This window comes from Peromyscus californicus, unplaced genomic scaffold (assembly GCF_007827085.1).
Source record: "Peromyscus californicus insignis strain IS unplaced genomic scaffold, ASM782708v3 Scaffold_9__1_contigs__length_137607984, whole genome shotgun sequence".
In the NCBI taxonomy this organism is placed as follows: domain Eukaryota; kingdom Metazoa; phylum Chordata; class Mammalia; order Rodentia; family Cricetidae; genus Peromyscus; species Peromyscus californicus.
In genome coordinates, this window is record NW_026294617.1 from 70712140 (window position 1) to 70784228 (window position 72089).

The following is a 72089-nucleotide window of genomic DNA, read 5'->3' on the forward strand; positions in this document are numbered from 1 at the left end:
AAACATTTTCTGTGTGATTAAAAATTCTTTCACGACAATCTTTTAAAGTAAGTATGTAACATTCTTTTTTGGCAGGTGGTTCCTGTATGACATGCAGCCAACCCAGATTCCATTGGCAATAACAGACCTGCATGGCAGCTGTCTGAAGAGATTGTCTAACAAAGTGATGGGTCATTGCCATACTGGCAGAGAGAATGACATCATCTGTTCTGTAGGGAGGTACATGTTGAGGTAGGTCCGTAACATTGCTTATTTCAGTGATGAAAGAGTCCACAGCCCCAAGATGACGCCAGGATTTATCATAGTTAAGTAGTCTGGTCCAGTGTGGGGAAATAGTATTTAAAGTGCACAGCTATAATATTATGAATATGGGTGACTCTAAACATCAAAAAGGGGGATTTGTCTAGAAGTTATTTTTAACTCTCACCCCTGATATTTTACAGCTTAATGACTTACTGTTCACTAAATTCAAAGTTGATTATCAGCCTGAGGTGGATCAAATATCCTCACTCTTATAATCACTGCTGAAGATTACCCCCATTTTATTATTTAATTTTGTCTTTTAATAATATTTTTATTAATCTTTGACAATTCAGACATGTATACAATGCATTTTTATCATACTCTCTGTGTTTCCCATTCCTCCAACTCCTGTCTACTATTCCAGAAGCATTCTACACCCTTCCCCAACTTCATGTTCTATCTTCTTTCTTTCCATCTTTCTATCTATCTATCTATCTATCTATCTATCTATCTATCTATCTATCATCTATCATCTATTTATCTTCTTTTATAATCTACTAAGTCTAATTTGTACTACTCATACACTCATGGGGTAGGTACATTCACTGGATCTTAGTTCATCTACCAAAGGCCATACCCTTAAAGAAAACTTAATCTGCCTCCTCAAAAACCATCAATTGTCCATAGGTCTTCAACTAGAGGTGGTGTTTCTGAGCCCTCCTCCCTTCCATGCTGGAGTATTTACTGGATTGATCTCCTGCAAGTCTTGACAGGGACTGTATAATTGATGTGAGTTCATGGGTGAAGTTGTGCTGATAGTGTTTCAATCAGGTCTTCATACAATATTTCTTCCCCATCCTCATGATTTCCCTGAGCCTTGATGGTCTGACATAGCTGTCCCATTTGTGGTTGAGCATAACACAGACACTTATTCTCTGGGTTTCAGACATTTATGTTCTGGGTTTATTTCAGCTTCCAACTCTAAGGTCACACTCCATTCCTGAGGAAGTCAAGTCAGGAACTCAAGTTAGGAACTAAAGCAGAAGACTGTGAAGGAATGCTGATTTCTGGCTGCTCTTCCTAGCTTGCTCAGCCTGTTTTCTTACACAATTTAGGACCACCTGCCTAGGGGCAACACCTCCCATAGTGAGCTAGGCCATTTCACACCCACTATTAATCAAGAAAATGTCTTGCAGGGTTTGGCTATAGGCCAGTCTTATGTAGACATTTTCTCAACTAAGATTCCCTCATCCTAGACATGTCTACATTTGCATCAAGTTAACAAAAACCAACCAGCACATTAACAATATATCTCTTTGTGAAAGTGTGTGAGTCTGTATGTTTTGGAGTATCTGAAAGGTAAAATGAAGGAAGGAAAACAGACTATAATGACTATGAAACTGTATTTCATTTGTTTTTACATAGACAAGAACTTGTAGGCAGGATACTGGAATACTAGTGACTTGGAGCAGAAATGATGGAACAGAACAAGAGGAGAGTTGTGTTTTAACCATGCCTGTCAAGGTGACAGGCTCTGGATTCCATTGTACAATAACCTTTCTGCTACCCAGGGAACCTCCTCTCGATGTGCATCCATGGAAGCTCATGTTTACTAGTGTGATGACATCTATACCAACCCTAATCAGTCACAAAGGAAGGCAAAGAAATGGGTAAGATTCAGCAAATGTCACCCAGAGATAAGAGTGGAGTTAAAAGTAATTTAATGGACAAAATAGGAAACATACATTTCTTCCTTTAGAGAATCACTCTTCACATGAACTCTGAGGAATTGAAGATTGCCCAAGGACCAAGACCTTCTGCCTAATTCAGAGGTTGTAGGGAAGGGTGTTATAAGACATATTTTAGGATACAAATCAATAGTATGGTTCAGTGTCACAACAGTTGGGTACATGGTCTCCATAAAAAAGAGACACAGAAACAGACAGGAAGAGAGTGTTCAGCAGCTGGTGGTTGGCTTGCTGGGAGTCTTGATTTAGACTACATTATGTTTGCTTGGTCATCCACTGCAGTGGACCTGGATTGTCTGTTGCAAGTGATACTTCAGGAAGCCTGGTGTATATCTTATCATGGACATCTATATATCCTGACTCAGGGACATTGGCAGAGCATGATCCAGGGATTATGGTACAGTTTAGCTCAAGGATATTGATAGAACATGGACCATGGAGTATGGTACAGCCTGGCTCAGTAACCACAGTACAGCCTGGCTCAGGAACCTTGGTGTAGATGGGCTCTGAGACATCCATGTAGTCAGGTTCATGGATATCAGTAGAGCATGGCCCAGGAACCATGGTATAACCTGGGTCAGGGATATTGGTAGAGCATGACTAGGAACTATGGTATAGGCTGTCTTATGGCCCCCTAACATTTTACACAGAAAATCATTTCTAAGAAAGTGAGATTTTCATGTTGACAGCTCCTACTTTTACAATGAAAATCTCTGGCTTAACTTTTTCTTTCTCTCTCTCTTTCTTTCTTTCTTCCTTCCTTCCTTCCTTCTTTCCTTCCTTCCTTCCTTCCTTCCTTCCTTCCTTCCTTTCTTTCTTTCTTTCTTTCTTTCTTTCTTTCTTTCTTTCTTTCTTTCTTTCTTTCTTTCTTTCTTTCTTTCTTTCTATTTTGTGTACTTACTCTCTGACTGTGATATCACCTGGGTGTATTCTGTGTCAACTCCTTGTGATGTGTTTGCTACTGACAATGGACTTCTTGGGGGGCAATGGATTAAAACAGGAGGAAGTTCTTTGGTTTCTGGGACCAGAAAGTTGTGCTTTTTGGCCAGGTCCCTAATCTTTAGCTCAGATTAATCCAACTGGGCCTCTTAAAGATTGGTGTGAAATGGGGGAGGGGTCTGGTTCTTCCAGAGGACACAGAAAATGTGGAATAAGTGTATCATTTAGGTTCCTCCTGCTCAGAGGATCTGGGCCTGGGGAACTAGCTGAAGGTAAAATGTCCCTCTTAGTCAGTGGGCAATTTTATCTGAATAGATTTGTAGAAAGTGGGGAATGCAAGACATTGGGAAATAGTGAAGGGAGGAGGGAAGAAGGGAGTAGGAGAAAGAAAGAGAGAGGAAGAATAAGGAGTAGGAAGAGGATGAAGAGAGAGGGAAGATGCCAAATCAATGAGAGCCATAGGGCTACATTTGGGAATGAGTCATTCTGTGATACACCTTATGGTATGAGCTAGGAAGAAGGTGAAGGTTCATCAGGAGCACATGCTTACAGTGCCTTTCCTCGGCATGTACTTCTCTCTCAGCTAGCATTTGACTAGTTGTTTCCCTCTGGGGTAATGCCAGGGCCACACCACACCTAAGTTTCTGGTATCACATTAGCTCTGCTTTAGAATTGGGTCACGGTTCCTTTCTTGTCAAACACCTTTCAGGAACACAGTCATGGGAGCTCTGGCCAGATCTCTGCTCTACTAGAGATTCTGCTTTATGCTCATCTGTCCTCCACCAACTCATTTGTGAATGGTATTGGCTCCCTCAGTGGCTCTGATGACCTGATACTCATTTTGGAAGTATGTCTTTTTCACGTCCCCCTTAGATTATAGATCTTTGTTCTAGAAGAAGTTCCTTTTTCCATTTCTTTCCCTGAGATAGCTTCCTTACTCTGTTCTCTGAGTGATGCTTCATTTCCCCAGCCAAAGCCTTTTTGCCATAAACAGTTTGAGTTAATTTTACCCCAATCCTGTTGATCATATTTGTTTGGTTAGCACAGTGAGTTTCTGAGGCAGTTTTTACTGTTCTGAGAAACTCTGTTTCTTCCTTGGCAATGTTGCTTATGCCCAGGGATCTGGCCTCAGTTACAGAGAAGATAATTCTCACAGATTCTGATGGTACATCCCACATCCTCAGCTATCTTAGTTTTTCCTATTGGTTCTCTTCTCAGAAGATGGGGAAATATTTTTCTTCCAACTTCATTGTCCTGGGACTTTCTTGAGACATGTTTTTGGAACCTTTTCATCACTCTCTAAATCCCTTGGATCCTGCTCTCACCCCTATCGTTGATGTAGAGACCATCTCTACACATTTCTCAGGACTTTTTCTTTTCCTGACTCAGGTTCTCTGATATCATGGCATTATCTGTTTGTGAAAATCTGTAACACATTTTGATGTGAAAACATTTTTGATGATCCAGTGGTCTCACTTAGTTTACGGAGGGCATGGGATTATAAACAATGCTCCTCTCTTCATCTCAAGAGATAATATATCTGAAACATAATTTTTCTGCTCTCTCAGAAAATCCTGAGACTCAAGTTCTGGCTGTCTGTGGAGGCTGACTGCTTAGTAACATTCTTTTTAAATCCTTAATTTGGGATGCTTAGTTAAATTCACCTTTGTCTCATATTCTTTCTTTCTATGCTTTTGTTCCCAGAGAGACTAGCTTGCTCAGAAGACTAAGCGTTGATCATGAGAATCTGTGTTATAGTATCTTATGAAATACACACTCCATCTGAGATGCAGAGACAAAAAGATGTTGCTAAGGATGAGCATCAATGCCCAGGTGTGAGGGAGACAGCAGCAGCAAGAGGGAGGCCAGAGATTCCAGTGAGAGCAGAGGGCAATGACATTGACATTTGAGTAAAATGAAGATATACTCTGCTTGAAAGGCAGAAAATGCAGAAAAAAGCCATGGTCATGAGTTTGTGTGGACCTATTCTAACTGCACAAAATGACCTTACAACCTGGAGAAGTTAAACATAGCTGCAGTCGTGCTGCCCATTGGCAAGAAGGATAGAAGCAGAAGCCATTTCCAAAAGCCCATAGTGTAAAATGATGCGCTGGAGCAGAAGAGTAGAAGTTGAGAGTGGGACACAGCTATGGAGTAGGGCCCAGCAACATGGGACCCAGTGGTGTGAGGTAGAAGAACCAGAGGCATGGAGTATACACAGGGTTGGTGGTGTGAGGCTTCAGGTGTAGACTAAGAGCAGACCAGGTGACCCGAATGGGGCTCCACAGGCAGCCTCTGGAGCTGAAGAAGTAGACCCCATTGAGTTAGTAGTGGGGCAACTTAAAACTCTCAGTAAACTGTATTTTCTGAAAGCTCAGACAAAGTGACATGGACTACGCAATGAATCTAGAGCAGCACTGTCCTTCTCAATACAGAATCCAGCAAAGCGACAGGATAGAATACTCTTATACTCTAAATAAGCAATGTATCTCAATATTTTTCTTTCCACTTTCTCTCCTGAAGAATATAGGCTAGACAGCTTGTGAGATATCTACCTTAGGGAGTTCAGAATATAACATATCATTTGAAGGAATATTGTTAACCCATCCTTTGCAGTCAACTTTCAAATGAGACTGTCTTACTTCATCTCCTTTGTCTTCTCTATGTATTTCTTCCTCCATTTTTCTCTATAAACTCAATAGAAGTCACTAGTTTTACCCTCAGTTTTTTCACTTTCTACATATACTCACAGTAACTGTTAGTAATAGACCACTAGAAGATGCTTTACCCTAAAACAATTGGTGCTTATGGAGAGATTAACTTTTTATTTGATTTGATTACAACAATACTTTTCATTGTGGGGTTACCTTCCTATCATTACTTCTTTTTTGTTGAGATTATAATATAATTACTTAATTTCTTCCTTCCCTCCTCCCTCAAAGTCTTCCCACATACCCCTCCTTGCTCTCTTTCAAATTCATGGCCTCTTTACTCAACTGTTGTTTCATGCATATATGTATGTGCATACACATATAATTCTAAATGCAACCTACTCAGTCTGTATAGTTTTACTTGTGTGTACATTTTCAGGGCTGACCATTTATACTGGATAACCAACCGGTAGGCTCTTCCCTGGGTAAGACTATTTCCCTCACTCTTAGCACACCTTAATTGCCTGTATTTTTTTGTGTAGGGTTGAGGACTCATGGCATTTCCCCATCCACTTTGGCATGTCCTTTACTGTTGTCCTCATTCTGCTCATGTTTAGGCAGTCATGTTAGTGAGACTTTATCGGTGTAGCTTCTGGCATTCCTAGGAGACATAACCTCACAGCAAACTCCCTGTGCCTCTGGCTCTTAGAATCTTTCTACCTCCTTTTCTACAATGTCACCTGAACCTTATGTGCAGGATATGTTCTCTAGATATATCTGTTGTGAAATATTTGTTTACACCGTAAAGATGTGTCTCTGCCTAAGGTGACTTCTGATTGGTTTAATGAAGAGCTAAATGTCTATTAGCTAGGCAGGAAGAGAATAAGCAGGACTTCCAGGTATTGAAAGAGGATGTAAGAGGAATAAATCCAGGCATGCAGGATTTCACCAGCAGACTCAGAGCAAGTCAGATGTGCTATACTAAGAAAAGGTAACTGAGGCACGTGATAGAATGTAGATTAATAGAAACAAGTTAATTAAATTATAAGAGCTGGTTTATAAAAGCCTAAGCTAAGGCCAAGATTTCATAATTAATAAGTCTCTGGGCCATTATTTTCAGACTGCGGTCCAAAGATAGTCCAACAAGAAAGTTTCCTACATATATCCACTGGGACTGGGCTCCACAACCCCGTATTTTGGTTATGATTTTTCTGTAATAGCCTTCATCAGTTGCAAAGACAAGTTTCATTGATGAGGGGATTTTGTATAATACTTAAGGGTTCAGCCTTAAATTTATACAATTCCAGGGGCCCAGGAGAGACACTACCATCTGTACAGGAATGAATCCAGTTACTTGGAGCTCTTTCATATAATTCCTTTATTCATCTGCCACCATCATTTAGTCACCAGTTCAACTCTCAAATCTCTCCTTTCCTTGGTTCCTTTTTCCTTCCCTCCCTTCTATCCTATCCCAAGCAGTAATACCTTATGTTTTGTATATAGCACAAGATTGTAGGGGTCCCCGCTAGAGGCTCCCTGGCTATTTTATTTGCAACCCAAAGGGGGAGAGAGAAGAGTGGAGTCAGTTAGTAGTTGAAATAAATCAGAAAAGGAATTCGTGTGTTAGAAATGTATCCTTACTGTGGTTAGGTGAAGGCATTATGAGTCTATCATAAATGTGTTCAACTATAAACTCACAGGCGATAGGGTAGGGAAAGTCTGTAGGTCACTAAAAGTTAAAACTGTCACTTTTTCCCTCTGCCGCCAGTTTCCTGACAGGGCAAGGAAGAGTACTGATAGCTAGCCAATCTGCATCACAGCTTGAAATGCCTGGTAAGAGGAAAGCCCTTTTTGATCTAAGAGGTTCTCTGGGGTGGTGAGAGAGAGGGGGGAGGCCTTGATTTGCACAAAAAACAAAGCTTGTTCGTCTGGCTGGTAGGCATTTGGCCTGTGATACATGTAGTCTCAGAAAGGATATTTTATCTCAGTTCTGGGAGTTTTCAGGCATCTAACAGATGGCCTGGTAGCTGTCTGCTCCTTGCTTGTCTTTTAAGGCTTTGTTTGGGGTTGACTCTATCTTAGGAAGTAGCTCAAGGAGGGTATTTGCAAATGGCAGATACCCAAAACAAATGCTAAAGAGGGGGCCTGGAGCTCAGAGGCAGAAGGTTCTGTCTATGTAACTATCCAGGTGCTTTGAAACAGAGATTCACACACACATACACACTTTAGGAGAATTATGAGCACAAGGAATTCATAGCAAGGCACAACTGAATATTAAGCTGCATAACACCAATAATCCTTGCTGATTGGCTTCCCACTCGACTGACCCTTGGTCTTGTCAAGGTATAGCTTATAATATACAGCTGGACTTCTATTTCATATTTTCATGGCTTGCCACAAGGGACGAGGATTATGCTTAATTTAGGTGTAAGAATGCATATTTATCTTTTGATAATGCTTAATGAAGATAATATTTTAGAAATAGAAGAGTATTAAACATTGTTCAGAATGTCCCAACTAACATCTACTCAAGGAAAACAACATCAAATTACAACAACTAAATTACTCTTGAACTGTGTGAACAGTTCTGCTGAAAGAATAAGGGTAAATAAACCTTACAAAAATAAAATACAACCCATTACCTAACTTCAGATGAACAAGTCCCAGTGCAAAATCACAAGTGAAAAAAAATATTATGTTACTATAACCTCTCCAAAATTGCTAATTCTTAGAAATGGTCTCCAGTGTGGGTGAAGTAAATAAAATCCCAGACAAAGAACTCAAAGGAGCAACCACAAAATGTTTAAAGAATCAGAAAGAAAATAAATTCCTGAACAAATCATGAGGAAATACAAATAGGCAGTTCATGCAAGATATAAAAGTAGAAAGTTAACGCAAGATGTAAAAGGGGAATCTGATGGCTAGAGACATGGCTCAGTGATTAAGAACATTTGCTGTTCTTCTAGTGGACACAAGTTTGGTTCCCAGAACTTGTTTAGCTGCCAGAACTCGTGTCAGGTGGCTCATAACCACCTGTAACTCCACTTCCAGGGAATCCCACACCCTTTTCTGGTTTCTGAGGGCACCCTATGCATGTACATACACATATATACACACACACATTTGCACACGCAAGCACATGCACATGTAAGTAATAAAATAAATCTTAATACATCTAAAAAATAATCAGATAAAGAGATGAAAATACTGAAGAAAGTAGATGAGAATGAAGTGGCTGCCATAAAAACATGAGGACCTGAGTTCAGATCCCCCACCTTCATGTGAAAGCTGTGATGATGCTGCACATGTATAATCCAAGCACTGGTAAAGAGAATAGGAGGGTGACCAGAGCTCATTTGTCAGCTTGTCTAGCCAACAGAGCTCTGAGTTCAGTGAGAGACCTTTCAAAAAATGAAGTGGGGAGTGATAGAGTTAGATGCTTAACATTAATCTTTGGCCTCCACACACATGTGAACATATGTGCACGAAAACTTATATACACACACCCCCATATACCACACATGTATACATACATACAAAATAATAAATAAATAAATATGTTAACAAGAAGTACAGAAAAATCAAACTGAAATACTGGAAATGAAAACCACAACAAGTAAAACAAAAATCTCTGTGGAAAGCTTCACCAATAGATAGGATTAAGGAACTTCTTTTTTTTTAAAAAAAAAAAATTAACGGATCAAGGAAAAGACATAATATCTAATATTAAAGGTGGAAGAATTAGAACATTTAAACCAAGTCAAACATAAATTAATAGGAAGTGATGGAGGGACTTTCAAGATGTTTGGGAAACTATAAAATGACTAAATCTAAGAATCATGGAATAGAAGGAGAATAATTTCATTCTGAAAGCATAGAAAACATTTCCAGCAAAACCATAGCAGAAAATACCCAAAATGTGATGAAAAGATGGCAGTCCAGATACCAGAGACATACAGACCACCAAACAGACAACATCAAAAATAACTTCCCTTATAATATTATAATTCAACTACTAAATATTCAGAACAAAGGAAGTAGATTAAAGTAACAAGAGAGAATGACTAAGTCGTATACAAAGGCAGGCCCATCAGGATACTAGCAGTTTTCTCATTAGAAAATTTAAAGGGCACGGGGACTTGGAATGATCTATTTCAAGTTCTGAAAGACAACAACTGTCAACTCAGACTACCATGCATAGAGCATGTCTGTCATCATCGAAAGACATAGAAATCTTTCCTTGATTAAAAACAGGCTAAAGGAATTCATGACCAGCCAGCCAGATTTACAGTAGAAAATTGAAGCAATCCCTCAGACTGAAAAGGAAGAAAAGCACCCATGAAGCCACAGAATAAAATAAATCACAGTTGTATAATAGTTAATCAAGAGAGGGATGAGAAAACCCCAAATATTGTACCACCAACAAAATGACAGGAGTTGATGCATTATTTTCAGTAATAACTGAATATCAATGGTCTAATTTTTTTGATCAGATAAAAAAAATAGAACTGATAAAAAAAAGCTGCTAAGTAATGCACCTCATCAAACACATAGACATTATCTTGGGTGGAAAGGATGGAAAAAGGTATTCTTGGGCTGGAAAGATTGTTCCACAGGTAAAATCGCATTCTGCTTTTGCAGAGGATCTGAGTTTGGTTCCCAACACCTATGTTGGGTGGCTCACAACCTCCTGTAACTCCAGCTCCAAAAGATCTGGTCCTCCGGGGTGCCTGCATACATGCACATGTACATGTAGCAAACACACACACACACACACACACACACACACACACACACACACACACACACAAGTTATTGCAAGTAAAGATTTAAATTATTAAAACTGGGGTTGAAAGGGAAGTCATTACAACAGATAACAGATACAGAGGAAAATCATTAGTATATAGCTTAAAACATAGTTTCCACTAAATTGAAAAAAAAAAACCCTCAAAGACATAGATGAATTTATAGATGCATAGGACCACCAAAATTAAAGAAATATGAGTCAAATAATTTAAGCAAATCCGTAATAAAAACTGAGATCAAAGCAGTAATTTTAAAAATCTTGTAACAACCCCACATCTGACAGAGGACTGATATCCAGAATATATAAGGAATTCAAGAAATTAGACATCAAAATGCCCAACAGTCCAATTAAGAAATGGGCTATAGAACTAAACAGAGAATTCTCAACAGAGGAAACTCAAATGGCCGAAAGACATTTAAGGAATTGCTCATCATCCCTAATCATCAGGGAAATGCAAATCAAAACAACTCTGAGATACCACCTTACGCCTGTCAGAATGGCTAAGATCAAAAACACTGAAGACACCTTATGCTGGAGAGGATGTGGAGCTAGGGGAACTCTCCTCCACTGCTGGTGGGAATGCAAGCTTGTACAACCACTTTGGAAATCAATATGGCACTTTCTTAGAAAATTGGGAATCAATCTCCCCCAAGATCCAGCTATACCACTCTTGGGCATATACCCAAGAAATGCTCAACCACACCATAAGAGCACTTGTTCAGCTATGTTCATATCAGCATTGTTTGTAATAGCCAGAACATGGAAACAACCCAGATGCCCTTCAACTGAAGAATGGATAAACAAAATGTGGTACATATACACAATGGAATACTACTCAGCAGAGAAAAACAATGGCATCATGAGGTTTTCAGGCAAATGGATGGATCTAGAAAAAATCATCCTGAGTGAGGTAACCCAGACTCAGAAAGACAAACATGGTATGTACTCACTCATAGCAGGATACTAGACATGAAACAAGGATGACTTGTCTGCTACTCACATCACCAGGGAGGCTACCTGGAAAACAGGACCCCAAGAAAGACACAGGGATCACCCAATGACAGAGAAATGGAATGAGATCTACATGAACAGCCTGGACATGAGTGGGGGTAATGAAAGGTGAGGGTTGAGGGAAAGAGAGCTTGGGGGAGCGGGAGATCCCAGCTGGATCAACAACAGAGAGGGAGAACAAGGAATAGGAGACCATGGTAAATGAAGACCACATGGGAATAGGAAGAAGCAAAGTGCTAGAGAGACCCACAGAAATCCACAAAGATACCTACCAACAGACTGCTGGCAATGGTCGAGAGACAGCCTGAACTGACCTACTCTGGTGATGGGATGGCCAAACACCCTAATTGTTGTGCTAGAAACCTCATCCAACTACTGAGGGATCTGGATGCAGAGATCCATGACTAGGCCCCGGGTGGATCTCTGGGAGTCCAATTAGCGAGAATGAGGAGGGTTTATATGAGTGAGAATTGTTGAGACCAAGGTTGGATAAAGCACAGAGACAAATAGCCAAATGAATGGAAACACATGAACTATGAACCAATGGCTGAGGGGTCCCCACTGGATCAGGCCCTCTGAATGGGTGAGACAGTTGATTGGCTTGATCTGTTTGGGAGGCATCCAGGCAGTGGGACCAGATCTTGTGCTCATTGCATGAGTTGGCTGTTTGAAACCTGGGGCCTATGCAGGATTGTTTGGCTCGGCCTGGGAGGAGGGGACTAGACCTACCTGGACTGAGTCTACCAGGTTGACCTCAGTCTGTGGGGAAGGCTTTGCCCTGGAGGAGATGGGAATGGTGGGGGGGTTGGGGGGAAGGTGAGGGGGACGGGAGGGGGGAGAACAAGGGAATCCGTGGCTGATATGTAGAACTGAATTGTATTGCAAAATAAATTAAAAAAAAAAAAAGAAACATAAAAAAAGAAAAAAAAATCTTGTAACAATGAAGAAAAACCAGGTACAGATGGATTCACTCAATTCTATTAGATCTTTGAAGAACAACTAACACCAGGGCTTCTCTCTTCTGTTAAATAGAAAAGGAAGGGGTACTAACACATTCATGAAGCCAACATTAGCCTGATGTACAAACCAGCTAAACACAGAACAAGTAAAGGAAAACTGTAGACCAGTTTCCCCAATGAGCATATATGCAAAAGGTCTCAAGAGAACATTCACAAACCAAATTTTCTTAAATTTACATTAAAAAGAAAAAACCCAGTACTTTGAGATCGCATTCTTACCCCATTCAGAATAGCTATTACAGAAAAAACAAAATGGGAGCAAATACTGACAAGTATGCTTGGGGGGAAAGATCCTCATACACTGTTGGTGAGAGTGTAAATAAACTGGTATATCCCATATGAAAATCAGTATGAAGGTTCTTATAAAAAAATAAAACAAAAAAAACCTAAAAACGCCATATGACCCAGCTCTTCCACTCCTGGGCATATACCCACAGGACTATATTCTACTACAGAGATGCTTACACTGCTATGTTCATTCTAGATCTATTTATTCTGAACAGCAAGGAAATGGTACCAGCTTGCATGTCTATCAATGATACACGCATAATGAAAATGTGGTACACATACACAGTGGAATTTTATTTAGCTATAAAGAAAATTAAATTATGAAACTTGCATAAAAATTAATGGGACTGGAAGACACTGTATTAAGTGGGGATAATCCAGACTCAGAAAGTTAAACATCACAGGTTCTGTCTCATACGTGGGTCCAAGTGTCTGTCTTTTATATATGCGTGCATTTATGTGGGAGTGGGTATGTTTAGAAGCCAGAAAACTAAAAAGAAAATGAGAAAAAAGAGTCTTGAGTTAGAGGGGTAGGGAGAGCAATAGAACACAGGTGGTATGGATGTGGAAGGGGAGGTACCGAGTAGGAAGGTTTAAGTGGAGATCATGGGGGAGAGGCAGAGAAATAGGAGAGGCAGGGGTGTGCCAAAACTGTATGTGAAAATGCCATAAGGAAACGTACAACTCTGTAAGCGAATTTTAAAGAGAAAAATGAAGAAATCAGTGCCCATTCAAAGGTAATAGGACTTACCTGGTATGAGCCTAAAAAACTTGAGACTACAAGGACTGTATTTGAAGACTCCGTACCAAACATTAGCCACTAGCCATTAGTCAGTCATATGTGAAAATAGTAAGTCAGACAGAAGGACAAGCTGTAGGGAATTTTCTCTCGGTCATGTGACTGCTATGGAAAATAAGATATGTGACTATCAGAATAGAATGAGGGTAGCAAGTCATATGCACTGTCAAGTTTGACCTTACTGTGAAGCCAGCCTTTCAGCAGAGAAAGAGATGATGGAGTTGCGACATAGCTATCTGGAATCAAACAAGGACAGACTTTAAATTCAACTTGAGGATGAAAGCATGCCCAACCTGTACAGAGGCCAGAGTGTGGTGAGCAAGGGGTGAGGGGTGAGCTGGTGAAAGGTGAGCTGTAAGGATGAGGATTCCCAGACTTAATTCTCCTCTTGAGGCTGCAGTTGCCTTGGCACCTATGATGGGCCAGAGATGTCAAACTTCCATGAGCCCACTTTGAGCTACCCAGACTGCAGAAGCAGCAGTCCAGAGTAAAGTACACCAAAGGATGTCTTTCGAAGCCCTAAATGGTATGGTCTTCAGATGTTTCTATTTTTAGGAGCTTCTGCCCTAGAAAGGCAGTTACAAAGGTGGATTTGGGTCATTGTCTTTTGGGAAGAGGAAAATTGATGCATTACCATACAACAGTTCTTATATTCTTAGTTGATAAAAATGAGCAATAGTAACCCTAACTAAGACACATTGGCAGACATCAGGTCTTATAGTCTCAGCTGATGAAAGAGCTCATTCCTTCGTCAATTTGATAAATGTTGAATTGATCTATATTAAAAGAATTCATAATTTGGGTACCCATGCTATCATTTCATGGTAAGTTTTACATAATGCCAGTTTGACTTTTTTTGTGAGTTATCAGTTCTGATAAAAAAAAAATTGTTAAGTAAATGTGAGGTCCAAGTACAATATACAATGCAAAACTAAGATGCTGAAGTTTGAGAGACACAACTACTGTGGGATGTTCTGTATGGCAAATGTGTTGCTGATTGGCCAATAAATAAAACACTGATTGGCCATTGGCTAGGCAGGAAGTGTAGGCGGGACAAGGAGGAGAATAAAGCTGGGAAGTGGAAGGCTGAGTCGGAGAGACACTGCCAGCCACCATGATGACAAACAGCATGTGAAGATGCCGGTAAGCCACGAGCCATGTGGCAAGGTATAGATTAATGGAAATGGATTAATTTAAGCTGTAAGAACAGTTAGCAAGAAGCCTGCCATGGCCATACAGTTTGTAACCAATATAAGTCTCTGTGTTTACTTTGTTGAGTTTGAGCGGCTGTGGGACTGGCAGGTGAGAGAGATTTGTCCTGACTGTGGGCCAGGCAGGAAAACTTTAGCTACAAATGGCATCCAACGTGGTGGCAAGAGTTTCCACCTAAAAACTGAGAAAAAAGATTCTAAAACTGAGCTTAAAAACAGTTCCTAATTATCTCTCTCAAATGAGCGGCAGCTGCCGGTTTGAGCTACTGGAGGGTTCCTAGCGCGCTCAACCTGCCGTATGGCGGGAATGAGGTCTCTGCAAGAGGCACATTAAGCTGCGTGGTGGATTTAGCCTTTGCTAGTGCAAAGCAAAGGGAGAAGTTTCTGGGCTACACGCTGCTTGGATAAAAGCATAGAGACCCACAATAGCTCCCAGAGCTGGTGGTAAACTACCACTGCCATGTTGGGAAGCTGAGGTGGGTGGAGCCAGCAGTCACAGCTGCTGCAGTTTAAAACAATAGATTCACAATAAGACAGATTCAGATGTAATAGTTTACAATGTGTGTAAAATATACATAGGCTTGAAAGAGACAAAAAAGGTGATATATACAGTTATATAAACAAATACATAGTTTTAAAAAATAAAGTCTTTAAAGAGATAGTAAAATTAATATAAAAAATAAGCCATGTAAAGATGAATATCACACAGAGAATCTGGATTGTGTTGTCTTTGGGATTCTTAACTACAGAGAGATATTTGATTGTAAAAGAAGCTGAGTTAAACCAATATGTATATTTTAAAGATATCTTGACTTCAAAATTTGGATGTAAGGATGTGTTGCTTTGGAAAGGAGACTCTGCTTTTGTTCCCACAGAAAGCCAAAGGCTATGGATTTGTTCCAGATTAATAAACATCAGGTTTGACCAGCCAAGACCCCCTGAAAGGTCTCCGATGACACCATGGCCCAGATGACCCAACATCCAGAATGGTTTCAAGGCAGCTGGCTCAGACGATACAGCCTCACAGACTACTCCATGATCCTAAAATTTTCTTTGTGTCCCCATAAGATACAGCGCCCCCCTCCAGCAGGAAGTAGTAAGAGAAGCTACGCCCAAATTCCCAAATTATATGTAATTTTACTTTGTTAAGGTTAAAACCTTCTTTTTTGAAAAAAAAAAAGGGGGGAAGTGCTGTGGGATGTTCTGTATGGCAAATGTGTTGCTGATTGGCCAATAAATAAAACACTGATTGGCCATTGGCTAGGCAGGAAGTGTAGGCGGGACAAGGAGGAGAATAAAGCTGGGAAGTGGAAGGCTGAGTCGGAGAGACACTGCCAGCCACCATGATGACAAACAGCATGTGAAGATGCCGGTAAGCCACGAGCCATGTGACAAGGTATAGATTAATGGAAATGGATTAATTTAAGCTGTAAGAACAGTTAGCAAGAAGCCTGCCACGGCCATACAGTTTGTAACCAATATAAGTCTCTGTGTTTACTTTGTTGAGTTTGAGCGGCTATGGGACTGGCAGGTGAGAGAGATTTGTCCTGACTGTGGGCCAGGCAGGAAAACTTTAGCTACACACAACTCCCATGATATGTGCTGTAACACATGTGTGTTACATATATGTGCCTCTATGAGACTCTCAGTTAGGTCATCATGGAACTCTTTCTGGCCTAGCAAGGGCTGGTGAAATGGCTTAATGGTTAAGATCAGTGGCTGGTCTTCTATAGGACCTGTGTTTGATTTCCAGCACCCACACAGTGGCTCACAATCACATATAACTCCAGTTCCAAGGATCCATCAACCTCTTCTGGGCTTTCCAGGCACCAGGTATGCAGGTGGTACACAGCTATTCATGCAGACAGAACACCCATACACGTAAACTAATTCAAAAACCAAAAAAAATTATGGTATGTAGAGAGTAATCCTTGTTCATAGCCCCAATCTAAGATGCAGGTGTGGAACAGAGTGAGGAACCCTTAGAAAAGACTTGCAGGTTTTTGTTGAAGCACATTCTGCCCAGGCCTGTCATAAGACCCTCAAGTATTTAGAAGCATGAGCATGGAAATTAATGGTCACAGAAGAAGCTTGAGACACCATCACAGAGAACAGAGGACCAGGGAAAGCCAATCACGGAGCAGAGTCAAAGGCAGGGTGGGCTCATGTCAATTGGAAGGTGGAGTTTCTCACTCCCATCCCTCATCCATGCACATAGATGTGATTGAAGTTTTTCTTTCTTGTTTCACCATGCCACACTGCATTGGCAACAAGGAAGAGACAATTGGCATTTTTTTAATGCCATAATTTTTTGATTTATGAAGACCTGATTCATGATGAGCTGATGCCAATGACTGTATATCTCCCCAAATAGTGAGGTTGAGGATGAAAAGTTGACTTTCGGCCATGACTTCTTTGGCAGGAGGTACGTCATGTGAATGACAAGGGGTGGGGCTAGCGTAATATACAATTGACGAATAAAGGAGTGGGCTCTAAAGGTTTTGAAATATCCTTGATGTCTGTTTTCTTCCTCTCCCAAGCATAGGCATGGTTTATACTCCTGATTCAATACATTTCCAAAATACTGTAGAAATGAATTCTCCCCAGTGAACTGTAGGCACAGGGATGAAGATCACCTCTGGGCCCCAGGAGCAAGTTTTCCTGCCCTTAAGCAGGCATTTTCAAGTTTATACAGCAGTGTGAAGTGGAGAGACCCGTAAGGTACTTAAACTACACAAGGGCAAGGAGCCCAAGTCACTTGTGTGACTGGGTAGAACAAAACCTTCTTGCCAACCCACAAGGCAGATGTTGCTGTCAAATCCATCACTTATTAAAAGGATGGACTCTCAACGCCGCAGAAGACATTCAAAGACTTGGACATCTTGGTGGATCAGGCTGAGACCAGGGGACAAAGAGAAGGTTCCTGCCTCCATGGGAAGTCAGATCTGAGTCCAAGTAGATTGTGAGATATGAGAATTACAGGACAGCTTGGCATGGGCTTTGCACATTGAGAGCTGAACCTATTAATACCACTAATACCAGAGGAGGCCTAATAAGAGAAAAAAGTCCAGACTGGCCACTTGACTCTGGGGAAGTGTGTGTGGTAGACAAGTGTTGAACATAAACCAGAAACTGGACAGAGCACAAAAGAAGAGCAGGAAGGGAAATGGGGAGCCAAGTAGAGCGTGAGGAAGAAGCCTGTGAAGGAAACAAGCTGCCTGTGGAGGAAGCTGATTAGGAAGGTAGTTGGCACAGCTACTCAGGAAAAAGACACCTGAATGGGAGCAGTCTAGTGTGAACTCCCACATAAAAAGTTCTTGTTAACTGTGCAGGGGGTGGCGCACGGCATTAATCCCAGCACTCGGGAGGCAGAGGCAGGTGGATCTCTGTGAGTTTGAGGCCAGCCTGGTCTACAGAGTGAGTTCCAGGACAGGCCCCAAAGCTACACAGAGAAACCCTATCTCGAAAAAAAAAAAAATAGTTCTTGTGGATGTCTGTGATCTGTTTTGCAGCCTGAAGCCCTGTTGATTGATGTCCATTAGCTGTGCTGCTGTAGAGGGCCATGTTGACATGCATGGCTTGTGTTGCCACCTGAGGCCATGTTGATGTCCTTGGCCTGTGCTGTCACCAAAGGCTATGATAGTGTCCATGGCCCATGCAGTGGCAGAGGGCAGTGTTGATGTCTGTGGTCTGTACCACCACTGGAGACCATGCTGAGATCCGTGGCATGTGCTGACGCTGGAGACCATGTGGATGTCTCAGGTCCATGCTGTCACCAGAAACCATGTGTATGTTCATGATCTGTGCTTCTGCTGACTGTAAAAGGCAAGGAAGCTACTTTTGGCATGGTATTGATGACTGCAGAGTCACAGCTGAGATAGGGTGACACAGAAGGCTTCTGTGACAACCCCTATTTCCACCTCACACCCCTTAAAAAATAACAGCCCAGATAGAAAGCCACGGAAGAGAACTCTTAAAAACTGCGATAAGGATGCTGAAGTGTAACTCTGCAGAACTGATGGCTTCTGGTGGGGATGCAGGTGGGGAAGGACTGTTTTCTTTAAGGGGCTTGTCACGGGGAGTTGGACCACGCTCCAGTGAGAATATGGGCAACACAATTTGGACTTATTTTCTTTTTCTTCTTTTTTTTTTGGGAGGAGGCGTCACAAGGGTTAGGGAGTAGACCTGGGAGGACTAGAAAGTGAGTGTGCTTGGGATTCATGATATGAAATTCCCAAATAATCAATAAAAATATTATGAAAAAAAAAGTTTCTTGTATAAACCAAATATTGTGCCTTTAAAAAAAAAAAAACCACACATGGGTGATATAAAAGACAGTCTATGTGTCCAGAAGCCAGCTTCAGCCACTCATCCTCAATTTGCTGATTAAAAGAGCCACCTTGGGACTGCAGAGATGGCTTAGTGGTGAACAGCACTTATCACGCTTGCAGAGGATCTGGTTTTGGTTCCCAGCACTCACATGCTGTCTCAAAACCATCTGAAACTCCATTTCCAGGAGATCTGACAGCCTTTCAGCCTTCTTGGGCACCAGGCTCACAAGCAGTATACATGCATGCATGTAGTCAAACACTCATACAATGCAATACGATGAATAAACCTAAAAAATATTTTTGAAAGACCTAAATTAATAGTGGAAAATAGAAAAAGATTTATTCAACATGGCCACATTAGAAAGAGAGACAAAGACATCCAACACACTCTCTCCCCCAAGTCTATTTGCCAAGTCGTTCAGTGAGATTGAAGTTTAAGCAGCTGGCCAAGGATATGCCACCTATGGAGTCCTGGTCAAAGTGTGTCCCTCCCCTCCCTGACCTTCACTGTCTGGGCTATATCTTCATCCTGTAAAGTGGTCTGTCAAATTGTTAGAACTGTGAGAAATATCCTGCTGGGGAGTCAAGTCACCCCTTTGGCTAGGGCCTTTCTTTTCTCTCAGAATGAGATTCCTGGAGAAATTCCCATATCTTTGGGCTGCATTGTTTCAGTAGTCTGGTAGATTGAGAGACACAAATGTACCTTTATAACAGCTTTTTGTTTCTGTCAGGCTTGTCACATGGGGACTTGTGGTCCTGCTAACAGCAGTAACAAGACAAATGAGGAATCCAAGATGCAGTCATGAAAAGAAGAAACTGAGCACTCATAGCTGTATCTGCATAAGGTGCTGTTAGCAAACCACATACATAGTGAACCTGTAGTTAACCTTACTGCATGCCTTCAGTTCTTCATAAAAAGGCAGCAACTGCCCTCTACTGTTGACTCAGCAAATGACAGCCTCTCACTGTAGGACATGAGCTGTGGTGAAGTTCTGTCTCTGCCCTGTAATCTTGTGATTATAGTGTCAAAGACAGGGCATGAGATTAGAGTCTTTGTGAACTGTATAGAGTGTTACTGGTTATCTATCACACCCAAGCATGCTCCTGGGCTATGAGTGCCCACACTAATACACACACACACACACACACACACACACACACACACACACACACACACACACACCAAATCAACAGACTTAAGACCATGGACTATATTATTTTCACCCTTGGGCTGATGTTCTGGAAGCTGCTTTGGAGCTTAGAAAGAAACATTTTCCCCCCTAACTCTTCAACATTTTAGGCTGTTATAATATAAAAATGACCATTTAAAGAAGCGCTGTATATAAATGCAATTTCAGTTTATGGGGCAATGCTTAAAATATTGATACATTCGAAAAATAGAATGGTCAACACTTTTTACTCAGCAGCCAAACAGACACTGTATACATTTTGTTTTATTTGCTGCCAGGTTTTTATTTTTGTTTTGTACACAGATGTGATTACATGTGTTACATGCCATGGTATTTTATATGACCTTGATATCGTACAGAATTTTTTCCATATGATTATTCTTGCTTAATCATAGTATGATCACACATTCAGATAAAAATAACTAAGCCTTATCTGTTAGGGATGTTGCATCAGCTTCATCCTTTCATGTTGAATGTAATGCTGACATATGTACAGGAATGACTGGTTCCCAGTGGAGTGCAGAAGATGTGCAATGAGTGTATTTTTGTGTGTGTTTCAGGGTAGTGTTTCATGTTAGTCACATGGTAGACCACTAAACTATACCCCCATATATATTTTTCACTTAATTTGAGGCTGGCATGAATGAATTTATAATCCTAGATGAATTTATAATCCTTTGTAATCCTTCTGCCTCAGCCTCCCAAAGTTTGAAAAATTTGATTGATTTTGCTCAACTTTCAGTTTCTTTAACTTATACCTCTGAAAGCTAGTGTTCTGGCTAGTGTCTAACTCAAGGTCATATATCAAAATCATAACTCAAAGACAATATCAAGATCATAAAAAACACCATGGTATGCAACACACATAATTACAGCTCTGTACAAAACAAAAATAAAAACCTTCCTCTTTAACGATGACTGTTCTTAGAAACATTAATGTCCTTTTCCGTCATGGCAATAAGTCATAATTGGAAGTCACCTCACATGTGTGCACACCTTGTGCATCCAAGTGATGTCATTCTCTCTGCCAGTTTCCCAGCTGCCCAACTTGCAAATCCTTGGCAATCAGTTTTGCTTCCCAAGTATCCCTTGAGCACTTTCCAAATGTGGAGCACATATATACCACACATGTACTATGCAGCTCCTGTTACAGGGATTACTGCAGCCCCTCTGAAAATTCCCCTTGCCTTCTGTAGTCAGTTTCATGACCCCAGACCTTCTGATCATCAGGGAACTCTGGAAGAGGGGCGGTAGGGTAAACCATAGACAAAAGCCATAGATCTGGGTTCAGCAATTCAGAGATGTGATTTCTTGGTGACCCTTAGTAACCACCATCACCCCATGCTGGGTATCTGGAATGTGAACTAGATACTCTTCAACACTCCTTTCCTTCAATATTTTGTGTTATACTAACCTGCTCACACTCAATTTTATGTTTTTTTTCTTATATGCACTAATTGGTTTATACTTTTCCTTCACTCCCTTTTCTTTTTTTTTTTTTTTTTTGGTTTTTCGAGACAGGGTTTCTCTGTGTAGCTTTGCGCCTTTCCTGGGACTCACTTGGTAGCCCAGGCTGGCCTCGAACTCACAGAGATCCGCCTGGCTCTGCCTCCCGAGTGCTGGGATTAAAGGCGTGCGCCACCACCGCCCGGCCCCTTTTCTTTTGATGCATTTTCTCCTAAGTTTATTTAGGGAAGTAAAACATACACTGAAAATGTGTAAAAATGTGAGAAAGAGAGTGAAGAGGGTGGGAGATGGAAAAAGGCAGGAAACAGGGAAGAGGATGTTTGCCTTGGAAGGGTATGAGGACCACTTTCCTTAGGCTCTTCTTAGGGCAGGCACCATCCTCAGGGAGCACACAGTGGAACTCAAAGAGGCCTGACAGAAGTGATGCAGTCAGAGTGTGTGTTGCATGATTTTGGAGATCTAACCATGTGGAAATGTGTCTCAATGTCTTCGTGAAGGATTCTTCCCCTGTGTATATTTGGTAGGTATGTTCTTGTGGTTGGAATGTGTTTCCATGTTTGGCAGTATGTGTTGTGGATGTCAGAGAGGGAAGGAAAATAAAGAACAAATAAGCAGGTTGAAACACACATGCCCTGTTTCTTTGAATCAACTCAACAGAATAAGGACAATTTGGGGGCAAAGACTTCAGAGTCGGTGATGAGGTGGAGCAGGCACCATGAACCCTTGGATGTTACCCACTCAGTGAAAGAAGATAACCCTGCCGTAGCTGTGGCTTCCCAAAGTAATAGACACCGACTGGCCTTGAATACTCTTGTACCAATGTGTCCTGTATGTATAACAGCTACACACACACACACACACACACACACACACACACACACACACACACACACACTCCCACCCCCAACCCCAGTCACAAAGATTGGGTATCTTTTAGCTATCAACCTCCTGACCAGCTTTTGCTGTTCTAGTTCCTGCTTCACACTGAGAAAGTAAGGACAGTTCAATAAGCCATTGATACACACACACACACAGCCAGGTATGGAGTTAAAAGGCATTTAATTGGAGAAGAAGATTGAGAATTCACTTGTCTCACTCCCCATCCCCTTTAAGATGAATCCTGAGCCATGGGAAGATTATCCACTCAGTGAGACTTTGGGTCCTGTTGAGAGGCCCAGGGACCCTCGAGAATGAGTGTGAGAGACATCTTTTTTAGGTGATGGAAAGAGGGCGGGATTAAGACCTATGGTCACAGCATGTGAAGCACAGGGCAATGGCACTCATAAGCAGAATGGAAAGTGGCCTTGGCATCCAGTGATCAGGTCTTCAAGGCATGGCTGTGGACGACATTACTTCTGTTTTGTCTTCTGCTGACATGGTTCTGGAGTGACAGTTGATGGGCACGGCTCAGGAACAACTGGGTGGCAGGGCTCAGGTGCCTTGGGGTGGCAGGGCTCAGGAGCCTTAGGCTGGCAAGGCTCAGGCACCTTAGGCTGGCATGGCTCAGGCACCTTAGGCTGGCAAGGCTCAGGCACCTTAGGCTGGCAGGGCTCAGGCACCTTAGGCTGGCAGGGCTCAGGCACCTTAGGCTGGCAGGGCTCTGGAACCTTGGGGTTGCAGGGCTCAGGAACATTGGGGTTGCAGGGCTCCTTGGTTTTGGGGCCACAAGGTTCCTGGGGTGGTGGTTGGCAAGGCTGTTTAACCTGATGCTGTTGCAGCTGAGGTGGGGCAGTGCAGGGCTGCTTCTGCTGGTGGGAACTCATGTTTGGATAGCACTCGGTCCTGGAAACAGAAAAGCTGATTTAGTGATTCATTGCAAGAGAAGGTAACTTCAATGTCAAGTAAATTTCATTTCAGGCATCTTTAGAGGAAAGAGCCCCTCTCTACACTGACTTCTACACTTGAAAGTAAGACTTGATGTCGTAATTTCTGGGCCTTTTCAAGAGAATGAGCCAAAGGGTGGTTTACTCTGGTCCACCTCAGTGGGTTCCTTCCTTACTCTCATTCTCCCTGGTCATACTATATATCTAATTGAAGATGTTCCAGGACAGGGGTGAAAAGAGGGAAGTAGAACGCCACACGCATATGCCAATCTCGTGCTAAATCCTATGCCTTTGTGCTAACCAAGAGCATTAATAATTAAAGAAAAAACAATAAAATGCCTCGGAAAAAGCTGGCTTCTGAGAAGATTGTGAATCCACACACCAGGACATCTGGAAAGCGGTGCTGCCCAAAGGCAGCAACATACCAACCTCTTTGTGAACTAAAGCACAGCATGGTTTGCAGATCGGCCCCTGTATAGTTTTGCCTTTTCTAGTCTATGCTCTCACAGTTTCCTATATTTCTCCATTTCCATCTCTGCTTACCAAATACTATTCCATCATAGTTCATGGTTCATGCTACCACTAAGGGTCTGTCTTTGAGCCACGCATCTTCTGTGCATCCCCTTCCCACAGTTACTTCTTGCCCTAGCACTGTCTATGCATGGCATCTCAGTTTCACATGTCTCACCTTCTCTGCCAGACTTCTAGTTTGGTAAACTCTATATTGGCCTGAAAAAAAAAAATGCTTGGCAGATCCATTTAATGAATTAAATTTCTATATTGAGGTTCCTCCTGGTGAGAGCTGCAGGCACTCTGAAAGCTCTCTGACCCTAAGCCTTAGCCTGTGTCCTACTGCGAACATTGGCAAACCTCTGAGTGGATCCTTCCCTCCCCCACCCCTGATCTCTGATTCCACGGCTGTCCAAACTGTGCTATAGTTTAAGCAAGCAATTCTAGCATTCTCTCACTCTAAGTAGCACCGCACATCAAGTCTGTCGCAGACATGGGCTTTGTCCGGTTTCCCATAGTGAAAAGTAGGGAAGAATTTCAAATCTGTTATAAGCAGAGACTCACCTAACGCGCAGAGAAGGGCAGGCTCTCTGTTGGTGTGATCCTGTGCGAAGGCAGTGGCCAGCTGGGCTTTTATAAGAAGGGACATCTCCAGGAAACAGACTTGGCCCAGCTGCTTTGTTTTCATTTCTTACCAGTCGCCCATGACTCACCCTCCTCCCCTCGTTCACCCCCTCTGACTCAGCTTTTGTGATGGAAACCCGCCCAGCTGATATAATGACACTGACGGTCTGACAATGATGTCACCTGGGTTCCCTGTCACCCTCCTCCTCAGGCCCAGGTGTCATGCTTGTGTTGGGAGAGGGTTAATGAGCTGGCCTGGAGGAGGTCTGAAGTGGTCCCGACACCTGGTGTCTTTTTTAAGATGGCCGATCCTTGTGTTCTGTGTGGCAGAATACTGTGTGCATGTCAGCTAGTAAAGACAGGAGGAAAGCAGGAGCAAGGTCACGGGTGTTTGCTGTCTCTTAGTGAAGGGTGGGTGTTGGAAATACAGAAGTAATCGATTATAGGCACTGCAAACTGTGTGGATGGTTCAGAACTTTGCGTATATTTCTTACATCTTCTCCCACCTCCATGGAACTGTACACATTAAAAATTATTTGCTTATCACCCCCACCCCCCGCCCCGTCCCACCCCTTTCTGGCTGGTCCCTAACCTGGGAAAACCTGCTTTGCTTCCTCACCACACCTTCCCCCCTCTCCCCACAGACTGTTTCTGAAATTTTCAACTGCTAAACCGGATCAGTTTTCCAGGGTAACCTTTCTCCCCACTCCTCCCAGTCAGCTGGCTGCGGCTGCTTCCTCTTTCCTAGCCCAGTTCTTCCCCATACCTGAACCCCTGGAAGCCTTTTGTAATCCCCTTCATTTTAGGGCCAACAATGGAGGTTTGAATGGCTCTGTGGGGAGCCAGAAAGAGGCCTGCCTTGTGGGGGAGCCCTGAGCTGTTACCAAGATGGAACTATGAAGTAAGAATAAGGCCGCTAGATATTTGCAAGGCTCTGGGGATAAACCATAGACATTTCTAGATCTGCCAAAGGTAGGAGGACCATCAATTAGAACAGGGAGAAATAAGATAGTCAAAAGTCTCAGAGACTCTCTTACGCCAGCAGTCCCAGTGGTGAAAAGTGATGTAGTGTCTCCCTCAGAGGGGTTTCACATTTACCACGGAAAGTGGCTTCATCTGCGGAGAGCCCCTGGGACAGAAATGACTGACGGAAAAGACACTCTGTTAATACTTGTTAATGAGGAAGAAGCACATACCACCTAGGGAACAACATTAGTTTGAACAGGCACGGAACTGGTCCTCAAAAGCCCTCCAGAGGTACTGGTTCACAGAAGGTAGGAAAATACTACAGTTCATGAAGCCTCCAGCCAGTCAGAGTCTGAGAGAGAAAGGAAAGGGCCATTATGCTAAAATGGCAGTCCCAGGTTTATTTATTTAATCTGTATGAGTGTTTTGCCTGCATGTATGTATGTGCATGAAATGTAGACAGGGAACATGGAGATCAGAAAAAGGTGGCAGAGTCCATGGAACTTGAGTTAGGGTTGGTTGTGAGTGACCACGTGGGTGCTGGGAACTGAACCCAGGCCCTCTGCAAGAACAGCAAGTGTTCCGAATCATTGAGTCATCTCTCCAGCCCCCTAAAAGACTATTTTCAATTCAGTAGATTTTACTCTACTGGAGGTTTTAAGACAGTGTAGTGGCGTGGGTGAGACACATCTAAACGCATGCCACAGAGTATGTTTCCTTCACGGTGGTCATTTTCTGGGGATCTCGCAGTCAAGAGACGTGTGTGTTCTGAGGGCCTATGAAGAAGCATTCCCTTAGCGCTAGAACCAGCAGTTTTTTATGATCAACGTAACATGAGACTGATGTCACTGATTCAGAACCACATTCCAAACACTATCTGTTAAAGGGTGTGGCCTTCGGAACATCTAAATTACCTTAAAACTCGTGTGTAGATGGTGCCTCTTCTTCATCCCACACACAAACACACACCTACATGTTTTTGGAGCACTTGCTAGCTACATAGCTAGATCACCTCTTGTGAACTTGAGTCAAGATTATCCTTCTACTCTGTCCCAATAGCCACTGGCTTTCATTCTTGGAAACATGCTGCCTGGTGTATCTTATCTGCTCAGTAGTTGGTAATTGTAGAATTGAAGCATGGATGGATGAACAGATGAAGGAAGGAAGGAAGGAAAGTAGGAAGGACATTTTTTCTAAAGAGAGTTTAAAGACTTTCTTAAATTCTTTTTTTCAGTTTTATTTATCTTATTTTACGTGTATGACTGGTTTGCCAGCATGCAGTTATATGCTCCATGTGTGTGCCTAATGCTCACGGAGGTCAGAAGAGCGTGTTAGATCCCTTGGAATTTGAGTGAGGTTGTAAGCCACCATGTAGGTGCTGGGAACCAAACCCAGGTCCTCTGCAAAAGTGCTCTTAACCCTTGAGCCATTGCTCCAGCTCTGAGTGTTCTTCAACAGTGACTAGGAAGTCCCTTACAAAAGAGCATCCCCTTTGTGATGGATCTTTCAGGACGATCTGAGGAGAGGTGATAGGGACTCAGAAAAGCACATGTGATGTTTCTGCTGCCTTCCCCTTCCCTCTACTCCATTGTTACCTAGTGTCGTTACCCACCTTTCTGTGGGCTGGGACAGAGCCACCTGAAGCCCAAGCCTCTTGTTTCACTTCAGTCTGCTCTAGTTTGGCTTAGATCTGTTTCTCTCCAAGTTCTGTCCTCTGGTGCCCCAATAGCAGGGACTCAAAAAAGAAATATGCTGCTACCTTCAGGCAGAATTCCTAGCTCCAGAGGAGCCTGCTTCCATCTTCTCTATCCCCTGATACCACATAGTTGGAAAACTTCTCTGACCTCTGTGAATACAAAGGAGTCTTTCTCACCGGGTACCTTTCTCACAGGGTATCTGTCCTCAGGCAGACTCTTCTGCCCGCCTCATCCTGTGCTGCCTTCACCCCAAGGCAGGTTCTAGTTCCTGGCATTGGCACTTGCTCTTGAAACTCACATTGGCCATTCTGTTTTTATGTCTGAACTCTCTTTAGTGGCTGAGGAAGTTTTATCCCCCTCAGTGTTCTTAGTTTCTCCACCACCAGGACCAACTTGAGTACAACCTCATAAACTGCTGCACAAAGAGATAGAAAACTGGCCAGCTGTGAAAGATGAAAATAGCACTCCGGATTTCCAGTCTTGCCCAGGATCTCCCACTGGCCCCAGAGGACTGCTGTTCTCTCCAGGATGAAAGCTGGTCCCTTTCATCCCAGCTGCTTGATTGGCCACTGAGTAGTGTAGGAACCCTGCCTCTAGGCCACCCCTCATTCATGAAGCAATGCAGATTGACTACATGGTGGTCAGGCCTTCCCCCAGGTTTCAGGTTCAGTTACTCTCTCCACTTCACTTCCACTGGGGAGCGGTGGGGGTCCCTGATTGTCTGAAGAAGATCATGTGCAATTGCTATTCCCATCGTGAATCTGCTCACTTAATGTGCATTCACACTGAGAAACACAGACAGAGTCTTAAAGAGTATACCTTTGCCTGTTCCCTGATTGCCAGGAAGAACAAAGAAAACCACAGTGCTGACTGCTCAGTTCAGGCTGTCAAGATTTTTCTAAAAGGAGTTTCTGTGACTCTTGAGTCTTCCTTTGAAATAAAGCAACAGAAGAAAGAAACACCGGATCCTCCAAGTGTTGGATTCTCCTGGCACTTGACCTAGACAGGCAGGAGAAGATAGGGCTGTGATTCTGGAGCAGGAGAGGAGGGAGCAAGCATATGAACTCAACACTAGGGAGTTTCTACACAAACTCTAACCTTGGGCAGGGGAAGAGCAAGGTGTGAGAAGGACATACTTCAGAATCCACAGCCACAGTTTGTTTCTTAGCCAGTTTGGCCAGAACCTGGGATTCCTGATTTTTCTCTCCCCTCTACTGTTTCCTTTGGGACAGACCAATCTCAAATTCTCCCTTTCTCTTCCCATTCCTGAAGAGCTGAATAAAAATCTCTAGTTTTTCTTGCTTGAAGGTGGTGGAAGAGAAAGGCAGACTTAGTTAACCTCTGGTCCAGTATTTTATGCCTTTATTAGTTGGGTTATACCCTGGACAAGTTATCTCACCTTTTTAGTCTTTAATGTCCTCATCTTTAAATGAAATTTACTCTACTCATGGAATTGTTACAAAGATGAAATGAAATGATGCTTCAAATCCTTTGAACATCTTCTGTTAACAATGCTCCTTCTAACATTCTTGACCTATGTGACTGTGTTAGTTCCCTTACTTATTTTTACCCAACTTTCAGGTTTACCTTTTTCCAACTTTATCTCAAGTTATTAGGTACTGACAATGGCTATATAATCTTGGCTTTATAAGAACAGGCTAAAGTCAGGGTTAATCATCCCATGACCTGAGCATGCCCTGGTTAAAGAAACAGAGACAGGGAAATCATCAACATAAAGAGATGAGCTGTGCTGTGTTACAGTCCATTGACAACTATGTGCAGTGCTATGGAAAGTCACTCTTAGAAGATGCTATGACCAGGTCATGACCTGATCACACATCTCCACTGATTAGAGATGGGTTCCTCTGTGTACGGATGATCAAAAGATACAGAGAACTACACAGAATATTGGAAGCTGAGATGGTTCAGGCTGATGTACTCTCCCCCAGCGCCTTCATTACCCCATGGGCTGTTGAAGAACAAACAGAAGGCTAAACAATTTCTACAGATTGTACCTGTCATTCAGTAGCCATGAGAGCTCAGTGTGGTTTGTATGGCCACTGTCTCCTTCTCTTAGGTGTGCAATTGTGCTTCTTCAGCAAGTTCCCACAGAATGCAAGGCACCCTCGGTAGACCCCAGGCTTGAAATCCCGACTCTGTGCTTTACTAGCCACGTTGACGATGTTAGAGAGTTTCTGAACAATAACTGTTACCATTATCTTAGCCCTGATCCCCACAACAGCAGGGTAAGAAACAGACATGGAAGCTGAGATACAGAGTCTCTTGAGAAGTTGCGAGCAATCAGGTGACAGACAAGATGCAAACCCAACACGGTGAAGCCGAGGTCCCTGAGCTTCGGTTTATCTTACCTGTGTCTTAGGAATGATAATATTTGCCTTCAGAACTGTTATTACATGAGATTATCTATGCAAAGCAACTCTCTGGTGACAAGCACACAGCAATGAACAGCAGATAGTGAGTGCATTTTTCTTTAGGGTTTGAACCACAGCTATTATTAGAAACTCATTTCTAGTGACTCAGAGAAATTCTTTCATTTTCTTCATTTTCGAAGCAGTCACTCATCCATTGAACACATAGCTGCCGAATGACAGTCAAAGGACAAGCAGGAGATCCCAGCTTTGGGAAGTCTGGTGGAGAAACAGGCAACATTTTCTGTGCACTTCCGGGATCTAAATCACATTACAGAAAGAGAATTTCCCAAACTGGCCTAAGAGTAACAATCTCTTAGAGTGTTACTAAGGATGAAATTTTATTTTTACATTAATGTTTTCTAACTTGGAATTAATATTAATCCTAATGAGAGAATATTAGGAATTAACATTAATTTTAATGAGAGGAGTAGAAGAGAAGGCCTATGGACTTGCATTTCTAAGATTAGCCTTGGGTGATTTTTAGGGTCAGACAATTTAGGCAACACCAGAGTGTAAGTGCAGTGCATTTTGCTTCTTGATTACAATTGACATCATCTGGTGTCTTTAAAACTGTACATATCTGAGCTTCATGGTCATTTTTCTCTAGTCTTGAAAAATCACTACCATAAAAGGAGTCTCAACTTTTAATATCTGAATCCAGTAGGAGAATCTTGGTCCTGTGAAGTAATACAAGTGGAAAGAGGTTCAGGTGGGTTCTAGGGTACCTGGGAAGATGTTGATGTTGATGAGTCTAGGTGCTTTTGAGTGTGGGTGTTTGGCCTAAGGACACTGGGAGCCTTGTAACACAATTAAGTTCCATCTAAGGAAGGCTAAGTACTTCCACACACCCATGTTCCTCACTCTCCCTCCAGGGAATCATCAAAGGGCAGGCTCAGGCTGGTTTAGCAGGTCTGGGCCTACCTGGATCCAGTAGCCTAGGGCCAGGAGATGATCCCATGTCACCTTTCAAGACACTATCATGCCCATGGTATAGTGACTCTCTGTTGTACTAAGTGATCATTTGCCATTTGCCAGTCTCCAAGGATCTTCTAGCTAGGGCAAATTAAAACTTCTGAGGACCAAAGTAATAACAAAATATAGTTTTCTGCTATTTGAAAAGAAAAACATGTCCCTCTATCTCTTAGATCAATGATAGGTACCTGAAATTTTAACTGACAAAAGATAAATCAACAGGAGAAAGACACACAATTTTTATTGATGTCAATATTTATACATTTGCTTCATAGAAAGAAAGTGAGTACTCAAGGTACTTATTAGATTCAAGATATAATCCCAAAATTCATATGTAATTATGAAAGACCAAAAATAACCAAAGTGTTCTTGAGAGAGAGAGAAAAAACCTAGATAGATAACACTACCTGACTTCAAAGTTATAGTCACCAAAACAGTGTGGTGCTGGTATTCATAGGCTTATGGAATGGAGTAGAGAGTTCAGAAATAAGTACACACATTTATAGCCAAGTGGTTTTGACAAAAGTGTGGAGATTGTACACTGGTGGAAGAGCACAGGGAAATGATAGGCTTTTCAATGAACAGTGTTGGGAAAACAGGATAACCACATGCAGAAGAACAAAATCATCTCAAAACCAATTAAAGAATTAAACATAAGGCCCAAACTCATGAAGATACCAGAAGAAAGTACGGAGGAAAGCTCATGACATGGGTCCTGGCAATTATTTAATTTTTCTTTTACTATTACCTCAAAAGCATAGCTCACAATAACAGATAAATGGAATTATACAAAAAATAAAAAATACCTGCCAAGCAAAGGAAGTTGGGACCATCTAGAGAATGTAAGGAAATATTTCCTAACTAGGAATCAATATTAACTTACATTGAAATTTGTAAGGAATTCAACTATACAGCAAGAAAACATCATGATGAAAAACAGTTAAGAGAACTGAATAGACACTTCTCAAAAGACTGCATCTAAGTGGACAACAGACAGGTGAAAAATACACCAGTAATCATCAAGAAAGTGCAAGCCAAATCCACAATGAAATAGCACCATGTACCTGTTAGAATGGCTATTATCTTAAAAGCTAGTGTAAGCGCTGATTAGGAGGTAGAGATAAGAGAACTTTAGCATACTCTTGGTGAGAAAGTCAGCAAAACCTTCGTGGGAAGCAGTGTATGGTTCAGTTAACATGCTATGGGACATCTTCACAAAAATCAAATCAAATAAGTGTGTAGAAGAGATCTTTATACTCCTGTACATCATTTAGTTCTTTTCATAATTGTTAGATGATACTGAGTAACCCAACTGTTCACCAGTTAGGTTAAAGGATGGACAGAGAAAATATATGGACACAATGCAACACTATTCAGTTAATAAATAAATAAGAGTTAGATTTCATGATTTGTGACAATATAGAAAACATCGTGTGGGTTAACCAGGCGTAGAAAAGCACCACATTGCCTCATGTGGAACCTGAAAGGGCTGAATTTAGTAACAGGGAATGTAACCACGATAACCTTGGAGATCTGTATGACTGCTGGGGAGGGAGGGCTGGGAGACACTGAGGAATGTGTAGTTGTGGCTAAGCAGGAGAGTATTTTAAAATTGTGCAAATAATAGGGCAATACGAAGAGATGGGAAGTGGATAATTGGTTGGGGTTAGGGACAAGGGGAAATGCAATGGGGGAGGAAAATGAGCAATGATTGCGTGGGGGTCATGTTTATGTGATGAAATGTTCTAAAACATTGGGGTGATGGCTGCACAACTCTGGATACACTTATATATATACAGTATACTCTAAATGGGTAAATTATATGAGTCATATTTCAATAAAGCTGTTTTTAAATAGAAGCAAAGCCAAAATGAAAGGAAAATTTTTTGATAGCTGGTTGAGTCTAAAGGGCTAACATGGTGGAAAGGGGAGGGGAGCATATGTCATCTTGCCTCTCTGTACCTAACAATAAGGGTGGCAGTCAGTGCCCTTGCCAGAACAGGAATTTGTGACGCCTCACAAAGGAAATTTTATGAACTGCTTTTAAATCAATAAGGGGAGGGCAGAGAACTCTTTCTGTGTCTATTGACTCTTAATTGCTTCTGGAGCAGCCGACCTCACCTTCATGGCCTTTCCCACTCTCCTTGTCTATGTAATTTAGAGGTTTCTTTTTTTAAGCCTCCTAAAGCTCAGTCCGAAATTCCTCATGGAATCTGAGCTTCATCCACACTTGCATCTATTTATCATTTCTGTGCTTTGCTTTTGCCTCAAACACTGTTCACTATTTATTAGGAAATTACCAGCTACACCCCAGTGGTGTGGAGAGGGTTGAGGAGAGAACAGGATCCACAAAAATGCAAAAGCCCCAACGAATTCAAGGATCCACCTAAGTTTAAGGGAGGGAGAAAGCATCCAACCCAACCTCCCATTCTGCAGTTTTATGGACTCAAGTTAAGAATGCTGCTCAAAGTCACAGATCTAGTTCAGAGCAGAGCCAGAACCAGAATTCAAAATCTCCTGTGTCACAGTCTAGAGCTCCCCAGTCTTAGAAACAGGCAGCCAAGGGGTTTCTCTCCAAAAGAGGAGGTGGCAGGGGATTTGAGAATGTCAGGTTTATGGCTCATGGGTAAGGTGGGGCTTTGTTTTGGTTCCAGGGTGGAGTGGATTTTCTGGGCATGTGGAATGGCAAGGAGGGACAATAGAAGAGTACCATGGCCTGCACTGTCATGGCATCACTCAGAAGAACAGAAATGCTAGGTTCACTGCTGTGTGGACGGGGTTTGCAGGTGTGATGGAGGTGGGAACCGGTGAACTCTGCACAGGAATAATGAGAGAAATGTTTACAGTGGCTTACAGATGCTTCCTTGATAACTTTGAATTGCACATGCAATTTTTGAAAACTCAAATAGTTTATAGAGAAATGTACACAGATAATTACTTTTGACAAGATGACATGTGTTTAGCTCTCAGACAAAATGGCGTCAGCTCCTTCTGAAGTCCTTTTTCCAATCATTTGACTTTGCAGTCCTAGAATGTGTGCTTTCAATACCTACTTTCTGTCAAGATTGTGAGATTCAGCCTTACTGTGTAGTTTTTCTAATCTCACGGCTTTGTGGTGTACATCATGGAATTATATTATGATGAATCTGGCTGCATCTTTGCCAATGGAAATTCGGAGGATTTTCAGATGAGGTTATTAGAATGAACCCTACTATAAACATACGCATGTTAGCAGCCATGTAAGTCCACTTCTATTGTGTCTAAAGAGTGAAGTTGCTGGCATGTGGATGTATAAGCCCAGGTTTAGGAATTTTTTGAGTTTATTAGAGTTCCTAGTTACGTACAGCTTCACCAGCATCTGGTGTCATCTGCCTTTTGAAAGTCAGTCTGTCAAACAGTGTGGTTCCAAAACCATTTCATTCTAATTTCCATAGCTTAGTCAATTTAAGGGTAATTGAGACGTGCCACAAAATGAACTCTTCCAGTGTGCAGACACGACACATCCCTTTATTTCTTAGCTATATTTTAATTATGAATATCGTGTGTCTTTCATTCCATTTACTAAACTCATTGATAACATCTAATGGTATCTTTACTTTCATTTGTGTTAAACAAGTGAGTACAAAACTAACCAAACTTAAGTACAGTTTCCTTTTTTTTTTTTTTTTTAATGGATGCATGCACTCATGTAACCTCTATCCATAGGACTGATGAATTTTCTAGGATCGCAAGAAGTTCTATCACATCAGGATTTCCAGTGGGGACTCTCCCCAGCAATAACCACCATTTGCTTGTTCGCAGATTGTATCTTCTCCTGACGTTTCATTTCGTAACTCTGTCCGGTAAAGTCCCCAGTCCTTCTCCCCCTCCCACCTCCTCACAGGTTTCCAGCTTCCTTCCCTCCATCATCGTCTCCTCACAGATCCATTCTTCTTCAGAGACTTTCTGTGTCGGTATTTTGTATCCAGATATCACTGTCAAAAGTCACTCAATTTGTGGATGAAGACCCCTCCAAAGCACCCAAAACACTCTTTGTGTTTCTTTGTCCCCACCCAGAGTCCTCCACAGCAGAAGCCCAGAGCGTTCCTTCTGCTTCCTGCCATGGTAAAAAGTATTCTGCCTCACCTTCCTGTGAGTCCCCTCACAGGGCTCTTCAAGGTCCAGATGGGTGTAGGTAATTACAATTCAGTCCAGATGTGCATTCCCCACACCCAGCTCCCTGGTTTGACGTAAGCTATTCCATTGCACTCAGGAGAAGCTCTATACTTTTGAATGGCTAGTCATTATGCATTTGGTGACAGTGAGATCAATAGGACCCTTGTGCTTCATGGGCTCATAATTTAATAGGGTAATTAAGTATATGGAAGTAAATTTACAGAAAATAATGATGTGCTTAATTACTGAATTATTTGGTCGTGGAGTGAAGGCTCAGTGGTTAAGAGCACTGGTGGCTCCACCAGAAGACCCAGGTTTGGTTCCCAGAACCCACATGGCAGCTCAAAACCATCTGTAACTCCAATTTCAGTGGATCTGAGGCCCTCTTTGGGCCTCTGCACACATTGTACATAAATGATACACAGGCATACATACAGGCAGAATACCCACACACATAAAATAAAAATAATGAAAATAATTAAATAATTATATTTTCATTTAAAAATGTATATTAAAGTATTTTGAGAGTTTATGAAACTATTGATTTTTTTTCAAAAGTGTTAAGTGGGTTCCATGAAAGTATTTCAACTAGCCTTGTAAGGCCAAAGGGCTCTCTAACAGAAGAGTGCTGACTGATAGTATTCAGAAAGAAGAAAGCATCAGCCAAGAAACTAAATCAAAAACAACAAAATCTCAGAGGCATCACAACTGAATTGTATGCTTCTCACACAGGGTCAACTAGGAAGCTCTTTCCTCAGAATTCACTCAGGCAGTCCCAGACTGCTGCCACCACGGCCCTAGGGCCACACTCACTGTCCAAGTTGTTAGCAAGTATTACCATTGTTAACATGGTGATGGCTCTGCAGACATGAGCTGACGGGTCGTGGAAGTTTGCCTACATTTCAAATGAGAGCCTAGCGACCCAGTTGCAGGACCAAAGTTCTTACAAATAACCCTTGAGAGAATGAAGTATGTAACTGTGTGGGTGAAATCAGGACTGTAAGGGAGTCCAAGGGAATTAGTATTATGAACCAAGGAAAGCCACAGACAGTAAGCACAGCCAGCCTGGAGAGAAAACGTGTGGGTGGCAACCTCCAGATCTTAGGTGCTAGCTAGCATTGTGTTAGCAGCACAGGAGCTGTAGGATACAATGCTTGCCTTCTGTGGTTCCACCCTGTTTGATCTGTTCCTCCCTTTTGCTGTGTGACATTTACCCCCTGTCGTTGCTTACTGAAAACACAGAACTTGGTTTTGATTTTCCAAGGGCTTATAGCCATTTTTTTCTTTGAGTTTCGACAAAGAGTTTTTTTATTTGAAAATTTGAAAAATTCTATAAATATTGCGACTTGGTGACTCTTAGAGGTTGGAGGTGTACTGAGTGTATTTTGCATTATAAGATGAACACAGCTTTTTGGGAACCAGGGACAGAATGGATATTAAATGTCCTCCAAAACACTCATGTCATAAAGGCTTAGTCCCTGGCCAATGAATTCCAACCATTGAGAAGTGATTGGATCCTGAAAGCTGTCACCTAATTAACTAATTAACAAATTGATTAATTCAAATTATTTAATTTAAGGGTATTATTGGGAGATCATAGGTATTTTCAGAAGTAGGATCTATTTGCAGAAGAAGGTCATAGGCTCACTAGAGGAATGTGGTGCTGTATCTTGTGGGATATTCTCCTCTTGATCCAATGATGTTTCATGTCTCCTTATGTTCTGCATTCTATTCCATGAAACAGATTCATGGATATGCTCTGTGCACCTTGGAAAGGTGGAATAACACAAAAACATTTTGTTATGAAGGAATTGGATCCTCATATATTGCTAGATAGATGAGACTTTTTCCTTGGGCATTGGTGTGTGTGTGGGGAGGGGGATCAATCTTTTCCTTCTCCCACTAAGCTGAGTCACAGATAAGAGAATTTCAATTGTTCCTGTCTGTCAAACGGTTGAAGATATTGCAAATCTGTCAGCCCCAGAACCCCACAGTCTGTGGAAGGGCTTGCCAGAACCTATCTATGAGACACAGATAATACATTAGAGACTGGTTTCCCATAGACTGCCCATGGCTTGGATGACAGCAAGCCACAAAGTTCTGTTAAGAAGGACCAGTCTTTCTACTCATTAGGGGTGTTATGTTTGGAGTGCGGGGGATGCAAAGCTTGGACTTCAGAAATTCTATCCAAGATTTCCTAGGCTTGTAAGTACCCACTGTGTTTTTGCAGTACTTTTAGGTTCCTGGTTAATGTTTGTATTCACTATGTTTAGTATTTCGCTTGGGAATATCAGCTCTCAATAGTATGAAGGGGAAATGAAAGAGATGTTTATTAATTAATTTTCAAGCCAGTATGTTCAATGAAGAAGTAACTTGTTATTGGCATAACTAATGACATTGATCAAATTCTGCATATGTGAGGAAATCCCTTGGGAAGAGTACAGCTCAAAGGAGGAAAATCTATGTTTAGTTATACCTTAATTTAAAAAAAATATTTATTTTTATTTTGTGTGTATGGGTGTCTTGCTTACATGTATGTATCTGTAGTGCAAGCATGCATGGTGCCCTCCCTTGGAGGCCAGAAGAGGGTGTCAGATTCCCTGTGACTGGACTTACATAGATAGTTGTGAGTCATTGTGTGGGTGCTGAGACTTGAACCTGGGTCCTCTGAAGAGCAGTGAATACTTTTAATCACTGAACAATCTCTCCAGCCCCCACATTATTCTTTTTCATGTTCTGTTCTTCCAGGACTGTGCTTTTTCTAGCTGGGTGTATTCAGTTTCTTTTTAATACAAGCAGTCTACACCAAAGCAAAGACGTTAGGACATCAGCTGTAAACATGGGACCTCTTTTATAAGCTATATGAACTCAAATTAACTCATCAAGCCAAGCACTTTGCACAAATTCTCTGCACAAGGCCAGTCCAGGAAAAAATAAAACACACACACACACACACACACACACACACACACACACACACACACACACACACTGACACACACTCACTTACACTGACACACACACTCATACACTCTCACACATACTGACACACACTCACACACAGTCTCACCCATACACACTCACATACACAAATCCATGCAAAAGACATTTGCACCAGTTTGTGCAATGCTTTGTGGCACTCCAGTCACCTGTGTCTGCTTTGTCTGCCCTTGCAGAATGACAACTTCCAAGCATTAAAGCTTACATTAGCCAGATGTGTCAAATTTCTAATGAGAGCTAAAGGTTTTCATTCCCCTTCGGTCTTCCCCAGGTAGGGTCAGTCAAGGAAGTCTCTCAAAAGTTGAAGAGGCCAGTCCTTGGACTTATTTTCCTCACTCTTTCAGCTTAGATGTGTCAGGATCTATCCTCCCTCCATCTTTAGCCACCAGAAATTAATTGTGTTCATAACAGTGGCTTCCTAAATACCAAGTGACATGGACTTGCACACTCCCCTCATGAAATGTGATGGTGAACAGATAATGTGCAGAGACTGGCAGCCCAGGGCACAGACACAATTACTACATGAAGCATGTGTTTATTAGTGGGGAAAATAGGCAACAGGTGTAGAGAACGGTCTAGGGAAGCAGAATGAGGCATCAGCTCTGGGTAAAGACCTAGAAGGAGCCTGGTACTCCATTGTTGTGTGATAGAGAATGGATAAGGCCATAATTATGATCAATAAAAAGGCGGGAGAGGTTGAATTTTCTCTCATACCCACTTCTTTTATATCTAGGATCTTGGAAAAAAAATAGTGCAAGTCATGAGGGGTTTGATGAGGAGTCTTACAGTGCTGCTTCATTGGACATAGGTAGAAAGAGGGGAAATAGGAGGAGTAAGACAAGGCTCCATCTAGTAGCCAGGGTGCTGGGCAGGTGGTGTTTGCCAGTCCATCTTTACTTCTGTTGACACTTAGGGTCTTTCTGGGCAGAAGGACACTTCTGCTGAGCGGGGTCAGCTGTGCTCTTCGGCGGGCATTGTTTCTTAGCCTGAGGAGCACATGGATCCTTGGTTTGGGGCACACATGCCTCTTGACATTTAGTAGGAGGTGGCTGACAGGGCTGCTTCACCTGCTGCTGCTGGGCTTGTGGTGCACACTGTTGCTGGTGCTGATGGGAAGGCATGCTTCAGGAACGGGTGAGTCTGGAGGAGACCCGTGAAGACACCATGAGAACAGTCCCGTATGTATCCTCCCATCTGTCTCCTCAAGGGGTGTTTTCCACCATAGTCAAAGATGATTAACAGCCTCAGCTAATGAACTCATCCACTTCTACTGTTATAGCCCCCTCTCACTTCCTTCTGTGCTATTCTAAGTTCCTGTCTTCCTTTATCTTCCCATGGACTCTGGTTGATTTATAGGTCTAATTAAGAGTAAGGTGAAGTATTGAGAAGAAGATTAAAATGCAACTCAGACATTTTATGAATTCAAGATGTGGGTCTGGGCAATGCCAGCTGGCTAAGCTAGGTGATGCAGATGTGTGAGGAAGAGGACAAGAACAGCATCTGTTTCCAGGAAACAGTGTCACGGCATGTGAACAATGAGTCTGGAGAATGGGTGAACCAGTAACAGGGAGGTCTGGGTTCTTGTCTCCACTCAACCTTAATATACTAAGGGGAATCATAGGATGTGGATGTAGGATAGAGGTATCAGCCTTTCATGGAGAACAGGGGAACACTATGGCTCAATGAATGTTTTATTAGGAAGGAGCTTGGTTTAAATAACACACCAGCCCAGAGCTCAGGGATGAGTTCTAGATGCAAATCTGCCACTGACTGGCCAGACATACTTCTGGAATGATAATGTGTCCAGCAGTTCTGTAGGGCTTTCTGCTTCTGGGTTTCTTTACAGGCAGCATTCTTCACCTTATACATTATATATGGGAGTTATAGGTCCCGGAAAGTAGAGCAGTGAGATAAGAAGAGGAAGTTATGGGGTATCATAGTATGAAACACAATATTCAATACACCAGTTTCTGTAAATCTAAGAGCAAAGCTTTATGCTTGCTGGCAGGAGCCAGCTGACAGATGAGAGCATGAACATGCTTTAGAGAAGACCCAGAGTCACTATGAAATGCCACAGCTCTTCATGCACCCACTCCAATGAGAAAATACCTTCTGCTGAGTGGTCAACCCTCAAATCAAGAAATAAGCCCTACCTATCAATGCCACAGAATGAAGATAGAGTTTCCTAGGTGATAATTACTGTGATGTTTCCTTAATTGTTATGAGGCTAAGTCACTTCTCTAGTTACTCAAGAACAGGAGGGGAGCTTGGCCTAGCGGCTCAAGGCAGATCAAGAAGGAAAGAACCCAGGACAGCAGAGGCATTACCACTTACCAGAGGCTGTGAGCTGGACCCCAGTTGAGGAGGCTGAGAGCAGTTCCATATGCAGCCACTCTGGGAACCCTTATAAGGGCCCCCAACCTGCCCTAGGCCCTTGGTGTGGCCCTGATAATCACCTCCCAGACAATTCCTCACCCACTTCTCTCACCTGCACTTCCTACAAGGACTTGCTTTACTGGCCTGTTTTGATAAAAAACCACCCACCTGATGTTTCCAACACTCTTGGACCCTATAGCCTACCTGACTTAACCCACTAAAGGTGCTGACTTGAACTGAAGGATTTAAAACTTATTAAAATATATCTATTTTCACATGTATGTGTGTTTTGCCTGCATATATGTCTGTGCACCATGTGTGTGCATGACTACCATGGCAATGGAGCCATAGAGAGTTGTGAGCCACTACGTGGGTGCTGGGAACAGATCCTAGGGCCTCTTGAAGAAGACTCTGTACTCTTAACTATTAAGCCATTTTTACAGCCCACGGGAATTAAAAACATAACAAATATGAGAAGTTGCTTGCAGACTGAACCAGTATAATAAAGGTTGATTTTGGAAACAAGATTTTGGGCAATTGTGACAAAAATATGAACATCTTTCCTGCTAAATGTTGCCATTTGTGGAGCGTCATCTTGCCTAGTCATGAGACCATCATTATTTCATTTCATGTTCATACTTCCTCTAGACAAATGTCATTGTCACCATTTTGCAGATGAGGCTGAGAAACATTATTTGGGTATCAGGTGGCCAAGAAGTGATTTGAACTCAAATCTGAGTGACTCAAAAAACTTTGATTCTTATACGTCAGAGAGGGAGAGAAAGCCTTGATGCAGGAGCCATCCATTCCCCTCTGTTCCCTAATCTCAGGTTCACGTGTTCCCTGATCCAGAGAGGCCATTTGCATGCGCCCTGAGCCTTTCCCTGGAACACAAGCAGCAGATGATGACAAGAGCCACGCTGAGGGTGCTGCCCCTCCTTCATGACCACTCATCCGGATGTGGCTGCTCATGGATATTAGTAATGGTCACAGTGGTAGAACTTGATCCTTGTGGTAGCTTGCTACACAAAATGTAAACCACAAAATCCAATCTCATGATAGAGTCTTCTAGAGGATGTCTTCAATATTGTGTGAGATAAACTGAAAATGTTTATATTAAGCATGCATTTAACTGGACAGTCTCTATTTCTTTTTGCTAAAGGCAGAACTCCTACTTAGGGACCTTTTCAGGTGGGAGAAAGGACCACTATCCTCCACTTGGCCCCTGGAATGGGACAGAGGAAAGCAGGATTTCTGTTATGGTTGTCCCCATCCCTGGGAACCCATCCCAAGCCTTGGGTTCCTTCTGAAGACAAGTCCCTTGGTGTTCTCCCACTGTCCAGTCAAAGTAAGAGACTACCAGATGAGTGATAGGCGGACCACAAGCACTTTCTGAAGTACTTCTCAAACCCCCTGCTTCTTTTAATCTCATGACAATGCAGTTGTATCACGAAAATCTGATTTTACAGTTTGAAGAAACAGTCTCAAAGAAGTTAAGAGATCTCATCAACCTCAGCTAATGGGAGTTCAGGGCTTATTTCCACTACATCACAGAAACCAGTATCTCTTCAGTGGACAAACGACTGTCCTTGGGTGGGGACCATGATTCATGAGCTTTTCTGAGATTAGCATCACATACAAATGAAATGCTGCTTCTAGCTCAACTTCATTTCAAAGTTAACCTTCCTTTAATTTATCCCTCCAGGCCAGGCCTTCACCTCCTCCTCACCAACCTATCAATGTTAAGAATGTGATATTCTGGGTTCCGGATTCCAGATACTGCATTCCATCTCCAGCCTCCTCACTCTGCTCCCCACCTGCATCCTCTGCTCCCCACCTGCATCCTATGCTCACACCTTCCCACTCTTCTGTGCTCATCCTGATGTAAACTCTTTATGAGAAATACGCAGCAAGAAGCATTTGGAAGGGTCATAAGATCAAGGAATGCCCACAAGCCTGGCACCTGTAAGCCATGACTCTGTGTGTGTGTGTGTGTGTGTGTGTGTGTGTGTGTGTGTGTGTGTGTGTGTGAATGTGTGTGTATATGTGTGCGTGTGTGTGTGTGTGTGAATGTGTGTGTATATGTGTGCGTGTGTGTGTATGTGTGTGAATGTGTGTGTATATGTGTGCGTGTGTGTGTATGCGCACACACACACGCACACATGTGTATGCATGGTTTCTATCAGCTTACATCATATTCACCCACAGGACTCTCTAGAGTGGAGTTTATTTTTCCCATCCCATCGCTTCATCACTTGCCTCCTTATCAATAAACAAACTAATTTTACAGAATTCTGTCTAGTGATAGAAAGTTGGCTTGTGACACAATCATTATCTCAGAGGCTATCTAGGAGAGACAGGGGTCTAAATGTTATCACTTCAAAGGGACATGTCTGCTAGATCATAAATACCCAAACCACAGTCCATCTCATACACATTTAACACGCTACACCTTTCTAAATCTTGGTATTCAGCTTCCTTATTAGCTGATTATCCCTGTATTACATAGAGGGAAACTGAGACTTAGAATGAGGACATGCCCTGCCCAAGGTCACACAAAGTTTAGTGTGAAAGACAGGGTTGGAGCACAGGTTTTCTGAGTTCATGGCTGTTTTCATCTATCAAATGACTGAGTCTCTGGAACCATCATGGCCTCTGCTGTATTCATTGAGGATAAATTAGGAAGCAGTTCTAAGGTAAAAGAAGGTGGTCCCTGTCTTTTCTTGTCCCATTCTCTCCTGGCTTCTTCTCTAGCACTCAGGAGCTCCGCTCACCTAGCCTGTTCTCCTTCCTTTCTCAAGGAGATCCTAACTAAGTCTTGTTCCTGCACTTAAAGGTATAGGTGCATTTTATCAATCATTAAGCTAAAACACTTCTAGACTCAGTGCTCACAAGTCAGAAGAAAGATAACTTTGTTATCTACTTAATAGATGAAAAAAATTCTTCTCTTGGTGGCTAGACCCTGAGTCCTTCCAGAAGAGCTGACCCAAGTCTTCAGAAGCTGCCATGGCTAGTTTCTAGACACCCTAACCTGCTGGGGCAGTGGATTATTTTCTCAAAGGAGGAGGGGAGACTTCCTGGCACCCCTCAAATCACCCCGTGTAATCAAACCCCTCCAGGCAGGGCAAGCCCTGAGAAGCTCTGTGCAATGTCAACCCTTCCTCTCCAGTTCCACTCCCACTGGCCCAGCCTAACCATGGGACTGTCACCTGGCCCATCCGGAGTCTCACACCTGCCCTCTCATTTTCTAAGTACTGTGCATTACTGAACCTAGGATGCTAGGTTCTATTTCTAACAGCTCTAGGGAGCAGGTACCTGAGAACAGGTGTGTGCTTGTGACTCTGTCAGGGAGGTGAGGATATAGGTAAGACTCATTTTTTAAGGTGAGTCAAAACTTGAGAAACTCCAGCCCCACCCTAGAAGTAAACAACGGGGTGACTGGGAAACAGACTTTGGTATGGGAGGCTCCTTACAGAGTAGATGCCAGCCATCTTACCCACTGTTCAGATGTATCTCCACTTTGACTCAGGGCTTCTGGCTAAAGAAGTTGTTGAGGCCACACATAGAGGCAGTTGGAATACATTCATTAAGCTATTTCCAAAAACAAAAGAAGAGAAAGCCAAAAGGTGTTCTCTAGCTGGCCACACAGTACTCTTTCAAGAGGTGCGCTATGTTTGATAGAAGACAGTGGCAGGTGGAGGAGGCACAGGTCTTGCATTTTAGCTGTCTTCCTACTAGTTAATATTTAAAACTGAGCAAATGACAGCTCATCTTTACAGTCACAGTCATGTCACATTTGCTTTATCTTAATTTCTGGTTGACACATAACCAACAGTCATAACTTAGAACAGTTGAGTTTCAAGTTTCCAGTTTCTGCCTCCACTAATTAATCTGTCAACAAACCTACAGAGAATGCTACCTACAGGGAGAACTTCTCACCTTTTTGTACATGTGAGAAATCATTCTACCCTCTAACTTACATGGTTGCAAGTAAGACACTTCAGTGCTGCTGTTAAGTACTCTGAGTGATGGTATGGAAAATAGCCGAGAGAGAAAGAGAGAGAGAGAGAGAGAGAGAGAGAGAGAGAGAGAGAGAGAGAGAGAGAGAGAGAGAGACAAAGACCTGTCGTCTGTCCACCTCTCACACCACTGAAAATATTTCTAGAAGACCTGAGACAATATTAGCTGTCTAAAGCAGGGAGGAAAAGCAAGCCTTGGGCTTGGAAAGTGGTTGCTTCCAATAGAGCGCTCATAGAAGGCCAGTGTGGGAGCCTAAACACTGTGGAGAGGGTGGGTGTCTGGAAAGACTACCAGCACCTGCCTGGTGGAGGCCCAGTGGAGCTGAGGCTCTTGTCTCTCTTTCCTGTGATGGAACTCCCTTGGGGTTAGAGACAGGGAGGCTTTCCTGTTACTCAAACCTCATTGACTGTGATGTCTTGGCGTTTTATAACTCTTCTGAGATTCAGTGTTTCTGTTTTTCAATTTGAGTGTTATAAACTTATCCCTGGGCCCTCCTTGAGCATTAGTGATCTCTGTGTTTGATTAAGTAGGATTAATAGTGAATTCAAGGAATGGAGAATGAGTTTACAGTCAGAAAGAAAGCTTTAACTGATCTGTCTTCTGAGAGTGAGGGCTGTACTTACAGGCTAGCATAATCTCTGGTTGAGTCTAAAATGTGAGTAGTGTGTGAGGATTTATGAGTGAGAGTTCTTGACCTGCTTGAAGAAAAGAGAGGAGCCTGAGGTACTGAGAGACTGAACAAGCTGACACGGTCCTTAGTATCTACCATCCTGTGTAGGAGAAGAGCACTGTTTCATGGATCTGCCTCACACCTTCCTGCCCAGACCCTTCAGTCTGTGACTGGCTTGTCCCCCTTTGTCAGAGATAACCACTCCCCAGGAACAGTTTTCCTTTAGCTTTCTCTTTTCCTTTTCTTCTTTCTCCCCCTTTCATGCCCACCCCTCCCCTCCTCTCCTCTTCGTCCCCCTCCCCTCTACTGTTCTTTCCTTGTACTGGGTGTCAAACTCAAGGCATCCTAGGCAAATGCTTTACTACCGAATTATATCCCCAGCCCTTAGAACATATTTTAAATACCACTTTCTCCACAACTCTTTTCTCCTAATCTTTAGAAATGTTGTGTTTTCCTCTTTTGCTCAGAACTGTAAACTTTTTATCTAAACCTGTTCAGAATCTTTCACATATACTATCCTGATGATACTATACTGTAAGTTATAAGATGTCTGTAACCTTAGCACTAAATCTAACTTCCTTGATGATAGGAGATACCTTGCCTTTAGCATTCACCAGTTTTTAATCATCTAATCCCTTGTACTAGCTAGTCACACATATATGCACTTCATAAATATGACCAGTCAGATGAATGTGTGAATGAATGGGTAAATGGGTAAATGAACTGAAATAGAAACTCACCATCAAACAATCTGTCTTTAGCTTTTCCAAAATTATACTATTATTTTAGTATTTTATGTGAATGGATATTTTACCTGCATGTGTGCTTACCTGGAGGTATGTGTGTGCACCACAACCATGTGACCATGCCTGGTGCCCATGGAGGCTAGAAGAAGGTGTCAGATCCCCTGGAACTGGAGTTACAGATGGTTGTAAGCCACTATGTAGGTGCTGGGAGTAGAGCCTAGGTCCTATAGAAGATCAGACAGTGTTCTTAATCACTGAGCCGTTCTCTCCAGTCTCATTTTGGCTTTATTAGCAGAACCCATGATGTTCTACTTCTTTCTGAACTAACTTAATATTCTCAAGTTGATGTTTAGTGCAGTCACACATACAAGGTCTTTATAACCCACACACTTGAAAGTCTGTGCTAAGACCATCTTTACTGTAAGAGTACATGGATACCTTATACATGTGTAAGGGATTTTTATAACCAGCCAAAGTGCAAGAACCCTTAAGAGCAAGAAAGGATGTAAAGGACAGAACTCACGCTCCAGTCACTGGTAACTGGCCAGATGATAGACTATCTAGTAGTTGGACAACCCAGCAACTAAAAGATGCTGCCCAGTGAGTGAGTCAGTGGGTGAGTGAAATGAGGCAGGACTGAGTAGCTGAGTGCATAGGTAAGAAGTGAGCTCACAAACTAGTTGCCTAACTAGCCAGTTCACTGATCAATGAACTAGCAGGCTCATGGAGTTGTTGAAAACTGGTCTGACGACTGGCTGGCTGGTGTTTAGCTCTGTAGAGTAGATGCTGACATGGTTCTAAGAAAGGAAACTCCACTGGGGACAGGTGAGTAAGAGCAAAGAAAAAAAAAAGAAGTCCATTTTATAGGAACCCCTAAGAAGTATATCATATTAATTGGACAATGGTTTTTTGATCTTTGTTTTATTTCCCATTGGGAATTATCCTGTGATTTACATTACTGATATCAAAAAGTTGTCCACTGACATTTATATCATAAAGGTAACTTTATCCAGGCAAAATGTGAAAGGAATGAGGGCCACTAGAATGTATGTTGAAGTGAGGAGAGTATCTTGGCTCAACTCTAAACACCGCACAGGCAAGTACCCTGATGGAATCTATACTCAAGGAGCAGGCGGGAGTCTGTGGACAGAAAGGCAATAAAAATAAGCGTAAGTATCAGGGGCATTGTTGCTAAACCAACCTAGCAGGATTCCTGCTGAAGATAAGCTATGATAGTAAGAGTAAACCTGGGGGATGGTGGAAGATAAGGAAAACAAATTAATGTCAAGGGTAATCAGATACCAGGGTTTGGGGTAGAGGGATTAAAGGTACAAAATAGGAAATAATGTTCTAATAATAATATCACTAGGACTGGCAAGTTGGCTTAGCAGATAAAGATACTTGTCACCAAGCCTCATGACATGACTGATCACCAGGACCCCCATGATGGAAGGCGAGAACTGACTCCTGGAGGTTGTCCTCTGACTTTCCCGTGGTGATCTTGAACTCACCTACACATTATATATACAAAGCAATAATAAATGAATAAATAAAAATGTAAAAGAAAACTTAATAAATGACTATATCGCATGATCTGGACAATTATTTCTTACTCTTGTTTATTTTTAACTATTTATTATAAATGCTGTTTTAATTATTTTTAGGTTGTGTGATATTCATTTCATGATAAATTGATTTAGTAAAGTTCTTTGCTAAAACTGGACTTTTCAAGGATCCAGAAGTGACAAGACCCTGCTTAAGATGCAGTCCACTGAGCTCTTAGATGCAATGTCAGCTAAGATCCAGCCAGAGACAGCCATGGGGAAGGAAGCTCCCTTTCTGAAAGACCACAGTAGAAAGAGGTTGCATGTATCTGCAGTACTGCCCACAGGGAGCCTGAGCACTTCCTGGGCCCTGGAGATAGAGGTTGGGGCTCAGGCTGTCTGTTAGGTCAGAGGGGCCTCAGTGATAGTGGCTGAGACAAGAAACCAAACCAAACATTTGTTCACAGATACTGAGAGCTGGACTTGTCTGTCTGGTTAGTGCCCTGCTTTCCAACCACAGCTTAAGGAACTAGCTGCAGAAGGCAGAAAGTAGAATCATCTCTAGTTAGCTCCCTGAAAGGACCAAGACCCTTTATCCACATCCAGGGCTCCCAGGGCTCAGAGTAGCTGCCACCCTGAATTGTGATCATCTAAGCATTTGCTCAGCAGGTGTCCAAACACCCCCTCTACATCCATCCCACATCTTTCCTCCTGGGCTGGGTGGGAAGAGGAGATTTAGGACAACAGCTTGTATGAATAGCAGCCAACCCACTTCATTCCCAAATCCTCAGGGCCTCCCCACCAGCCTCGGGGTGAGGCTCACAGTTCTTGAGGTGGTTTTAAAAGGCTGCCACACTTTGGGCCCCTCTGAAAAGGCTCCGGCATCCCTCTTCCCAGCCATTCCTCACTTCTTCTTTCTGTGGAAATTTTCTGCCACCCTAGCCACAAAGCACCACGAACAATATATAATGAACGATATATAGTATGCTTTTATTTTTTTTTAAGTAATGTGCTGTCTTTCTCTTGCTGACAAGCCAGTCTCTGCCTAGTTTGCCTACCCTACTATGTGCCTGACCAAGTCCTCTTTGTACTTCAGTCACTGGCCCATTTCTTCCTTGGACATGTCACATGCTATATTTAGACAAGTGCCCAGCTCGATGCAGGAAACTCCTGTCCTACTGTTTTGTGTGCTGCTTTCTAGTAGATTATCTGCCCTCCTCTTCCTCCAGCAACTCTGAACTCCTCTAGACAAGGACATTCCCCACTTTGACCATATGTAGTGTGGTACCTGGTCGCTGAGAGATGCACACTGAGTAAGTGTTTTTAAAAAGTGTGTGGTCAGACCAGAGGGTCTACAAGCATGCCTTGTCTCATGTGTGGTTGTGATGGAGAGATTATCTCTCCATGATCTCTGCATGATACAGCAGGCCCCAGCGATTTAGGCACTCCCAACATCTTCCTGGACCATTTTGTTCCTCTGTGTTGGGCCATAAAATGTAAATTTGGAGCTATGGCGCATGATGTTCTTTCCCTTCTGCTGTGAGGACAGGCCATGTTCCAGGTGGAAGGGATTCTATGTGTATGGATCCCAAAGCAGAATTCATGTGTATCAGGGCTGTAGGTTGCCCTCTGTGGATGAACAGGGCAAATGAGAAATAAAATTGTCTTTAAGCTACTGGGATTTGTGCTTCAGTGGTTAAGTGGAATGCAATTTAGCCTTATGAATTTACTGGGTTCTCTGAGAACTGTTTTCTTTGTCTCAAGAAGTTTCTCTACTTAGTTCAACTTGACACTGATCCAATCAAGTCATACTAAAGTCCGATGTGGACACAAGGGCCAAGGTTGTGCCTATGTGTGTTTGGCCATCCATGAAGAAGTGAGGCATACAGGACAGGGGAAAGGAAGGCATGTATGTGGGACAGCCCACCTGAGCTAACACACTTCAAGGACTGGGACCATCTGTTCATGGGGAATTGATAATTTCCTCCAAAAGACTTTCTGTTTGTGATTGGGACACTAAAAAATCCTTCTCTTTGCTCACTCTGACCACAGGCCTTGTACTAAAGTCCTTTAAGCCCTTTAGGTGGTTAGGGCAGAGTGCCACCTCCTGGTGTATTGAGTCAGTACACCTTTTCCTCATCTGTTCTTCAGGAAGCTGGGACTCATCCATAGGCAGGGAGACTCTTAGGTGAGACCTTCGTGATTCCTCCACCTCACTTCATTGGCAGAGAAAATTAGGGCCAGATAGCTCACAACTGGTCCCAGGCTCATTCCCCTGGCCTCTTAGGATGGCCCACACTCACCCTAGGGGCAGGATCAATGACTTCTCTATTAAAGTCAGAATAGAGAATAGGGTCCCTTTGCTAATTGTACATGGCAGTGGACTTGACTGATAGAAAGGTTGAGCCAGCCTGTGGTCATGGAATGGGAAAGACTGGAGTTCAATAGAATCAGTGTAGATGGAGAGCAGTCGCCTACATGCTGCCATCTAGTGTTGTCATTGTGCAGGTCTTGTTTAGGGGACCATGATATTGGATTTCATGGGTGCAGCTTCCCTGTTATATATAAAAAGCACTATCTCACATCAGCCATTTTGGCCCTCTGGTTCTTGCAATCTTTCCACACCCCTCTTCCATGATTTTCCCTGAGCCTTCAGGAGAGGGGCTGTGCTGGAAATGTATCATTTGGTGCTGGGTGGTGTTGGCAAGAGACCTCTCCAAGGGGCAAGTGAATATTGAGTTGTGAGAAGTGAGTGAAAGCCAGACATCTTGTTTCAGAAACTGTCCCATTAGCCATCTGAGATGCTGTCTGGCTTAATTACTGGAAATTTCTCATGGAGACTGTTCAGCAACTGCTCTTACGCTTCTTCCCAAAGACTGCTGACTTTTAGCCCTAAGAAAGGCATCCCATCTTGGTTCAATTTGGAGGTGGAAAGAGCTTGGAGTTAGCTTCTGGGCTGAGTTGCACAAGCTTTATGTAGGCACCTGCCACATCCCACCTTCATGTGGCACCGCTGGTTATGCTCTCTGGTCCTCTCTCTCAGGCCCCCCTTCTCACTGCCACCTTTCCCACAACTTCAGGTCACCAATTTCCTGAAGAAGACAGAGAACACTGGGCAGCGATGGCACATGCCTTTAATCCCAGCACTTGGGAGGCAGAGCCAGGCAGATCTCTGGGAGTTTGAGGCCAGCCTACTCTATAGAGTGAGATCCAGGACAAGAACCAAAACTATGCAGAGAAACCCTGTCTTGAAAAACACAAAAAACAAAAAATCCAAGAAGACAAAGAACATTCTTCTATTAAGTACCTGAGGCTCCTTCAAGAGATATCTAAAGGAGCATCTTTAACAGAACAAAGCTGTTCTACTCTAGGACTTACACTCTTGAGGCAGGATCTCTCACTCAACCTGGCATTTGCTTGGAATTCAGAAAGCCCAGCAGTACTCCAGCCTCCCATCCCCTCACCGAGTGCCCAGCATTGAAGTTACAGATGTGCATAGCCATCTTTTTACATGGATTTGGGGGATTTGAACTCAGGTCCTCATGCTTGTATAGCACAATCTGCGGAGCCAACTCCTCAACTCCTCAACAGGAAAAATGTTTTAAGGTTATGTTAGTGATACTTTTTGGACTACCCTAAAGAGATTATACTGTGTACACACACACACACACACACACACACACACACACACACACACACACAACACAACACACACACACAGCATCTACATGCAGGTTGCCAAAGCAAAGGCCACAGCCCTAACGCTGTTTCATTCAGATAGTGGAATACAGACATTCAATCAATCCCTGATGAAATGCAGTTGACTGTTATCTACCAGTCTTAGAAAACCTGACTCTCTCACCCTACTTCATGATGACATAGGTGAAGCTCTAAGCCATGCACACTTTTTTACCATTTATACTTTATTTCTTCAAAGTCAGTATGAGCAAGAAAAGGGTCTCCTGGCTTATTCCATGTAGGCCACACCTGCATCTAAGCATTTCAGTAAACATCACCCACATTTCTCCCTCTACTGGAGGAAGGGAGAAAACCTTGGGTAGGGCCCGTCCTAGAAGCTTTTAGCCTAACCAAGGGGTGAAGGGAGTCAAAGGATGGGCTTTCATGAATGGAGAAAGAGAGAGAGAGAGAGAGAGAGAGAGAGAGAGAGAGAGAGAGAGAGAGAGAGAGATATTAAACAAAGGTATTATTCTGGAATAATTTTAGAGTTATAAAAGCTATAGAAAGTTTCTGTATATCTTTTCTGAAATTTCTCTAATGATGACATCTTTCTTTTAAAATTAAAAAAGATTAAGTTTAATGAGCAAAAGTTGCATATATATAATGTGTATACATATACAACATGATGTCTTGAAATATATATGTAGAAAGAGATATAGATATACACATCGTGGAATGACTACATTGCTTACCATATTATTTTTGTGATGAGATTATTTGAAGTCTACTCACCAAGCACATAATACAGTGTTACTGCAGTCTTCGGAACTCATTCCCCCTGAAACCCTGTAGTCTTTGACCAATGTTTCTGCTTTGTGGTTCTGACTTTCAGATTGTACCCCTAAAAAAGTCCAAGATGTGCTTGTCTTGCCATGGCAGGACAGGCTTATCTGAATCTCAGCTCTTTAGCTACAATTGGATGGTGCTAGCCAAGTTTTTTTTTTCTCCTTGAGTCTTATGTCCACCATTTTCAAAATTAAAATCTTAATCTTATCTGGCAATGATGACTACTGTGTAAGAGAAGAGTCTTAAGACCCAAGTCTTGTTATGGTAACGATTCCCTGCCTTTGAGCAGCAACAAAGCTGTGTATGTATTGGTTCCCTGGAGGCAGCAGAGTTCGTGTCTAGCTCAGGTTTTCCTTAAGCTTTCTTGCACCTCTATGAAGAAACACTTACCCTCCCAGTTCACCTCTGTTAAAATTTTCCATGACCATGACTAGCTGGGATAAGGTATTAAATAAAGATTAGAGTGAGTCACTTCATATTGAGTCATATCTGGAATGAAGCTGATCTTCATTAATACCCAGCAAGCCAAACATTAATTGCCATCACCCAGAGATTCCCCTGTGCTGGAATATACATATATTCCACACAAAAAAAGTTAAGGACAATGAGACCCAGAGAAAGAAAAGGGCTTGACCAAAGTCACAAAAGAGGCCTGGGGAAAAGCCAAGGCACCAACTCAAGTCTCAAGCTCTCTGTCCAGTGCTCTCTATTTGGAGCTACACTGACCTTAGAGTCCACTGACATGGACTTACTCTAGAGCTTATCAGCCTTTGTAGGCAGAGGAGGCTTCAGCCAAAGGGCTGCCTGAAAAGACCAGCACACAGAACCCTCTTCAAGTCCCCTGGATGAGTGAAGTACTGCCCACCCTTGCCTGCTGCTGGGCACACATCTTGCTGTGCCCCACATGTCCCCAGGTGCTGGTAGACTCTGAAGAGAAACCTGGGACATTTGGAGCGAAGATTCTCTGGAGGGAGCCCTCCCTGAGGGTGTGGCAGGGTCTGGTGGACTTGCCTTCTACTTGTTTGCACAACTCTAACCACCTGGAATTCTTCAGCGAATCACAGACACCTGGCACTAAGTGGGCTTCATTAAAGCCCATCAATGCTGAAACTCTTTTAGGTCATTTTCATGCCATCTAGCTCAATATGACTGCTTTATGGGAATCTTGTCCATGTGCAAAAAAACAGCTTTTTTTTCTTTTCTTTTCTGTCTCCCAACTCTTGGTTCACAGTATTCAGTCTTCAGTCTTCTGAAACATTTGGGCCAGCAATCAGGATTGAGACTGGAATTTTTACAAGGAGGAAGTGGGGAGGTGGGGGGGGGTGGAAGATTAAACCACTATTACTATTCAAGAATCTGCTTGAAGCTAGAAATTTTAAAATTTTCATCTTGATTTCTTCAATGAGCCATTTATTATTCAATAATATGTTTTACAGTCTCCATGAGTTTGCATATTTTCTGTACTTTTCTCTTGCTGTTGATTTCTAGTTTTATTATCTGATCCATTGTGAGCAGATGGAAAATAAGAAATTGTTTTTATTTACTTTTATTTTTAAGACTTTGTGTCCTAAGATTTGGTCTACTTTGAAGCAAGTTCTATGAGCTGCTGAGAACATGCTTTCTACAGCTGCTGGGTATAATGTGGTGCCGATGTCCATTAAGTCCATTCCATCTAAGTGTCATTTAACTCCAGTGTTTCTTTTTATCATTATTTTGGAGGGTCTGGGTGACCTATCTGTTTGTGAGAGTGAAGTATTGAAGTAATTCAATATTATTGTGTTGACTCAAGTCTGTGCCTGAGTCAACACAAGAAAGAGAGAGAGAGAGAGAGAGAGAGAGAGAGAGAGAGAGAGAGAGAGAGAGAGAGAGAGAGAGAGAGAATATTTCCTTCTCTTTTTTTGAATCATAGACTTTCTACATAGCCCTGGCTGTCCTGGAACTCACAATTAGACCAGGCTGGCTTCAAGTTCACAGAGATCTGACTGCCTCTGCCTCCCAAATGCTCAATCAAAGGCATGTGCCACCCCACCCAGTGGCTACTCTTCTTTCATTATTTGTTATTGCCTATACATACGCATATGTACATACATACTGTGTATATGTATATACATACATATTCCTAAACATATCCTGCTCAGTTCATATAATGTTACTTATATGTATGTCTTCAGGACTGACTCTTTGGCTCTAGTCAATCAACTGGTGTGCTCTTCCCTGGGGAAGACCAACTCTCTTGCTCTCAGAGTACCTCAGTTGCTTATAGTTCTTTGTGTAGGGAACGGCCTCATGGGCTTTCCTTTGTATTGTTCCCTTTGTCAATATGAAATGATCTCCTTTCTCTGCTCTGACTCATTTGGTTTAGCAGTCTGCTTTTTCAGATAGCAATATAACTGCACAGGCTTGTTTTTCAAGGCTAAAACATTTCCTCTAAAATCAGGAACAAGACGCTCCATTCTTATTTACAGTAGTGTTTGAAGTCTTATCTATTGCAATAGAAATGGGAAAGAAATGAACTAGAAACATAGGAAAGTAAGAAATCCAAGTAGCCCTACTTGAAGACAACATGACCTTATAGTTAAGAGACCTTAATGACTGCACAGCAAGCTCGTAGGATTGGTGTACACTTTCAGCATAGTACTATGATACAAGATATGTACAATAATCAGTAGCTTTCCTATATGCCAATTGTGAATACAACTGAAAAAGAAATTGGGAAAAATCAGTTCACAGTAGTTTCAAGAAAGTACCTAGGATAAACCTAATCAATGATGAGGAAGATCTCTACAATAAAAACTTTAAAATGCTGAAGGAAAAAATAGAAGAAAACCCTGGAAGATGGAAAGACTACCCTCTGTCACTCAGGGATTAGCAGAATTAATATTGTGAAAATGGCATAATGCCAAATGCTATCTGCAAATTCATTGCTGTCCCAGTAAAATTCTTCTTCATAGAAGGATAGAAAAACTCTGAAGTTCAAATGAAAGCATGAAAAATCATGAATGACTAAAGCAATCCTGAGCAAAAAGAATAATTTTGGACATGTTAATTGAATTAAGCCAGTCTCAGAAAGACATATATCTAATGTTTCCCTTAATCTGTGGTTCACAAAATCATGTATGTAAATATGCTGTGAAAGTAGAAGTGAAAATGTTTAATGCAATAAATAGACTAGTTGGAAAGGGGAGCATGCAATATATAATTATACAGAAACTTAAAAGACAAAAATTCTTTTAAAAGAACAATGCTAGAGATATCATAATACTGTAGCCTTAGTAACAGTATAGTACTGGTACAAAGATCACATGTAATAGAACAGAGGTCTCAGTAGTGAACCCATAAAACTACATCCACAAGACTTTGAATAAAGTTCCTAAAAATAGTCACCAGAGAAAGACATCTACAAATTGTGTTGAAAAAACCAGGTTTCCACATGCAGAAGAGTGATATATGTCTGTACCTTTCATCCTGTACAATAATCAACTGAAAATTGTTACTGCAAGACCTAAAACGGATACAGGGAGAGATAAGTGAAGCACATGAAATATAAGCATAGGTAAAGACTTTCTTCACAGGACTCAGATAACTCAAATAATAATCACAACAACTGACAAAAGGGATGTCATGATATTTAAAAAGAACTTTATAAAGAAGTAAACAACTGAATGAAGATACAGTCTTCATAATGATGGAAAAATTTAGGCTAATTATATACATTTGACAAGAGTTAGTATCTAGAATATATTGAAAACTTAAGAAACTAAATCTCCTAACCCCAACTAATCCAGGGAGTAACTGGGCAAAGGGAATGAATGGGCAGATCTCAAAGGATGAATTACAAATGGTTAATAAACATGAAAAAACATTTCCTCAGCCATCATGGGAGTAAAAATTAAAAACTATAGTGAGATTTCATTTCACTCTATCAGAAAGGCTCTCCTTAGAAAAATACCTGTAATCCAACAAATAGCAAATGAGAGTTCCCTTTCCCCCACATTCCTGCCAGCATTTTTTCAGTTGTTTAGGTGATCCTAGCCATTACAATTCTGGGAAGATGAAATCTGAAAGTTGTTTTAATTTTACTTCATTAATTATTAAAGATGTTGCACAATTTTCAAAATATTTCTTGGTCATTTTATTTCTTCCTTTGAGAACTCTCTGTTCAGACCCACAGCCCATTTTTTTTAAGTTGGATCATTTGTTTTCTTGACTTGTTTTTTAGTTCCTTTAATATTTCTGATTATTAATTCTCTATCAGATATAGAGTTGGGAAAGATTCTTTCCCTCTCTGTGGGCTTTCTCTTCACTCAAATGATTGTTTCATTTATTGTACAGAAATGAAATTGTTGTAGCCCCTATGGAAATAATATCAGATAATTCTCAAAAAGCTAAAAGTTCTATAATATGACCCAGCTATACTATTCTTTGGCATATGTCCCAATGACTTGACATCCTACTCCACAGATTTATATCAGCCATGTTTATTCTATTCACAGTGGCTAGGGAATGGAAATAACATAAACATCTCTCAAATGATGAATGGATAATGGAAACGTGATGCATATACATCTAAAACTATCCATTTGTAAAGAAAAATAAAATTTTGAAGCAAAGTAGATGGAACTAGAAAATATACTAGTGAAGTAACTGAGACCCAAAAAGACAAATGCTACATGTACTCTCTTATTTATGGATCTTAGTTCTGAATCTTTATTTGTGAGTGTGATCACCTAGAGTAACCTCAGTATAAAGGTAACATAGTGTGTGTGTGAGCTCTGGAGAGGGTGAGACTAATTCAAAGATGCTTTGGAGGGGGGGAATGGAAAAAATGGCAAGGAGACTTCTATTGGGAAGGGAAGATGACTGAAAAAAACATAAGAAAGTATTGTTTTATGTTTACTTAGAAATATATTATATATAAGTATATGTATACACATATGTAAATAGCTTAAATTAATTTACACCACTTGGACTGATAATGTTTCCCACAAGAGTCATAACTATCTTTAAAAATCCCTAATACTAGGTATGGGAAACCTCCCTTTGATTTATTGGTGGGCCACTTACAAAACAATATAGATTATTGCCATTACATTTGATTGGCTCTCAGGACTTGAAAGTAATATATAATTGCTGAAGACACCATGATGAACATAGGACTTGGAGGAATCTAACTGGAATTGATCTTGACTAGCTCCTTGAGTACTAACATTCATAATAACAAAAGCAGCTATGAAAGCTGTCAAGAAAGAAAAGCAACTAATGGTCCTACCCAATGGTAAAGCCTGGGAACAGCAACAATGACCAGAATGACAAGATAGCCCCAAAGATGCAATAGTGGCACTTATATCATAGGGGTAACCAATAGCCATCTAATTGTACTTAAGATCCTTTCAATAGGAGGGAAGTTATGCCTGATATGTAAATACAGCCAACTACCCACAGCTAATGAGCATGGACCCTAGAAGAAAACCTACTACTGCTACTTCCCTAAATAAGTATAATTACTAACTGCATTCTAAGTCTGTCCTTATACCCACAGATAAATGTAGCTCTCATCCCTCATCAAAGGAGTTTCTTTTTTTTTTTCAGTAGAAGGAGACCACTGGAGAAGTCCACAACTGATCAAAGTGCAGAGAACAAATGATTTTGTAGTGCCCACTCCCATGTATTACGTCCATATACAACTACTCCACATAAGGCTCAAGTTGTAGAAAAGGGGGTGGAAAGATTGCAAGAGGCAGTGGACCAGGGAGTTGGCTAAAAGATATTTTCATATATGAAATCCACTATGAAATCTCAACAATTTAGTAGCCTAAACAAGACCTATACAATGAAAAATACCAATTAACATCTCAAAGTGAAAAAGGGAAATCTAATATCCCATTCCTACACTAAGAGCTATCATCAATTAATGGCTGCTAACAAAAGGAGAATAATGTTCTCTAGGAACAAGCCACTTGATAGATTGTCAATCCTGAGTGGTCAATCCTAAACATGTATACATATGAGCAATACTAAAGAGATTCGTGTGTGTGTGTGTGTGTGTGTGTGTGTGTGTGTGTGTGTGTGTGTGTGATGTGTGTAACAATAATGAAGAAGAGGTCATGGATTTGTGAGGGAGTTGTGGACCATGGAAGAAGTTAGGGGTAGAAATTATGGGAATACAATACTGACTGTGATCCTTTTAATGGAAATACCCCCATAGACTCATATGTGTGGCCTTGTTGGAGGAGGTGTGTCATTAGGGGTATGTTTTGATGTTTCAAAAACTCAATCTTTCTTGCTCTCAGCCTTGTACTTGTGGACCAGATGTAAACTCTCAGCTACTGTTCCAGTGCATGCTTGCTTTCCTACTGCCATGCTCTCCACAGTGATGGTCACAGGCTCACCTTCTAACACAGTAAATTCTATCAAACACTTTCTTTTGTCAGTTGTCTTAGTCATGGTGTCTTATTATAGCAATAGAAAGTAACTAAGACACCAATGAAGCAATGAGGGATATACTGCTGTTGGGACTAGATATTAGTCTAGCCACTGTGGATATCAGGATGGGGATTCCTCACCATATCACCAATAGAGTTACCTATGATCCAGCTACACTGCTCTTGGGGACATGCTAAAGGAATCTAAGTCAGCACACCACAGAAGCACCTGCACATACATGTTTATTTCAGCACTATTCACAAAGGCTAAATTATGGAGTTAGCCTATATATCTGTTAACAAATTATACATAATGAAAACAGCATATATGCCCAAATAGAGTTTTATTCAACCATATACAATAATGAACTTATTTTCTTTGCAGGAAAAAATTTGAGCTGAAAATGGAGCTCATCATATTCAATAAAAGAAGCTACACTCTAAAACACAAATATATTTTCTTTCAAACGTGGACTCAAATTTATATTACATATATTAAATGAAATCACATAAATGATTTCAACTAATACATATATATGTCCATGAAATAATCATTTAGATATATTATATGAAATTAGAAGTGAAATTCTATGGAAGAGGAAGTGACTAAAAGGGAAGAAGGGGAAGAGGGTGGAAGAGGGTGTGAATGGATATAGTCAAAGGACATGATGTGCTTGGATGAGATACCTGTAAAACCCACTGATATGTACAGTAAATATAAGCCAATAAAAATTTTAAAAATAAATTTTGCCACCCCATAGAATATAGTGTTATAAAGTGATGAAGGAAGAAGTAGGAAGATTAAACAGGAGGGAGATGGGAGGACAAGGTAAAGGGGAGATATGGGGAGGGACAACTAACACTAAAAGCCTTTTGAAAAGTCATATTAACGACTCTAGTCACTACTAATCTAGAAACTTCACATATATGTACATATATATGTATATATGTATGTGTATATAATACACACACATATATATAATTCATATTAGAATTTAAGTAGAATTACTATATAATGAGGGAGAGAATGCCCAACTACACAGCATATGCTATCAAATAAAAGTCCCAGTACCCAAAATGGGTTATACTTTATTGAGTAGTTGGCCAAAGTAGTCCCATAGACCACCCCCAAATATTGCTGGCTATTGCCAATGCTATTGGCTACCCTCTACAATCTTATAGCCAAAGGTACCACTTACCTATGTCATCAAATATGGAGAATCAAACTGGTTCCCAGCTAGAAGCTTCAACCTTATTGACTAGCATTCGTGGTGCTGGAAGGTACTGAGATGCTGCCCAAGGAGAAAAGTAATCATCAATCTTACCCAGCTATGAACTTGTGACCTGTAACAGCAACCTGCCTAAAATTTATACTGATACAATAGTGGGACAAATATTTTGGGTGTAATCAACCACTTTTGATTGGATTTAAGATTCACTGCTTGAGGTAGAACTCACACTTGACACTGTTAATGAGGCCAAGAAACTGAGACTAGACAGGTCATGGGCCCTTTGAGAAAACCTACTATAATCATTCCACTAAATGAACATAGCAATAAAAAAATTCCTAATGGAATATTGCTATACCCACAGATATGTTCATTGCTCAACCCTCATCAGAGAAGCTTCTTCCTGTAGTAGATGAGAATTAATACAAAGTCCCACAACTTGATAATGTGCAGAGAGTAAGAGACTTTGGAGCACTCAGTCCTAAATGGGATGTCTTCATCAAACTCCTCTTCTTAAGGCTCAGGGATCCATACAGAAGAGGAGATGGAAATATTGTAAGAGCCAGAGATGATGGATGACTCTAAGAGAACATAATCTTCCAGACACAGCAGGGGTGATAGACATATGAACTCACAGAGACTGTAACAGCACACAGAGGACCTGCACAAATTCAAGATAGACAAAATCTCACCATGGAGAAGAGGAAGTAGGCACAAAATTCTCATGCCTAAGTAGCTATTTGCAATTGATACTTGCTGGGAGAGGGAAAATTAGTTTTCTCCAATGGAATAACACTGGCTATATCAGCCATAATCCAGGGAAGACTAAAACAAAACAGACTCTATCTTTTATGTGTGTGTGTGTGTGCTTTTTTTTGTTATGGTTTGGGTATTTTTTTTGTTTTTGTTTGTTTTGTTTTGTTTTTTTTGAGACAGGATTTCTCTGTATAGCTTTGGATCCTGTCCTGGATCTCACTCTGTAACCCAGGCTGTCCTCGAACTCACAGAGATCTGCCTGCCTCTGCCTCCCACTGGGTACTGGGATTAAAGGTGTGCGCCACCACTTGGCTCTTTTTTTGTTTGTTTGTTTGTTTGTTTGTTTGTTTTTGAGAGAGAGAGAGAGAGAGAGAGAGAGAGAGAGGGGGGGGGGGAGGGACAGAGGGAGAGAACATGACATTGGTTGGGTAGGACTTGGGGAGGCGAAAGATATGGTCCATATATTGTATTCAAATGTTTTAAATAATAATAATGAAAGAAAGATATTTGACGCTGACAAAGAAAAGAAAGAACTTCTGCTTGAGTTTCACATTCAGGCCTTGAAGTTTGACTCATCATCCTAATTAAACAGCTCAGAAAGTAAAAAGTTTAGCTGAGACTACTTCTTTTTTTCCTTGTTTTTCGAGACAGGATTTCTCTGTGTAGCTTTGGTGCCTTTCCTGGAACTCACTCTGTAGACCAGGCTGGCCTCGAACTCACAGAGATCCGCCTGCCTCTGCCTCCCGAGTGCTGGGATTAAAGGCGTGTACCACCACCGCCCAACAAAGACTACTTAATACAAAGAGAAGAGATTGGACATCACCTCAGGTCAGTTAGACTCCAAGGGGAAGGGTAGATATTCTTTCTCAAGTTCCATATAGTCCACCCATGGATGCTTCCAGAGATATTGATATTCTCTCTCTCTCTCTCTCTCTCTCTCTCTCTCTCTCTCTCTCTCTCTCTCTCTCTCTCTCTCTCTGTCTTTCTCATTGTGTGTGTGTGTGTGTGTGTGTGTGTGTGTGTGTGTGTGTGTGTGTGTGTGTAACCGTTTTCTTTCTCTGAACTGTGCTTAATCCCTTCCAACCCTCAGCATCAAGAGTCTTTATTCTGAGGTCTCTGGTCTATGAAAACTCACTTAAGGCAGCTGGCTAGATACCCCTGCTATGATGTGTCAGAGACCTGATGAAAAGTGAAAAGACACGAGCCATGGGATCAGAGGTTGGGCTCAGATTCTGAAGTCATGCTATGAGCAAAAATGACTGTATGCATATGTCTATACTTTGGGATGTCTGGGGTTATGTTACTGAGGGAAGAATACAAATTTGAGTTTGAAGGACAGCAAGCATGTGGTTTTGGGGTCAGTTCATGGTGAGTCTTTGTGGGAAGGCTTAGGAATGTATAGGTGTGATAGTATGAACATGTGCATGCCATGCTTTGTGAGTGTCCAAGGTGAATGTTCAGAGGGTTGATGTTCCACAGGTGCATTCCAGTCTGCATAAATACTGCTGAATCCATGGTTACACATTCAAATAGTTCTGCCACAATTGGCAAACAGCCAGTGCAGCAACTCCCCTGGCTACCCATGCTCTGCTGCCACCTTGACTGCTTGCTCACCCATACCAAGAGGAAGTTAAGAGGCTACATCAGAGGCCTTCAGATGTCCATTCCACATTTATTTCCCAATGCTCTATGCTGGTCTATAAAGCTACAGACATTATTTTGATTATCAACCTCACTGGTGGAATTTGTGTGGTGCACATGAATGTGCCTTTGCATTATAGAAGTATGCATGTTACTATACAAGATCAGGCTTGCCTGGATTTTCTTTCTTTATGCCTCTGTGGGTGGTAAATTCTGAAAGGATGTCTAGACTTTATGCTTCTCACAAGCCCCACTGTAATGGAAACACTTGTGTTGCAAAGCAGATCGGAACTTTAAATCTGAGCTGTATCACCTACATGATATTATTACCATGGGCGAATAAAGACAATCTATGCATCTTTCCTGGGAGTGAGGATACTGGCAACAACAGCTTGTGATAGAGTAGGTTGATGTGGCCATCTTCTTGGAGCCTCTGCCTCAGCAAAGTCTCTGCCATTTACCTATTCCCTTGGCTTTACTGCTCTCAGTTCTTATTTTGGAGGCTTTGGCTTCCATAAGAAAAACACCTTGACCTCACTGACAATCTACACTATTTATGACTTCATAAAATGACTGGTTAAGGATTCTTTTAAGGGCAGGATCCATCCTGAACAGCTGTTTAAAAGGGAGATTTTGGAAGAGAATGGTGACTACTAAGTTGGGTTCTTGTATGCTAGACTGAATCTTGCTTCTTCCCATGTTGCTATGCTCATTTGGTTCTGCCATGCACTAAGTGTACCCTGCTCCTCACACTTCCATTTCACTAAAGGCATGGTAGAGTTTGTGGCTTGTAGCTCTTTAAGATTGGGGCAAACATTAATGAAAATAGCAAGAAAGGCAACAAAACATTAGTCAAACACTTGTTATGACCATGTTGCATTACTGCTTTCTTTCCATTATTTACAAATCCCCACCCAAACTATTGTTCTCTTTACTATTCAGAAAAGAAAAATGAGACATAAAGAAGTAGTAAAACACTTCCAGGTTAAACAAGGGTTTTCTGCAGTCCAAAACCAGTGTGATAAGGTTGAAAGAAAAGTAAAAAATGTCAACCACTTGTGGTCTCTCTTCTAAGGAAGTTCCTAGTGTCAGATTTTTCTCTTACTATCGATGGTTAAATTAATGATCTGTATAAAGGGATAAAGAAAATGTCTCAAGTGACTTTTGAATGGTTACCACGGTTAAGACTCCTTTCCTTGGTTGTCTGTTAGCTTTTCTTACAGTTCTCATATGCTTGCCTGTATTAGTTAGAGTAGCCATGGACCCAACGCATTCAACTTTGACCTTTATTACAGCTACTATTTTCTTTCTTTTTTTTAAGAAGAGGGGGGAGATGTAGGAGGTATGTAGGTCATAGTGCTTACAGATAAGCACTAGAGAAAGCAGGAATGTTAAATACACAGGTTTGTCTACTCACAGAAAGAGAGATGTATAACCTATGTTCCACTCAGAAGTCTGGGAAATGATGTAGTTAATAGCTTATTGACTTCTGCACTATTTGTATGGTCAGGTCACATTGGCTTCCCCAGACCCCTATGTTTATCTCAGGCAATCTATAACATGATCCTCCCCGAAACCCTTATCAGGAACATTGTTTACTTTGGCCTGCTTCCTCGGTTAATCTATAGAACCCATCTTTATGAAAGATGTCACTTGCACTTTACAAGAGTTTCTATGTAATCATGACTTAAGATTTTTTTGTACACATGGGACTGAGTTAATTATCACTTTCCCCCCAAATTTTGCTGTGCTTAAATATGCATAAAAAACCCCTGGTATTAGACTCTCAGAGTTTGAACCAACAATGGCTACTGAGTTGTGTTGAACTGAATCCCATTTTTGCCTTCCCTGGATCAGCACTCTGCTGGCCATGGTGTTTGCAGACACCAACCCCCTCTGCCTCTGAACATATACTAGATGACTATGAGTAGCATGCACATACACACAGAAACACACATGCACCTGTAGACATATGAAAATTCTAAAAATAAATGAAAGAGAAAATTAAGTGTAGCCCAAATTAAGTGTAGACTAAAGTAAGTCTTAATGTTAAGTTATTGAGTAAGGGGGGGTTTAAAAAAGAGGGATCAGAGCCTACTTGGAAGAAATTCTGGGAAGATAACATAAAGGGTTAGAGAGAGGAGACATGGCATGAAGTCACCTGGTGACTCCTGAGTCAGACATCTGAGCGGGGGCTATTTGCATCATCTAGAAAGTCAGTCAGGGTTTACATACCTTACCAGTGATATATATATATATATATATATATATATATATATATATATATATATATATATAGATGAGTTTCTACTGAATGCAATGTTCTAGGGTAAGGGTTATGAGATACAGATCACAGAACTGGTACCCTCCACCTAGATTTCTGTGATCTTCAGCAAGCATAAATGGCCATGATTTCTTACTACCTCATTCTGGAATTCAGGGATAGGAAGACTGGTTTTCCTGGGAGCATCCAGCACTGACATGGTTAGCTTGTGCTAAATGCAGTTCAAGAGATCCCGCCTCCCTTCCTGACCAAACTCTCCGACTCCTGTCCCCATCCCAGTCCCTCTTTATCCCTGTACAGAGATCTTCTGAGGTCCCTGTGATAAGTGCTGTAACTATAGCACGGCTAGGTTCTCCTCCCGTCCCTCAGAAAACTGGGCTGTTCTCATTGTGTCTTCTATGAAACTCCAGGGACATGAGTGAGGCTATACACAACTCAGGCCACCCCTTCATCAGATTCGGCTTTATCTAACTGCCCTTGTTATATTGGTGTCTCAACTTTTATGGGAGTTGTTAAACCAAGAGGCCTGGAACCCTGCACCACATTTCTGCATTTGTATCGTGTTCATCACATTCTGAGAAAATGAGAAGGAGGTACTTCAAAGTGTATTGATATATGATGGATGATAGACAGGTAGATAGATGAGCAAATGGGAAGATGTTAATACATGATGCATAGGTGGGCTGAATGCATGATGGAGAAAAATTGCTTATCTATCCAAGGAAACCAAAAGTTTTGGTCTTAAGCTAACCTTGCAGTCTCCAGAGTTTATAATATATGTTGGGGATAGTCCAAGCTTTTAAATTTGTATCATTTTCTTTTTTGGATATTTCTGTGGACTCTCAGTGACTCTCTCTTGGAACCCAGAATCATTACAAAGAATGTGGGCATAGAACAGGAGGTTTCAATGGCCTAATTTGCAGACTGTTTTTGTAAAACAGAAGTCTGATGGAAAGAAATGGGGCTTGGATCTGAAAATATGACTCAGCAGCTGTTAATATCCCTTGCTAGTCTTGTAGAAGCCCTGAATTCAATTCCCAGCACCCATACAGGTTGGGTGGCTTACAATTGCCTATAACTCTGGGTCCAGACACCTGCACTCTTGTACACATACCCTGATACATAAAATTTAAAATCTTTGAATAATAAATCCAGAAATTTATTTATTTTTATTTTCTGTGTATGGGTATTTTGCCTGCATGTGTGTAAGTATCATATGGGTGCTGTGCCCACAAAGGGCAAAAGAGTGTGTCTGATGCCATGGAACTGGAGATACAGACAGTGGTGAGAGCCACATGGATGCTGGGAACCGAACCGAGGTCTTTTGCAAGAGTATCCACTGTTCTTATCTGTTGATTCATCTCTCTTGCTCTTCACATAAATCTTTTTTTAAAAGAACTAAATGGAGGCAGATAATTAAAACAGTAGAGATAAGAAGTTTACATTATGGTTTATTTTTATTTTTTTATTTTTTGGTTTTTAAGACAGGGTTTCTCTGTGTAGCTTTGCACCTTTCCTGGAACTCACTCTGTAGCCCAGGTTGGCCTCAAACTCACAGAGATCCACCTGCCTCTGCCCTCTGAGTGCTGGGATTAAAGGCGTGCGCCGCTGCTGCTGCTGCTGCTGCTGCTGCTGCTGCTGCTGCTGCTGCCGCCGCCGCCGCCGCCGCCGCCGCCGCCACCACCACCACCCGGCTAGAAGTTTACGTTATGTATGGGCCTGAATTATTTATCAACCAGAGAAATGGCCTAAGAGAATTCCCAACCTGGAAAAAAGATAAAATCTGAGATTTTGATAAAAATCTCCTTGTGACAGCTGGATATATGTGTGGTGGGCACACACTGCTTGCTTAGACTACCTCTTAACTGCACACTTGGCTAGCTTGAAGAAACTGGCCTCTTGAACTTATGGGAGAATTTTTGAGACTGTTTTCAATTTCCTTAGACCCATCAGGCCCTGGACTGTGCTCTGAGTTAGAATTTATTTCTTTCCATACTTTTTCAATACTGTGCAGTTTTTTTTTTCTGCTGAGTTCTCTTACCAAGGAAGGCATATTTACCTCACACACATTCTCTGTTGTACACTATGTTCTAAAGTTTCTGTATGGTGTCCATGTTTCCATGTGTCCGTGTGTGTGTGTGTGTGTGTGTGTGTGTGTGTGTGTGTGTGTGTGTGTCTGCACATGCATGGGCACAGAAGTGAGCACAGATGCACATGTGCTCTCGATGAAGAAGTCCCTACCTCTAAAGCCTTACCCCAACAGGACCCTGAAAATGTCCTGGTATTTAAGCAGTACACATCTCCACGCCCTCTCCCCTCAACGCACAGGAAGTTTGGGATGGGAGAGGGATACAAATCCTCAGGAACGCAATGTTTTCAACAATAGAATCATCAGAGACATTTGGTGCCAGAGGAATTCTCCTTTAATTGTTTGGGAAGGGTGATGGGAAAGGGCGTCTGGGCGTGCCGCCTGGATTTCCAGCAGGGTGATGTAGACACATGTCAGCGAAGATGATTAGACAGTTTAGAAGCAGATCTTTGTCAGAGATGCAAACTGCAACTGCTAATTAAGAAGGGGCTGAGGTCGAGGAAGCTGCAGCCTAGAAGCTTCTTTTCCAAGTGTGAAATATGACTGCATCCAGAAACAGTGGTGAGCCCACGAATGGCTGATGCGGGAAGGAATACCAGATGCTGACCAAGAAGCCAAGAAGGAAAGATGTCACCTTCTGTCCTGGGAATTCTCCTCTGGCCGCAAGCTGAGAGCTCACTTCTGCTTGGACTTCTGGCACTGCTGGGGTGGCGGACACTTCTGTTGGCACTTGGGAGGAGGCTGGCAAGGCTGCTTGGTCTGTTGGGGTTGGGGGCAGCATTGCTGCGGGGGAGCGCACTGCTGTGGGGGAGCACACTGCTGGGGTGGGGGGGCAGCACTGCTGTGGGGGAGCGCACTGCTGTGGGGGAGCGCACTGCTGTGGGGGGGCGCACTGCTGGGGTGGGGGGCAGCACTGCTGTGGGGGAGCGCACTGCTTCTGCTTCTGCTGAGACATCCTGGATTTCCAACTAGAAACAAACACAAAGAAAGAGACCGGTTGAGCCATAGATCCTGGAGCCAGGTGACTCTCCTCGACATTCACATGCTGCTATTTTGACCCTGACCTGGTTGTTTCGTGTATTTAAGGTGTGTGTGTGTGTGTGTGTGTGTGTGTGTGTGTGTGTGTGTGTGTGTGTGTGTGTATACATCCATACTTGCTTACATGTTAAGTTTAACTAAATGTCTGTAAGCTGTTTCAGCTCTTTCTGAAAAAAAAAAAAAAAAAAAACAAGGAATGGCTGAAAGAGGGAAGAAGGGATGGGGAAGGAAAGAGAAAGAGGATGGAAGGAGAAAAATGTAAAAAAAAATTTAAAAAGGGAAGAAGGAGAAAGACATCAAGAAAGAGAAAGAAAGGAGAAACACAGGCAGCTAAACAGCTGTGTGTGTTATAAAGGAAACTGTGGATACGAAGGCAGGATGTTCTAGGATCTGAATCCTGCCTAAACTACTACAGCCTTTGGTTTTCATCAAGGTGCTTTTCTGTACCAACCTCTTCTGGAGTTGCTGTCTAAATCAGCATGTAAAAATACATCCAAGCTTGCTAACATGGGTGGATGTGTGTATTAGAATCCATCCATCCACAGCAGCTCTAGCACATGTATAAGAATTCAAAATAAATATCTTAACCATTCTCTAAAGGAATTTTCAGAACAGAGACCCAGAGGTAGATACTGCAAAACCATCTAGCTTCAGCCTCTTGACTGCTTTTGAAGAAAGCCACTCAGAAAAGCAGGGGGGCTCAGTTGCATAGCCATTCAGCATGGGAGGGTAGAGGGGGGGTCTCTTGGTCCCCAGAACAGGGACCTTCTTAAAGCTTCACTGTCCTGTCCCTGCTGTTCTGTATTTCCGGGCTTCCCCTCCTCTGTCCTGAGGCAGCCTGCTTCACTTCTTCCCTGGACCCCGATTTTCTCCCTGAAGGATAACTCTGCCAGTGAGCCTAGAGCTGGTCGCCCTCTCCTTCGAATTCCTTCTTAACACCTGGGGAGGCACAATGCCTCCACCATGCCAACAGGTCTTTGGGACACTGTTTCTCTTGTACAGCCCTCTTCTGGTTTCAGCTCAGTCTCCCCAGATCTTCAGCCAGATGACTTGCAGGCACAAGATAGATTGGTTTAAAATGATAGGAAAGAGGCAGGTGCCCAGAGAAAGCCTCCCTTTCTGACCACCCAGAGCTTCCTTCTCTACTCCCAGGAGTTGGAATATATGTAGAGCCAGGCAGCTGTGAGGGCCCTACCTCAATGGACTTACCAGAGTTCACCAGAGACTGGAGTGTAGAGACGCAGAGCTGTTTGGGACGCTCTCAGCTGGCCCACCTTTTATACATATCACATCTCTGCCCGGGGCCATGAGGTGGCCTAGGATTGGGGTGTACTAATTAGTCTCTAGTCACAATAGGACCCATCTGCCCTTCCTCAAATTTCAGGCTTTACTCACCCCCTAGGGCTGGCAGCCTCCCTCTTGGCATGGCAGGACTTGGGGATGACAATGACTTCACCATCGCCCTTGCTCCACCTCCCCATCGCTTTACAAGGGTTGGCCTTGGATTTCCAAATCCACTCGTGACTTTTGACTTAGAACCTTGGCATCTGGGATAGTCCCAAGCAGGCATTCAGGACAGTACTGGGTGCGGGGGCTGTGAGGGCTGTGAGGACTATGAGGGCTGTGAGGGGAGTGTTCTGGGAAGTTCTGTTTGGCAGAGGGGTTGAGGTAGCTCTAGGAGTCTATGCAGATAGCTTTGTTGTCAGAGAAATGGCAGAGGAGATGACTGGTTCTCTGAGGGTCTCATTAAATTCAGAAAAATTAAGTCTTTGATTTGCTCCATGCTCCGAGTAGCTTTCAGACTGAACTGGTAGGAAGACAAAGTGATTTTATTCTTCTTCAAGTCATCTAAGCAATAAATTAGGGACTGCAGTCCTCTGTCCTGCCTGCTATTGGGAAAACCATTAGGTCCCATTAAGATAAACTGGGTGGTTACAGTAGACGATGCTTATCTCTCTGCCTCTCTGCATATGTATAAGTTACTCAGACTGCAGGGTTCTCAGAAGTGATTATCATGAGCCCTGGTGGAGAGGTGGGGGAAGTAGGGAGCATTGACTTAGCATGAGCTCATGGAAGACTCGGGCTGGCTGGGTGGTGGAGTCTAGGCTCTGAAAGCAGCAGCCCCGGTTTCCTTCACACTCCTATTGGGGAGCCTGGAACAGAGGGGGATGGTACTGGGCACAGACTTCAATGTTGTCCTATCCAATGAAGGATGGAGTGGTGCTCCAGCTGGGGAACTGCCTTTTGCTGCTTGAGTGACTGAGCACTTAATGTGTTTAAGCTTCTGCTTCCTTATCCTCATGAACAAACGACACCACCCTGCATGTCAGGAACAGGGATTAAAATGAAGAGCCTACATAAAATGTTGGGGCAGATGTGTGTTCAATTGTTAGGTGTTTCATGAAATTGAGCTTTAAATACCAGAGCAAGATGGGCTCAAGAAATACCAAATAGGTAACTGAAGGAAATTGAAGACAGCTAGTGGCATTTGCCACTCAGTGTCTTCAGATATTGAATTAAGAGATAGGAGGAATAACAAGACTACTATACTCATGGTGGCAACATTAAATGACAATGTTCAACCAACTAATGAGGCTAGATTTTTAGGTGTTCTGATTACATGGAAATAAAAAAAAAAGTCTGTGTGAGAAGCTCTAGTTGATCTGAGTTCATGTGTGTCTAAGGGCACAATGCAGAAGAGGGGGCAGCAAAGAGCTGGAGGATGAGGATGCAAGCTAAAATAAAAAAGAGAAAAAAGATCTGTATAAAGGAGAAAATCAAAACAAATTTAAAGATTTTTAGCAGCATTTATTTGCAGTCCTAGAATTGAGTAACACATCACTCTCATTCTATAAAATATATTGACTATTCTAACGAGTTGAGACATAGACGCAGAGAGAGAAGGACTGAGGAAAGCAGAAACAGAACAACAGAAACAGAGTGGTTTTTTCAAAATCCCCTTTCTTATGAAGTTGAAACTCACCAGCTTTGGGAACTCTCCTCTCCTCTCTTCTCCTCTCTTCTCCTCTCTCCTCTCCTCTCCTCTCCTCTCCTCTCCTCTCCTCTCCTCTCCTCTCCTCTCCTCTCCCCTCTCTCTTCTTCTTCTCTCCCCTCCCCTTTCTTCCTTCCTATTTCTCCTTCTCCTCTTCCTCTTCTTCCTCCCCCTTCTCCTTCTTCCTTTCCCTTCTTCTTTCCTCTCTCTCCAGTCTCTGTGTTGTCTCTTCCCCTCCTCTCTTTCTTTGCCTATAGCTCCTCTTTCTCCCCCTCCCACATCTCTTTCCTGTTTTCTAGAAGGAAATATAAATAATTCAACAGTTGTGTTGTGTTTTTAAAACATGAAACTTTAGCACAAGGGACTAAATTCCAGTTTGGTACCAGTGCTGGGGCTAGTGCAGAAGCTCATCCACACCCATGGTTTCTCATCAACTGTAAGTACATATTAAATAGCTCAAATAAGATGCTACATAATACATATATCAAAACATCACACTGCACACTATAAATATAAAGTTATCATTTGCCAATTAAAATGCATTGTGAATAAACAGAATTGTGAATTGAAAGAAATAAATGGAAGTAGACAAGCCACCCTCATTCTGAGGATGGTACATTCTTAATGTCAACATTGGGTGTAGCTATGGCTTCCCTGAACACTTTAGATTTTCTTAAGATCTTTGGAAGATATACTACAGCATTTGAAGACACCAATGTGTCTCTCTTAAACTACAGTCCTGGTCAACTTGGACCATAGGTTGTGTGGGGGCAAGGAACTAAGAGAGACTCAAAGGAATCCAGGCTTTCTTAAGAGGTAAGTTCCTTCAGCTTGGTAGCATTCACCTAGAAATAACTGTGCCTAAATGGAAGGAGTTTTATCCCAGGACCTGAAGAAAAATAGCAAAAAAAGGCTATATGGGTAGGTTTGCTGGCATAGGCAGTTACTCATCAGGATGAGCTGCCCATGGATCACTGTACATGTACTTAGAACACGGGGGAAGAAGGGGCCAGGCCCTTGCTTTTTCTAAGGCAACAAAGCAGGGAAGAGCTCTGCTAGTTAGGTCTGCCTTTGGGAACTAGAGCTCTATCAGTGGGATGAGGTGGTGAAATTCTTAATGCTTTACTCTTGCTTCCTACTTGTCCTTTACATATTTATTTCTACTGTTCATCTTAGATTAGCCGAGTACACGAAACTCAAGGGTCTTTAGTATGATGTCTACATAGCTGAGTAAATTGTGAACAACCTCCCAATTGATATATTTAGGGTGCTAAATCTGGTAAAGCTTTTCTTGCATGTGCCTAACCACCCAGAACAGACGTTTTGTGGTGAGGTTGGCAACCTCAAAAATGTGTGATGCAATATTGCCTCTGCTGCCAGAGGACCAAAGGAGAATGTAATCTAGAAGTCACTAATAAAGCCAATGCTTATTCTAGTCTCTGGATGATACACCCCACTGACCTTCATCAGTTTCCTTTTCTGTCACTTTCTTCAATCCTCCTTTTTGCTTACACACACATACATATACACATACTGTATCCATGTGCTTATGGGAACATAGACCAGCACTCTACAAGTTGATAGGGTTGAAAGTGGTATCTTCTACCAATTTCCAAAGCACATGCATATACACCCTGCTTACCTTAGATCCACATTGACTACCAGGCTATGGATCCCAATTCTGCACCTTTCCCATATTCCTAAGACTCTCTGTGGCAACTGATGATAATATTCCCTGCACAGACTTCCCTTGGAGCTCTTACCATCATGATTTCAGTTCCATGAATATAAGCAGGATGATATGAGGTGGAGAGCTGTATGTATTAGGGGGAGGACGTGGAAAGAAGCCCCTATATCCTAGGGTGCCTGTGACTG

The 72089-nt window shown here is 42.1% G+C and overlaps 2 protein-coding genes across 2 annotated transcripts; both read right to left on the reverse strand.

Annotated features, from left to right (window-relative positions):
- Positions 1-22766: 22766 nt before the first annotated feature.
- LOC128106114 (cornifin-A) lies at positions 22767-24739 on the reverse strand. The gene is made up of 2 exons (XM_052731431.1): positions 24602-24739; positions 22767-23486 (listed from the first exon to the last, which is right to left on the reverse strand). Exon 2 carries the CDS (start codon positions 23465-23467, stop codon positions 23054-23056), a length of 414 nt encoding a protein of 137 aa, XP_052587391.1. The 5' UTR covers positions 23468-23486; positions 24602-24739; the 3' UTR covers positions 22767-23053.
- Positions 24740-38776: 14037 nt separating this feature from the next.
- On the reverse strand, positions 38777-39004 carry Sprr4 (small proline rich protein 4). Its single transcript, XM_052731441.1, has one exon. The coding sequence runs from the start codon at positions 39002-39004 to the stop codon at positions 38777-38779; it is 228 nt and encodes a 75-aa protein (XP_052587401.1).
- Positions 39005-72089: the final 33085 nt, after the last annotated feature.

What these genes read in the sequence shown, in the direction of transcription:
- LOC128106114 (XM_052731431.1), bottom strand. Translation starts at nt 23,467, where the DNA reads ATGAGTTCCCACCAGCAGAAGCAGCCCTGCACTGCCCCACCTCAGCTG.
- Sprr4 (XM_052731441.1), bottom strand. Translation starts at nt 39,004, where the DNA reads ATGCCTTCCCATCAGCACCAGCAACAGTGTGCACCACAAGCCCAGCAG.